The 68,652-nt window shown below is 39.6% G+C and overlaps 16 protein-coding genes across 16 annotated transcripts; 5 read left to right on the top strand and 11 right to left on the bottom strand.

The window, feature by feature from the left end:
- Positions 1–8,429: 8,429 nt before the first annotated feature.
- On the bottom strand, positions 8,430–9,888 carry BDR25DRAFT_336485 (uncharacterized protein; the record flags this gene model as incomplete). Its single annotated transcript, XM_033693103.1, has 8 exons — positions 9,748–9,888; positions 9,650–9,692; positions 9,588–9,599; positions 9,304–9,543; positions 9,039–9,241; positions 8,757–8,975; positions 8,526–8,698; positions 8,430–8,476 (listed from the first exon to the last, which is right to left on the bottom strand). Exons 1-8 carry the CDS (start codon positions 9,852–9,854, stop codon positions 8,430–8,432), a joined length of 1,044 nt encoding a protein of 347 aa, XP_033543118.1. The 5' UTR covers positions 9,855–9,888.
- Positions 9,889–12,254: 2,366 nt separating this feature from the next.
- On the top strand, positions 12,255–13,473 carry BDR25DRAFT_293657 (NAD(P)-binding protein). The gene is made up of 4 exons (XM_033688737.1): positions 12,255–12,464; positions 12,567–13,055; positions 13,108–13,204; positions 13,249–13,473. Exons 1-4 carry the CDS (start codon positions 12,341–12,343, stop codon positions 13,319–13,321), a joined length of 783 nt encoding a protein of 260 aa, XP_033543117.1. The 5' UTR covers positions 12,255–12,340; the 3' UTR covers positions 13,322–13,473.
- A 32-nt stretch (positions 13,474–13,505) lies between these two features.
- Positions 13,506–14,818, bottom strand: BDR25DRAFT_317679 (uncharacterized protein; the record flags this gene model as incomplete). The annotated part of the gene is made up of 7 exons (XM_033691692.1): positions 13,506–13,652; positions 13,725–13,763; positions 13,825–13,905; positions 13,988–14,088; positions 14,365–14,440; positions 14,499–14,596; positions 14,674–14,818. The coding sequence occupies 7 exons, from the start codon at positions 14,816–14,818 to the stop codon at positions 13,506–13,508; spliced, it is 687 nt and encodes a 228-aa protein (XP_033543116.1).
- Positions 14,819–14,836: 18 nt separating this feature from the next.
- On the bottom strand, positions 14,837–15,528 carry BDR25DRAFT_359638 (uncharacterized protein; the record flags this gene model as incomplete). Its single annotated transcript, XM_033696127.1, has 5 exons — positions 14,837–14,959; positions 14,990–15,103; positions 15,137–15,146; positions 15,192–15,269; positions 15,302–15,528. 5 exons carry the CDS (start codon positions 15,526–15,528, stop codon positions 14,837–14,839), a joined length of 552 nt encoding a protein of 183 aa, XP_033543115.1.
- Positions 15,529–16,225: 697 nt separating this feature from the next.
- On the top strand, positions 16,226–17,237 carry BDR25DRAFT_268691 (uncharacterized protein; the record flags this gene model as incomplete). Its single annotated transcript, XM_033687124.1, has 4 exons — positions 16,226–16,306; positions 16,364–16,770; positions 16,903–17,105; positions 17,182–17,237. Coding segments are annotated over exons 1-4 (732 nt in total), but the record flags the coding sequence as incomplete, so codon positions are not given.
- Positions 17,238–28,800: 11,563 nt separating this feature from the next.
- Positions 28,801–29,878, bottom strand: BDR25DRAFT_377350 (uncharacterized protein; the record flags this gene model as incomplete). The annotated part of the gene is made up of 2 exons (XM_033697496.1): positions 28,801–29,107; positions 29,166–29,878. The coding sequence occupies 2 exons, from the start codon at positions 29,876–29,878 to the stop codon at positions 28,801–28,803; spliced, it is 1,020 nt and encodes a 339-aa protein (XP_033543113.1).
- Positions 29,879–32,566: 2,688 nt separating this feature from the next.
- On the bottom strand, positions 32,567–33,358 carry BDR25DRAFT_237232 (uncharacterized protein; the record flags this gene model as incomplete). The annotated part of the gene is made up of 1 exon (XM_033685578.1): positions 32,567–33,358. One exon carries the CDS (start codon positions 33,356–33,358, stop codon positions 32,567–32,569), a length of 792 nt encoding a protein of 263 aa, XP_033543112.1.
- A 516-nt stretch (positions 33,359–33,874) lies between these two features.
- On the bottom strand, positions 33,875–35,498 carry BDR25DRAFT_359635 (uncharacterized protein; the record flags this gene model as incomplete). Its single annotated transcript, XM_033696126.1, has 11 exons — positions 33,875–33,927; positions 33,957–34,087; positions 34,190–34,292; positions 34,391–34,470; positions 34,711–34,761; positions 34,812–34,921; positions 34,986–35,033; positions 35,077–35,142; positions 35,232–35,271; positions 35,316–35,442; positions 35,480–35,498. The coding sequence occupies 11 exons, from the start codon at positions 35,496–35,498 to the stop codon at positions 33,875–33,877; spliced, it is 828 nt and encodes a 275-aa protein (XP_033543111.1).
- A 593-nt stretch (positions 35,499–36,091) lies between these two features.
- On the bottom strand, positions 36,092–36,439 carry BDR25DRAFT_359634 (uncharacterized protein; the record flags this gene model as incomplete). The annotated part of the gene is made up of 4 exons (XM_033696125.1): positions 36,092–36,159; positions 36,211–36,242; positions 36,280–36,304; positions 36,334–36,439. 4 exons carry the CDS (start codon positions 36,437–36,439, stop codon positions 36,092–36,094), a joined length of 231 nt encoding a protein of 76 aa, XP_033543110.1.
- An 82-nt stretch (positions 36,440–36,521) lies between these two features.
- On the bottom strand, positions 36,522–37,224 carry BDR25DRAFT_359633 (uncharacterized protein; the record flags this gene model as incomplete). The annotated part of the gene is made up of 5 exons (XM_033696124.1): positions 36,522–36,692; positions 36,752–36,819; positions 36,852–36,983; positions 37,043–37,125; positions 37,175–37,224. 5 exons carry the CDS (start codon positions 37,222–37,224, stop codon positions 36,522–36,524), a joined length of 504 nt encoding a protein of 167 aa, XP_033543109.1.
- Positions 37,225–37,985: 761 nt separating this feature from the next.
- BDR25DRAFT_306126 (Isochorismatase hydrolase) lies at positions 37,986–38,954 on the bottom strand. The gene is made up of 2 exons (XM_033690559.1): positions 38,640–38,954; positions 37,986–38,442 (listed from the first exon to the last, which is right to left on the bottom strand). Exons 1-2 carry the CDS (start codon positions 38,925–38,927, stop codon positions 38,128–38,130), a joined length of 603 nt encoding a protein of 200 aa, XP_033543108.1. The 5' UTR covers positions 38,928–38,954; the 3' UTR covers positions 37,986–38,127.
- An 802-nt stretch (positions 38,955–39,756) lies between these two features.
- BDR25DRAFT_203752 (uncharacterized protein) lies at positions 39,757–41,078 on the bottom strand (the record flags this gene model as incomplete). The annotated part of the gene is made up of 4 exons (XM_033684424.1): positions 39,757–40,129; positions 40,179–40,475; positions 40,520–40,851; positions 40,902–41,078. Coding segments are annotated over 4 exons (1,179 nt in total), but the record flags the coding sequence as incomplete, so codon positions are not given.
- Positions 41,079–47,424: 6,346 nt separating this feature from the next.
- BDR25DRAFT_204378 (uncharacterized protein) lies at positions 47,425–47,826 on the top strand (the record flags this gene model as incomplete). The annotated part of the gene is made up of 1 exon (XM_033684436.1): positions 47,425–47,826. A coding segment is annotated over one exon (402 nt), but the record flags the coding sequence as incomplete, so codon positions are not given.
- A 3,379-nt stretch (positions 47,827–51,205) lies between these two features.
- On the bottom strand, positions 51,206–52,260 carry BDR25DRAFT_359630 (uncharacterized protein; the record flags this gene model as incomplete). Its single annotated transcript, XM_033696123.1, has 9 exons — positions 51,206–51,227; positions 51,265–51,305; positions 51,352–51,475; positions 51,535–51,746; positions 51,774–51,833; positions 51,862–51,953; positions 52,050–52,068; positions 52,101–52,116; positions 52,154–52,260. 9 exons carry the CDS (start codon positions 52,258–52,260, stop codon positions 51,206–51,208), a joined length of 693 nt encoding a protein of 230 aa, XP_033543105.1.
- Positions 52,261–52,291: 31 nt separating this feature from the next.
- BDR25DRAFT_359629 (uncharacterized protein) lies at positions 52,292–52,793 on the top strand (the record flags this gene model as incomplete). The annotated part of the gene is made up of 3 exons (XM_033696122.1): positions 52,292–52,424; positions 52,468–52,546; positions 52,577–52,793. The coding sequence occupies 3 exons, from the start codon at positions 52,292–52,294 to the stop codon at positions 52,791–52,793; spliced, it is 429 nt and encodes a 142-aa protein (XP_033543104.1).
- A 7,913-nt stretch (positions 52,794–60,706) lies between these two features.
- BDR25DRAFT_359628 (uncharacterized protein) lies at positions 60,707–63,423 on the top strand (the record flags this gene model as incomplete). Its single annotated transcript, XM_033696121.1, has 18 exons — positions 60,707–60,716; positions 60,796–60,990; positions 61,043–61,071; positions 61,107–61,252; positions 61,305–61,467; positions 61,550–61,782; positions 61,855–61,883; positions 61,945–61,985; positions 62,038–62,251; positions 62,278–62,319; positions 62,363–62,381; positions 62,421–62,522; positions 62,549–62,594; positions 62,659–62,759; positions 62,789–62,931; positions 62,993–63,099; positions 63,152–63,238; positions 63,301–63,423. The coding sequence occupies 18 exons, from the start codon at positions 60,707–60,709 to the stop codon at positions 63,421–63,423; spliced, it is 1,830 nt and encodes a 609-aa protein (XP_033543103.1).
- Between the last annotated feature and the right edge of the window lie 5,229 nt (positions 63,424–68,652).

Raw genomic sequence — 68,652 nt, 5'->3', positions numbered from 1 at the left:
ATATAGTCTAAAGCATTAGCTTCTACAAGTATTAGTAGTTTAGAGTTAAAGTAGTAGAGTATTAGGGCTTTAGTAAAGGCTTTTTTTAGCTAGTTAAAGGACTATTAGTAATTTAAGTTAAAGTTAAATTAAACCTTTTTCTTAGTAAGTGTAATTATAAGGCTTACTAGCTATAAAAAGTTGTTAATAAATTATTAGTAAAAGTTAGTAAATTTTATAAAAGCTTAAATATTCTTTATGTCTTTTAAGTATTACTAATCTAGCATAGTCTAAACTTTAACAAGGTCTATTTAGATGCTATCTATAAAGATTACATATTTTAAATACATAACTTTTAATTAGTAGAACTTGCATTTATTTACATTAAGTTGCAGACCTGCTTTTTTTATAGCCTTTAGCACTAGGCGTATATGCTGTTTGTGCTTTAAAAGGCTATTACTATAGATTAGAATATTATTAATATACGTAGTGCAGAATATGTCTAGGTAGAGTTAGAGCAAGTTGTTTATAAAATGTTAAAAAGTACTAGGTGTGTTAGCTAAGCTAAAAGGCATTACTAAGTACTTAAATAGTCTATATTAGGTCTAAAATGCTGTTAGCTACTTGTTGCCCTTTACTATTCTTAGCTTATTAAAGGCAGTAATAATATTTAACTTTATAAAATACTTTACTTTACTTAGTTAGCTTAGGGTTTCTTATAAAAAAGGAATTAAGTATTAGTTTTTAATAGTAATAGTATTTAGTCCTTAGTAGTTAATGTAAAATTAGAGCCTACCCCTAAGTTTTTTTATAAATAGTATAAGTAACACTACTAGTAAGAAGCTAGCTTAAATAAACCTTTTCTCTAAGTTTTTATTAAAGTATTTTTAGAGCACTTTTAATTTATTTAGTAACATCCTATATAGTAGCCTATAACTAGGTTGTTTACTAGGCTTAAGAGTTATTTAGTAATTGTACAGACATTATATTAAAAGCTTATTAGACTTATCTTAGAAAAAGATATGTAATAAGTTATAGTAGTTTTAAAAGACTATTATCTTTAAGTTAGTGTGTTTTTAGAGAGCTAAAGCTTAGTCTATATTAGAAATTATAACTGCGTAGATTTTATAATCTAGTTGTTAAGCTAGAGTTATAAATAAGGTAGGTTTTATGTAGCAGATGTCTATCTGCTGTTTAAGTCCTAGTTTATGTTTAAATTAAGTAGGTAAAGGTTTTTTAAAGGCTTTCTTTTTTTTAAGTTTAAGTAGTTATTAAATTATTTTACATAGCTTATCTTAGTAAAAGGCCTAGCTTATTAGCCTTACTTAGGTAGTTCTTTTCTAGGTTATTAAAAAGTAGGTCTAAAAACCTTTTATATTAAGTGCTATTTAGGTGTTGTTTAGGTGTAAGTGTAAGCATATGTTTTAGCATTAAAAAGAGTTAAAGTTTAGAACTTACTTTTAGTAATTAAAGGCAACCTTGTGCTAATACAGCTATAGTTGTCTTAAGATTAGGTTATAACATTTTATGTTTATTACATAAAGTTTAATCTGCTTTTTATAGTGTTAGTAGGTAATTATAACAGTTATAGTACAGGAGATAGAACCTTTTTTAAGTTGTTTTTTATTAAATCTAGTTAAGTAAATTATTTAGGTAAGTAGTGTTAATTAGAGATTTAGTTTATGTGCTAGTTCTTTATTAATATAACTTATGCTATTTACTCTTAAGTTAATAAGAGCCTATATTAGGGCTAATATAGTTCTTTATTATAAATATATAGGAATATTAACTTAGTACTTCTAGTTATTAGTAGGGGACTTAGCCTATAAGTTAGCAGAGATCTAGTGTTAAATTAGTCCTAAGGGGTAACTTAGCCTTAGAATAAGCCTTTTTGCAGGCTTCTACTGCTATAGCTGCGGCTATGTTAAGAGTAGTAAGAAGGATTAAAGCTTAAATATAAGTTAAAGCCTTTGCAGAAATAAGATTAAAATAGTAAAGATCTTTAATAAGTACTAGCAGCGCTACTTGCGTAGACTTAAAGAAGGGGAATAAAGTAGTTTTAAAAAATATAACTATGCTTACTATACTTAAAACATTAACTTTTTTTTTTATAATCTTTACACTTTCTAGAACTAACTAAAGCATAATTTAAATTAATTTTTATTATGTTAGGGTCCTTATTTATAACTGCGCTAGTTTAGGGGTGTATTAGGGCTTGTACAGGGAGGAACCTTATGTTATTATTGTAGGTAGCAATTAGGTTTGCATACGCGTTAAGGTTGTTTAGGAGGGGTTCTTCTACTATAGCGCGTTGTAGTTTAGTTAAGAGGGAGTTATATAAGGCTGTAATTAGACCTATCTTATTTAAGCCTATATTAGATGTAAGTTAGTAGAACTTAGTAAAGTGTAAAGTAAAGCTTTTTTTTTTTTATTATAAGGTGTTTAGGCAACTTAGGGCTGTTAACTTTTTATTTAAGTCTTTATAAGTTACTTATAAGAACACTATAAATTAATCTAGGTTAATAATATCCTTATCTATTAGTAAGTTAATTAAGGCTGTTATGTTATAGTTAAGTTAAAAGTAGGCATATAGTAACTAAAAGTGTTTAGAGGGGAATTAGTCTACATTTCCTTTAAGTTTGTATTAGAGCTTATATAAGAAGAAAGGTAGGTTTTTCTATTTTTTATTAAATAGTAAAGAATTAGAGAGTTAGTTAGATTTTATTACTAAGTTAAAGAAGTTATAGGTTATAAGTAGTGTTAGGTAAAAAAAAGTTAAGCTATCTCTAGACTTCTAGGTAAGCTTTAAGGCTAGTAAGTTCTTAGTTCCTACTACTATAATAGAAGTTAAGGCAGAAATAGACTGCTTAATAATGTAAAGCTGTTTTTTAAAGTTCTTTTAAAAAGCTTTAAAGCTTATAACATAGTAGCTTTCTTGTAAAGTAAGCGCTTTTTAGAAGGCTTTTTAGCTTACTTTAATAGCTTAGAGTTGTGTAAGTACTAAGCTTATTAGATTAAATTTAGAGGCTATTCTTAGCTAGAGTTTTAACACAACGTAATGTTATAATTGTGCACAAGTAAGGTTATAGAGCTTTATAGAGGTCTAGTTTAATTACTATGTAAGGTATTATAGTAGGTACAAGACGTTGTGTGAGGAATAAGAAGGTTTAGGAGGAAATTAGTAATTAAATACTTAGCTTAGAAGTCTAAGCGCTTTAGGTATAAATTAAGCCTATTCTAGGTTTAGTTAGTGTTAAGGCAGTTTGTGCTTAAGTTTATGTCTGTGTTGTGTTGTGTTTGTGTCAGACGTGCACTAATAATACTCTAGTACGCGTCTAATACGGTTATGTCTGGGATCTGGGGAGGATACCGTGACACTTCTTAAAGAAGTGTTTTTTTCTCTTTCTTTAAACAATCCTAAGCAGCATTAGAAATAAAGGTGTTATACTTGCTATATTTTTTTACACACTTAACATATTTATTTAAGGATAAAGTTAACACATAAAATAACTTTAAAAACTAGTAAGCACTATAAGGCTTTATTTTTATTTAGTAAAAAGAATTAAAATAAAAAGTAACATAAAAATAATAAAATAAGCAGGACTAATAAGCTATTTAGTATAAAAAAAATAGATGTTAGAGACGCTTTCTAGTAAAAGAATGCACACCTTATAAATAAACTTTTACTAACATAGTTATGTAAGCAGAGCAGTAAGGACGCTGCTAAGAAGGAGGGGCAGCGTGTTACAGTCTATAGTTAGACTAGCGTAACTCCACCAGCAGTGCTCCACAATCTAGCTAGATTAGGACAGGGCTTGCTTAAAGACTAGTTAGAGGACACAGAGGCAGCGCAGCTGCCTAACATTATAGAAGAATGTGTTGTTTAATAAGAAAGCAGGCTATAAGTTTAAGAAGCTAAAGAGAGCTTAAGAAGCTCTTCTTAGTAAGCTTTTATAGACTCTTTTAACTCCCCTTAGCACTCTAGCATATGTATATAGTTCCTACATTAAACAACCTTTAGAAGGTGTGTTTAATGTTTAGTTTATTTTTTATATAAACTAAGTAGCATTTAGCTTTATAAAAAGCTGTAATACTATTTATATATTTTACACTATATATACTTTTAACCTTGTCTAAAAGGACTGTTTAACCTAGCCTCTTTACTGCTGCATTAAGGGTAAACTATAATCTAGTCTCCCTATCCTTCTCTATTAGCCTAATAGCCTGTACGTAGGACTGTACACCCTACTAGATTAGCCCCTACTACTTGTCCTACTTCCCCCCTAGGAATACCAGCAGACTCAAGTGCTTCCCAAAGCAAGGATTGTAACACTAGCCTAGGCCACTCTTTATATGTAAAGGTAGTTGTTAGGCTATGTCCTGCCCCTTATCCTACTGTAATTACTGCTAATATATTATGTTTAACTTTTTTATTAGAAAGAGGATAAGAGTTAATATTTTATAAGTTATTATTAAACTTATTTTTTTTTTTTTTATAAATTTAATGTTCTTAATTGCAGTAGTTAGCTGCTTTACATTTATAATCTTTAACTAAGTAATATAACATTAGGTAGTCTTTTTTTCTTACTACTTTTTACTAGAAGTAGTAGAACCTGTAGTTGTCTTATTCTTTACACGCTGCCTATCTCTCCTGTTTGTGTAGGGGAGCTGTTTAACAGGTGTAACAGTTTATAGTTTTGCAGGCTAAGGCTGTTCTTTACTATAGGCATCTGTTATAGTTCTTTTCTTATGTAAGCTACTAGCCTATTCTATGCTTATTATTTTAATGCTTAATGTAATACTGTTATGTGTATTAATACTAAGGGTATAGACAGTTATTAGGTCTATGTAATGTGTTAAAAGAACTTTCTTAAGTCTACTAAAGGTATTCCTGCGTTCTTACTATCTAAATAGGGTGTTCTTTTTATTAGTAATTATTAGTGCTATAGTTTTTATTTCTATAAAGTGCACACTAACTATAGCTTTATTACATTACTAAAGCCTTTCTACTAATTACAAGGCTTAGAAGCAGCGTCTTAGGCTTTCTAGGTACTAGCTTTAGGACTTTAAACCTAGCAGGTCTACTTAATCTTTTTAGTTTCTAGTCTTAGATCTTTATAAAAAAACTACTATTATTTTTTTTATTTATAATATTATATTTAACCTTAGCTATGCGCCTTATAATGTTAAATGTAAGGTAGTTATTGCTAATATTTATCTAGTAAAGCATAACTATGTAATAACTTAGGTAGTTATGTTATAGACTGCATTTTTAGCATTTACATTTTTAAAACTATTAAAAAAGCTCTCTTACTAAAGTGCTAAGAGTTTAGTTTTAAAAAAGAAACTGTTTTTCTTTTTTTTAAATATTTATAATATATCTTTAGATCTAAGTCTTTTCTTTATATCTCTTAAAAATTATAAAGTCTTATAATATTATATTAAAGCTACTAAAGTTTTAAATAACTACTTCTTAGTACACTTTAGAATAGTTATTTAAAAAGTAGTTGCCTTTATATTACTAGTAAAGTCTATTGTTTAACTTTTCTAATATTTCTTTATCTATAAGGCTGTATTTAGTAGTAATAGCTTTTATTATTATAGTAGTATTTTTATTCTCCTTCTTTTAGAAGTCTAGGTAGTTTTAGTAGAAATATTTTACTTTTTTATAGTTTAAGTAGGCCTTATTCTTTAACTACTTTTATTATTCCTTTATTAAAGGCAGCCTATTACATTCTAAAACTTAGCTCTTTTTAGAAAGAGAGCTTTATGTATGCTTTATATAACTAAGGTCTATTAGTTTTTTATTATATTATAAAAGCTTTTTTTTTTTAGGAATAAACTTTAGTTTTTAAGAAGTTTCTTTTTATTTTTTTTCTCTTTTACACTTCTTATAGTAGTTGTTATAGGTTATTACTTATGTAATAAAATTTTTTAAAGTAGTTAGCTTATTACTATGCATAAATTTATTCTTTACTATTTTACTTAGCCTATTATAGAACATGCAGCAGAGAGCTTTCTAGTCTGTCTATCTACAGATAGCTAGTTGCTCTTTAAAGTGTGCTGTATAATTTTAAACTAAGTTGTTTTCTTATTTTATAGTGTTTAGCTTATTAGCTGTAATTTTTTTTTATCTAAAGTTTTATAAATAGCTATTAAGGCTTTTTTAAAGTTTTTAATACTACTAAATATTTTTTTAGTTTTAGAGGTAAATGCTTTACTATTTACTCTAAAGTTTATCTAGTTATCTACATAAGGTTAAAACTAAATTATAAAGAGGCCTTTTAAGTGTAGTCTTATTTAAGATATTATTTCTACATTAGTCTAAAATGCTTTTTTATTATATTATATATAAAGGTAACATCTTATAAAGAATAGTTAAAAGTCCTTTAATAATCTTTTAAAAAGCTTTAAAAGGGCTAGTTTTTAAGTTTTTTTTTAGCTATAATACTTACCTTTTTTATTAAAATGTTCTAAATTTTTGCTAGCTCTACTTATAATTTATATATTTAGTAGGCTTAGTTAGTAGCTTTTTAAAAGCTTAATAGTTTAAAAGAGTTTTATAATTTTATTACTTTTTATTAGAAGTTAGTAATTTTTTACTTAAGTTTTTTAAGCTTACTAACCTTATTACTAATTTACTAAAGTTTTTTAATATTATCTTAAATTAAGTTAATCTGTTCTGCTAGGACAGCTTTACTTTAGGTAGAAACTTTTATAGATCTTAATAGCACAGCATAGGCTATGTTAGAATCTAAATTATGTTATAAAGTAGCTATACTTTTTAAAAAAGGTAGTGTTTAATGTTATAATTTTTACTTTAAAAAGCACTTAGGTCTAATAGTATTTCTAGGGGATAATAGGACAGATAGAAGAGGCTAATCTAGTAGGGTGTACAGTCCTACGTACAGGCTATTAGGCTAATAGAGGATGATATAGAGTGACTAGATTATAGTTTGCCCTATGTGCAGCAGTAGGAAGGCTAGGGTTAAACAGTCCTAGTAGACAAAGTTAGAGGTATATATAGTGTAAGATATATAAATAGTATTATAGCTCTTTAAAAAGCTAAATGCTACTTAGTCTATGTAAAGAATAAACTAAACATTAAACACACCTTCTAAAAGTTGTTTAATGTAGGAACTATATATATATGCTAGGGCGCTAAGGGGAGCTAGCAGGAGTTTATAGGAGCTTGCTAAGAAAACTTCTGTAGGCTCCCTTAAGCTCCCTTAAGCTCCCTTAAGCTCACAGCTAAACTCGCGGCCTGTCTCCCTATTAGACAACGCATTCTTCCATCATTTCAGGCAGGTACGCTGCCTCCGTGTCCTCCGACTGGTCTTTAAGCGAGCCCTGTCCTGATCCAGCTAGATTGTGGAGCACTGCCGGTGGAGTTACGCTAGTCCAACCGTAGACCGTAACACTTAGAGCTTGCCCTGTACTACAACAACATTTTAGACAACCTTATTATAGCAAAAGATAATAGTCCCTTGTATAGAGAACCTCTAGATTAGTAGCTCTAGGTTAGTTAGCGCAACTATTCTGTACTCTTTAAGATAGCACTTAATTTTCTATGTATACCCTCTATAAGCTGCAACTGCAAGAGAGCCTTTAGTAGGGGGAAAAAAATAGTTACTTATAACTATAATTATTTTTTAGGCTTTATAATTAAAGCTTTATAACTCTAGAAAAACTAGCTATATTATAAAGTTATTTTTAGTAAATTAAATAACCTTATATGCTATATTAAAAGTAAAAGGGACTTTACTACTCTAAAAGCTTTAACAGTTACATTATAACTTTTAGTAAAAAGTTAAGAAGTATAAGTAGCTTTAATTAAACTATAACTTAATTATATTAACCCCTACTGTTAGGTGAAGCAAACAAAAGTATATAATAAGTAAGACGGAACTTGTCTAGAAAGCCTGAGTTGAATCGTACTACTTCCTGATGGAAACGCTGGTAGGGATGAAGTTGACGTAGTGGTAGTATTCTCCGGGTGCGGCTGAACTTCCGCAAGAATGAGTTAGCCCACAGAAGCATGGTATGAGGTTGACCTTCAGTTACTTGTCACAGCCTCTCGCATCTCTGCCGGCAAATTCACCTAACAGGGCAACTATAGATGGAAGAGACTTAGAGTCTAATTGCCTATGTTTTAGAATATGGGATCCGATTCCAGTTTTGCGAGTAGGACGGAAATAGGCGGTATCTTCGCCGAAACCGGTTACTCTACAGGACCTGTTCATGGTACTGGGGTTTTGCATCACAGAATGGCGCGGTGAGCTTCATTTGTCTGTTTTGTTCTGGGATGAGGCACGGTCGTGCTTTGGACATTCGATCTCATACAACGAAAGTAAACAACTACTTGAATTGATATCATCGACATGCAAAAAAGCGTGGTGGCCCTTTTGCATTCCTATCCTTCTATAAAACGTAAATTATAGTTCTATCTCTCACATGCGGCCAAGTGGGCTCATTTGCCCGGGGATACTTGTAAGCCCTGAAAGGTTAGAAACCGCAGCTACGAAAGTTTGAGTCCATGAACTTACATCCATCGACTGGCTCATTAACCGAGCTCGTAACAGCACACTTATTTGCATCGGTGAATGCTTGGCTCTTAAGCGTCTTGCAAGTCGCACCGAAGCAGCTTCCATCCATAGCCTTTTGAAGCGCATCACCCTTCCAGCCGAAGACGTAGTCACCATGCTGGCCATACCCGGTACTACAAGTGCCTTTGTGTCAGCAAAAAGAAAGATTGAAGTTGGGATAGGATGACGTACTTGTCACCTTGGCTGAAAACAAACGGCTGCGAGCCATCGGCAGGCCACAAAGACTTATCATTGAAAGTGGTAGTGTCCCAGATAACCTCGAACATTAGCTGGGGAAGCTTGACTGGGTGCGTTGTTGGACAAGCACCGCTGTTCTCGAAGGTTCCTGTCGCGGGGTATGAAACGTGACTTGTATGGTCTGGAGAATCCAGGTTCTTGCCGTCCCAACAACTGCAGGTTATACATGTGAGCAATTCAAGATCATGATTGCCGTGAGGGACGGTCAAAACCTACGTCGGAAATCTGATAGTTGTGCGAATACCACCAGCGCAGGCTTTTTTTGGTAAATCTACGGTATCCACAGTTTTGTCTGAGCAAGGAGCCCCATTATCTCCTCCAAAGTTCTTGGCGCTGTAGCACCGGAAGCAGATTGCATTCCACTTGGTAACACCACCATTAGCTCTTTGCGAAGCGTCCCCAGCGAGCATGCGGAAGCCCTGGCGCCAGCATAAGTACAGGATCGAGTGGCTAGAAAGCCAGAAGAAAGAATTGAACCTACTGGCTTGAAAGCTGTGACCTTTGAGTTGTCATATGCGGAGGTATAGTACACGGTCATCCCACCAGTTTCGCCGGTCAGCCCGCGGTTAGGAATCTGTGGGACTCGCTTAAATGTTCCATTGCGAGCCTTGAAGTACATATTTGCGGTCCAGTAATTAGAAAGGTCTTCGCTGAAGCTGCAAGTTGTGCAGTTTGCAATTTGCGAAACGTCAGTCTCGGGAATGAAGGCATTGAAAGCATTCTTCTAAGGTTAGCTCGTTCGAATACCAAGGAGAATTCACATACTCCTCCTACGACCTAGATAAAAGTTAGCAGGTAGTCAACGACCCAGTTCTCAAGTGTTGTACCTGATGCACGTGTGGAGACGGATTGACTGATGGATTGACGAGGCTTGAGTGCTACGAATTAGCTTCAAGAGCGCTACGCGTTCTTCAAGGCTGCTCACGGGTCAAGACGTTCGACAGTGATCTGGGAACATCCAAACCGAAGTACTGCATTTGCGTGCGTGCCCTGGGTAAGGAGCGCTATTGTGGCGACTGTATTTAACAACATCTCGAATGACTAAATGCTGGTGTCTCTGAGACACTGACGAGAGTAGACGATAAGATGGTGAAGACAAGGCAGGAGACAGAACGCGATTGAATCAGCATTAAAAAATATAGTTCAGTGGGGTTGTACTTCAAAGCCGTAGATGGCAGCCGGGTGAATGGTAGTGTATTGGACAACTGCCGAGAGTCCGAGAGTTGATGTTCTGGCCAATCATAGCCTTCGATAGTCTTTCTGCCACAAGGGTTGATTAACACGATATTAACTCAGTCACAAATACTCATCGAAAGTTTGATTCTAATAAGCTTCCACGCATTTCCCCACTGGCGATCAATCTTGAGCCGAGACTTCCAATAGTATCGAGCTCTCATAGTATAATGTTCGTGACCAATAATCTCTGTGTCCGTTATGGTTCATTCTCACCCTAGCTAGACCTGCCTCTGTAGTACACCTCAGAGAGATCAAGCCAGCAAGCATTTTTTCTAAAACATATTCTTCTTGGTATTTTGAAAGAAACCCTCCAAGATCCACCTACCATCTTTCACCTGGAACTTACACTATGTCTTATAGTAGATTCCATGTAATCCGCACAAATATACGGTACTTTACCGCACCCTCCTCCATGCCATCGAAAGGAATACCTTCGAACGTCATAGATAGATTCTGTCAATCGAATTCAATCCCGGGTTTCCCGCCCTTGCCGATGCGCTCCAGGGGTCTCCTGAGTTACTATCCACTAGTATTTACCATCCTCTTTCTTTCATCCGGTATTCTCACGCTGTTGAGTTCGGACTACCCGGTCGGGCATAGAACCAACGACGGTACCTCCCCACTTCCAGCCAGGCACGAGAATTGGTATATCACACATCAGCGATGATGAGCCCTGTGACCAGAAGAGCTAGTTATAAATATTAATGTCCAAGTCTCAGTTACGGCTTACTTTAATATATTCCGTTTGGTAGTCTTCTGGCCCCTGCGCCGTTCTATTGTTTCGTTTCAATTTTTAGCTCAGCTTTGCTGAAATCACCTAGATTATATAAATTTTCTAGTTCGTAGACCGCAGCATTGGTGATATCCTTCAATTCTTCTTAGACCTTGCTAATTTAGCCTTCAAGTCTCACTCCGGTGAATGAACTTCCACGATTTCATGACCAGGCCTTCGTCACCGCATCCACCTTCCTTCTGTTTTTAGCTATAGCTGTCGATAGTAGAAGCGGTGGTGGTGGGTGAGGCGGGCGCTTAAGACCAGTAACAATGGTTTTGGTTTTTTCAATCACTTTTACCCGTCTGACTGATCAGTCCAAATCAATGATTTGGATGGTTGCATTATAATGTATTAGTGTCCTATAGGCCAGTACTAAATCATATGAAACGTTTTGGAGAGACTATGTGTATACTTTCTATGCAAATTTATCTTCTGGACGTCCCTATGGCGCCCATGATTCGGATCGGCTCCCCCACAGTCTTCATCGCAGGGGTAATTCTTCTCTCCTTTCCACTACATCGTCTTACGCGGACGTGGTTTCCGGAATACAGTACACTCTTCGATATGCCCGGCTTAGCATATATAACTTGGGTAAGAGGTATCGTATTTTCCCGGCCATTACAACCGCACCTATCCTTTCCACCTACTTCGAAGTCAATGAACGATTAAGGATGGCTTCAAATCCGCCCATGGCAAAAATGAGGGTGATCAAATTCAACCGTAGGATCTCATCAGGAGCCACATTGAGTATAGTGGCCAAGAAGAATCTACTTCCCTCATCTTGAAGGGCTAGTTGAGAGCGTTATCTGTGGATGCAGGTACTGCTTCGGGGCCTTGGAATTTGCCTAGTATAGGATTAAAGTGCAGCTGCGCTAGGCTCCTGAGTGTGATGAATAGGCCGTTTTCTAAGACAGTGAGCGTACTCTTAGGAGCGCATAAACTATGAAGGACTGAGTTAATTGTTAAAGGAGCAACACGATGCTAAGTAGGCAGCAAATAACTATCGCAGGTAACGAGTAGTTATAGCAGGCAGCGGTTGTATTTGTAAACATCCGACTACTACTTTTTCCGCCACTAAGTTGACAGGGGTTCGTCTTTCTAAAAACTTGAGCAGGCTTGGAATTGAAGGAACATACCGACCGGTGGAGGAGTTCATATCCTAACTGTTAGCCACAGCATAGTGCAAATCCGCTGTCTGCTGGCAACGGGCATAGTAACTCTAATTCTCTGCTAGGTATTTTTACAATAGGTAAGAATATCAGTAAACTGTAAGATGACGTGAATAATAAATAGATGAAGACCTCGAGCGGCAAGATTCTCCGGGTACTTCTTCCGCAAGGTGACGCGACGCGTGCTTATCTTATCTTCGCGTCTCTGACATCATTGACCCCGGCAAGGACGTAAACATCACTCTTCGCTCATCCTTCCTCATCATCAATTCTCATCCGACGCTCTATTCGCGCACTACATCACTATACACCTTCCAACTCCTAAACAATACCACAACATGCCCGTCATCCTCTTAGTTGGCGCCACCCGCGGCCTCGGGGCCAGCCTCGCCAAAGCCTATGCATCCGTCCCCGACAACTACGTTCTCGCAACGGCACGAAACACCACCACTCCCGCAAACAGTACGCCTCTCCTCCCCCTCTACAAATTCCTCTTCAATCTTTTCTTTCCCTGTTCTCTATGGTACTTCTAAAGAAAACGATGAAAAGCTCACGAAGCGTTAGCAAAGAACGTAATCTACATTCCCTCGATCGATATCTCATCCCCCGAAGCCCGCACTAACCTCCTGAACTTCCTACACTCCCGGTCGATATCTCACATCGACATGGTCATAATAACAGCCGGATACTTTGCCACCGAATCCCTCGAATCGCCGTCATTCTCTGCACAAGAGAAAATGTACAGAACATGTGCTATTGGACCCACGATCCTAGTCACAGCTCTCGCCAACGACTCCAAGACCCTGCTTGATGCAAGCTCGAAGGTCATACTAGTTTCGTCGGAAAGCGGGAGTATTACGCTGAGACATGAGAAGGAAGGTGGTGGAAACTACGGACACCATGCTAGCAAGACGGCACTGAATATGTGCGGGAAACTGTTGAGCTTGGATTTGAAAGAAAGGGGTGTTGCGGTGGCTTGCGTGCATCCTGGGTTCATGCGGACGGAGATGACGAAGGGCGTGGGGTTCGATAAGTTTTGGGATGCTGGTAATGGTGAGTTTACCCATCCCTCATAGCTCGCGGACTATTGAATAGGGAATTGTAGCTGTGACTCCCGATGTTGCCGCGAAGTCGCTCATCGAGTGGATTCAAACCTTCGATATTTCGAAGACGGGGCAGTATTGGGCACCACGAGGAGCTGTGTAAGGCTTCTCTTCTCCAGCAATGTCATTGCTAACTGCTGCAGCGACATTGGTACTGCAGAGCCGGTGCTTGGCCCGAAAGAAAAGCTTCCTACACCTCTCCAATTACCATGGTAGCGAAGGCCTCTAATGATAACGAAGTTATGACCCACGACCAATACACAACGGACAGACTTTTTCTCTAAACACCTAACTGGCATTGTCATAATTGGTTCTACCTACATAAGCGTACTCGTGATCCCCGAAATGCCAAACTTGTGGTCACCTTTCCCTTTCAACCATTCATTTCTTTATTCATCCTTCACAACTTCAGTCTCTCTTCTTTGTCGCACAAGTTTCGATCACCTGACTCTCTCGTGTCATTCATCCTCGCTTCCTGGCCATAATCACTACCCCACCGGTACTCTCCTTCCACACCTTCGGAGCCCACTTCTCTGCATCTCCAAATCTACCAGCCTTCAATCCCGCAAACCCTGGGTTTTTGTTTTATCCTAGCCTCAAGTTGACGTTGATAACTTACATCGCGCACACGTGCAGCTTCACAGGGCGTGAGATAGAGCTACGAGGTCATATTAGCCCAAAATATTCTCATGTAAAGAGGTTCTAGGAGTCCAACTTACATAAATCTCGATTCCGGTGGCATGAATGGCAAGCGCTAACAAAACCACCATTCCGATCATGCTAGGTCGTACGAGAGCTTCCTACTCAATGTTCGATCCATCGTAGAATAATATTCAATCGGCGTAATAGGTCAGCGCTGCATTCCGAGACTTTTGGACGAACTCCAGCTGCGTGCAAGGCCTCGCCGCGAAACATCCGCCCTTCGAGGAAATGACGACTGCGGCAATGAAGACGATGAACTGTGCCGTGGTTATAGAGCTGGACTATGGTACCACATTAGTAAAGTCGTTGTAATGCATAATTCCGTCCGGGGCTCGGTCTACATGGAAGAAAGCACAAATAAATTACGAAAGGGATACAAATACGTACTTAAACTTCCACGCTGAACCCCGTTCACGAATACATCCTCAGTCTCCTCATCTCCGGCATGCAGAAGAAGAAGAAAATAATACAGGAAATTCGATCCCGCCCAAGTGTATCCGTATTTAGCACCCTCGCAACTCAGTGTCTCCGATTACCGATTATTATGGAGAACGTACAGGAACCACTTGCCCATCCAAGGTCCTGAGGGTTAATAAAGTACCCTAAACTCATCACATTCTCCACAATCCAAGCCTAGAGCCTCGTGCTCACAAGCTCTGTCGCAACAAGGTAACTCGCCGTTTTAACACACATATTGTACCTCCACCTGAATAGCGCCGTAGGACCTACTGAGCACCTCTGCATCGCTTTGGTCTCTGGAGCGACTGTCGCCACAACTGCTAAAGAAAGCTGCGAGAATCTGCAAATGCAGCCGCCGAGGATGAGGGTTGAGTGACGTCTAATATGTTTTTGTATGAGATACATACCTATGTTTACGCTAACAAAGCCGAGGCATGTGGCCATGATGCCGTATTTGAAGGCGTTGGAGGTGGAGAGACCCGAGGCGATCAGCATTTCAGTACCGTAGTTGATGACGAACCAGATTCCGGAGCCGGTTTGACGGGTGATCATGGCAAAACAGAGGAGGGTTCATCGAAGCTCGGTGCCTGGGGTTTTCAGTGTTGTAAGCAGACTAAAAGCGACGAACAAGATACCTGTGAACATATTTAGTGCACCAACTGTTGTAGCGTCTCGCTTCTCTTCTTCGATGCCCTTGACTATTTCTGCTCATTCTAACGCAACATATTCAGCGGGCACCGAGTTGCCTCGCAGAGTTTCCCGCGATTTACTTGCTTCTTCAATCCTTCCCTTTACCAGAAGGTAGCGAGGGCTTTCCGGGATGAAAAGTAGCCCCAACTGTGAGGATCAAAGGGACGATACATAGCGTACCAATCGGGATCTAATACGAAGATTTGTCGAGCCTTGTTTTAGTTGCATTTGTCACTGTAGCGCCAATGATGCTTCTAATTTTGACTCAATACGCAAAAAAAAGGCCACGATGACTCCTCGAGGATGAGCCAGGCTTTCGACCTGCAACAGCAGCCTAACTAAGACCGTATTGAAGGTTCGCTCTCGACACAACGTAGCATATTAGGAGGCATTTTCGATTCACCTAAAGCGAGGTTTGAAGCATCTGCCCGTCTGGCGCCATTTCCAACTTCTTCGGCTCCTAGACAAACTAATATAACGGCCAGGGTCCCTTCGGCAGCTTCGGGAGGCCTAGCTTGATATTGTAGAAAGTGGGAGGTGGAGATAGCAGGATTTTGATCTTTGGTCGTCATCCTTCCCCCGACCCCGGATTCTCGCATTTTAACATCGCATGGCCTCATTTGCGCTATTGCTCCAAATCTGGGACCCCTCAGTTTGTTCAGAGGTCTTGTATCCGCCAGCATTGGCGCTGCGATTGATAGCATATGCATATCCGTGTATGCGCAGAGCTAAGTCTGGAACAATGGTCACGACGTAGTACAAGGTTACTGGCATTATCATTGTCTCCGCGGTTCTGAAGGACATAGAGATGTTCGGCACAATTTCTCACGACCGGCTTCGCAGACCTGGTTGTAGGACATCTTAAGCTGTCGATACTAGTGATGGTGAAGGACAAGAGAGGGAAGTTTGGGGAATTTGGGGGGCTCTTTGCTTCGAAGAAAAGCTTTCTTTGCAGCTTGTGCATTCCAACCTACCTCATCCCAATTTCCGGGCTCTCTCCCGCTGGTGATCCTTCGTATGATCCTTCGAATCCTACGAATCTCCGGTGGTATAGTCGGACCCCACAACGCAGGAATGACGGTGTACTACCACGCAGCCGCGCACAAGGATTTTCAAGAGCGCCAGGCGCCCCTCATTGGCCCAGCTCGATAATCGCCTCAGAAAATGTGTTCGGATCCGAAGAATCCATGTCCTTCTGAGACAATATGGCTGGCTTATAAGATGCGCATGCCCATCCGAATGGAAAAAAATTTGCTCCGCATTTCTGGATCTCGAAGCTGCGTGATGTCGTTGGTTGCTATTCGAATACCACCCGAATGGCGTCGGTCAAGCTACAGTCGCTCACTGTTAGTATGTAAAACTGTAAACACTCGCCCTCTCAGGCAACTGTTAATAATATTGAATTAGGGCGTTGTATGGGCAGTCACGGCTATTGCTACTATATCACTCTTCGTTCGACTGTATAGTCGCTACAGTCGCTTCACCCGTTTTTACTGGGACGACCTCTTCGTAGTAGTTGCGTGGGCATTCTCTGTTCCGCTCGCCGTCCAATCCACCGTGTCCAGCTCAAAATCAGGAAATCCCAGCGCAAATTCTTTGTTGTTCACTAGTCGAATCTTTGGGCAGCTTTTCTTCTACACTTGTTTGTGGTGCATCAAGATCTCTTTCCTTATATTCTTTAGAAGAATTTCAGGGAATACATTGAGAGGGCTGCATATTTATTGGAAGGCGGTTGTCGGGTTCACGGTTCTTACGTATTTTGGGCTTTGGGCGATGAATCCATATGGATGCTTTAAGAATAAAGGGCCTCGAGCGTGTGAGGATGAACCTTATGTGCAACACTTGAAGCACATTACTTTTAATGTGGCTTGTGGGTTGGATATTCTCACAGACTGCCTTAGTAAGACTGCTTTTCTTAGGCCTGAAATGAAATGGAGCTAACAGAGAACAGTCATGGCGATGCCATTTGCGATTCTCAGGAATGTTAGATTATCCAAACGGCAGCGGCAGATCTTGTATCCGCTATTCTCGCTTTCTATCGTTACGATGACTATCGCCATAGTGCGTGCGGTTATAAGTACTCAGGGAATGAAGAACAATTTAGGTGTTACATGGATGTTGTTCCTTAATAATATCGAGGCGAGTATAGGTATGATAACGCCCTGTCCCTGATAGAAGAACAGCATACTTTTCTTTGTTGATATGGCTGCTAATACACTACAAAGCTATTATCATCGCGTGCATTGGATCCTTACGCGCACTCTTTACCCAAGACGACCGGGCATCAAGGCCAACCGGAAGATCTAGGATATCTTCTCCCAGGAGATATCTCCCTCGATGCGAGTCGGAGGAAGCACTTCATTCTACTGATTTACAATATATCTCTCCGGGTTCTGCAACCAAGAAGGCAATCTGCGATTTCCACACCACCTGTCCTGAAGCACTCACTCCACAGAAAGCGTATATACGAGACGAACCGGCTGATGTGGGACATCTTCTCAAAAATGTTTCTTCTTGATAATGGTTGCTGAAGACATGCTTTCAGATTCTCTTCGCCGACTCGCTGAGTAATGCAATATCTAATTCTCTTTTCAAGTCGGCAGGCAGGCCTTCTACACGTCTTCTTCGCAAGTTTCCTCTACTTACTCCAACATATTGGGACCAGACACCAACTAAAGCAAGCCATCACGTCCCTCTAGATGCTATTTCTCTAGGCCCGGGAAGAGAATTGTAGAATCGATCAACTTGCTTTAAATCATCCAGCTCCCCAATAGTACGCCGAACGAGATTCGATCCCTTGAACTCCCCAGCTATCGAATTTACTAAGGCGATACGATCCGCGCAACCCATTTTATCAATTTCGTTCTAACATTGCTCAAGTCCTTCGAAGTTGGCTACAAGATATGTCAATCTGGGGAAAAGTGCGTCTTTCGTAAGATATATATTGACGCGCCAATTAAATATTGCTATATACACAGGAAGGAGGGCTAACCCTTGATGAGATAGGCGCTATAGTTTCGAAAGGTTCATACATACCCAGTATTTTCCAAAAAGCTAGAGTTATTGGCTTAAAAGTTGTCATTTTAAGAGGCAAAAACTCGCAGAATATGGCAGCCTCTCAACCAACCCAACGTAGGTTTACGAGGAGAGTCTAAAATGTACCTTGGAAGGCCTCGAAAAGTTCTAGTATATCACCCGAACTCTGATATCATACTAATAGAAGCGGAATGAGAGCTTTGAAGCTAATGGGATATGAGGGATTCGTGAGGAACATTGGATCACGTGATAGAAGTATAATTCTCTCTGTCGAGGCTCCAAGAAACCGCCTTCCGGTCTTCGCTATTTAGGAATTGTTTTTCGTGACCTTATAGCGGTGATGATCTTTCTATGCTAAAGTTTTCATGCAACAAGAACCTTAAACTCGATAGTACGAGACGGATTCTTGCACCAACAAACAACCAATCCGCCATATTTACCCCCATATTTCCGTCCCCCTAGCTTCTATAATCGCTTTCACTATTCAATCCACACTACGACCAAACAGAATTTCAAACCGCCCCATCAGCTGCGTCACAGCTAACACTGTCTCGTTCTAACCGCTATGTAGATCTTTCTGCGTCTTCGCCAAGTTTTACTGATCTTGACCGTAGAGCTTTCTTGCATAGTCGGTCATCTCAGCATCAGAGTCCTATCTTCCACCAGCAGCGAAGTGGAGTGCAAAAAGAGCGATTCGAACTGCACCGTATTGAACATGAAGGTTGTTCACATTGCTAGCCATCGAATTGTGGTTAGGAGTACGAGCAGATTATCCTTCCTTTCCAGGAAGAAAGTGGCTAGTCCCGATTAGGAAGGATAACGGGCTTTGCTTGGAAGGTCTTGGCAGCGCCAATCATACTTGGAGGGAAAAACCACGCAGCAGAAGTGATTTTAACACCCCTAACCGCGTTGTCTTCAATCACAATAGGGAAAAAAGAAGGCCAGATCAAGCATGCAGCAGAGCAGAATGATTACTTAAAGCTTAAAAACGTAGAACAACAAAGCTTTTTGGTTATTTAATTTTCTACCAATCAGATCAATACCGTAGCTTGGCATCTGACGCACGGTTTCACCTGGCGCACACTCGCTTCGGAAAATTCAAAATTTCAACATAACTCTAACTCCACTAATATAGACCTAATTTTAGCTGCGTTAACAGCGCTAGAATTGCTAAAGCTAGGCAAAAAACCTAATATTACTTAGACAGTAAAAAAGTTTAGTGTTACTTAATTAATGTTATTAAAATAATTTTATAAGGTCTAGTAAAGTTATATAAAGTAATATAAAAATTAAAGACTTTTTAATGCGCAGTAAGAGAAGGAGCTAGTATAATACATTAATAGGCTCTGCAAGTAAGGCCTACCCCTTATAAGACAAATGCTACGCAATTTTACTATAGAAATAAGCAGAAACTCTGCTAGCAGGTTATAGCCTAACTAGTTCCTTAAGCGTTACAAAGTTAAGCTAGTATCTAAGTAGACAACTAGTATAAATAAAGAAAAAAAAAGAGCTAACTCTACCTTTAAATATGCACTATATTTTAAGCTTTTAAAGCGTAAGATTAAGCAGTATAATATTAAGTCTTAAGACATGTACAACATAGATAAAAAAAGCTTTCTAATTAAAGTCCTTTTAAAAACAAAAAGAATTTTCTCTTAAAAAAAGTATAAAGAAGAAAAGATTAAGTAAATAGTATAAAACAGCAATTATAAATAGATTATAACTATTATATGCATATGCGCAGATAGAACTGCCTTATCTCTAGGCCTTATCTACTAAGCTGTTACAGGTAACATCTAAAACACTTAGCTATAAGATTTTAACTTTAAAATTTATAAAGCTTTCTTTACTTTATCTTTAAGTAGATAGATAAATAATAACTTAGGCTTTTAATAAGTTAAAACTATTTTTAATTAATAAATAAAAAATAAGGCTTAAAGGTGTTACTAACTACTTATTTTTAATAGCTATAGATCTTATATAACTATAAAGTTTATTTAATTTTGTAATAATAATAAGATCTTTTTAGTAGTCTACTCTTCTTACTTAACTTACACGCTTTAGCCTCTAGACGTTACTATGTTCTAGCCTCTCTCTCTAGCGTACAGTAAGGAGGTAGCAAAGTTTATAAAGAAATCTTAAGCCTTCTTAGCTATAACTAAAAGAGACTTCTTTGCTATGTTTAATGCTACATAAAAGAAGTCTTTTACAGAGAAAAATATACTCTTAGGCTTTAAAAGCTATAAATTACACTTATTTAATGTAGAGGTTATTTTAGCTTAATTTACTAGCACTAGCACTAGTAGTAACAGCAGCAATAATAAGAGACCTTTTTTTAGTAAGAGTTTAAAGTTAGTTCTTATATTTAAAGATTAAAAAAAGATTGCTAAGCTGTTATAAGCAGCTATTAATAACATGCACAACTTAGAAACATGTTAGCTCTCTTAAACACTTTACTTACTCTTAACTTAAAATATTCTCTTAAAACTAGAGGTTTAAGGCCTAAAAAAGGCTTTAGTAAATAAGAAGAAGTGTTATTAAAAAAGTAAAGCTTTATAGCTTAAACTACTACTAAACTTTAATAAAAAAGCTATATTTTAAAGCCTAAATAAGGTCTAACAAGCTTATAAATATTAAGCTTAAAAAGAAAAGAAAGTAAAAGTAAAGAGACTTTAAAAGTAAAAAAAAGTAAAGCGTAAAGCTAAATAAAAAAAAAAAAAAAAGAGAGTTATAAAAAAAAAAAGTGTATAAAAGTAATAGCTAAAGAAATTAGACTGTAAGAGGTAGCTTATAAAAAGTGTTAAAAAAAGGACAACAAACTAGCTAAACAAGCTGCTGTATAACTCTAAACTAACATTAAAGCAGCTAAGGAGGCTTTAAAAAGACAGAAACAGCCTATAGTTAGGCATTAGAATGTTAGCATTAAGGATGAATTAATTGTGGAGTTAGTAGAGGCGCCCCAGTCGACGAATCAACGGGGTAGGCAAATCAAGCTTCCTACTAGGTATTTGACTTAGAAAACACAATAGACTTTTTCGCGCGACTGAGTTTACTATTACTCTCAAAAATCTCGCGATTTGACTACTAGTGTAGGCCTCAAAAGCTTCATTTGATGATGAGGTTGTTCGGGGAAAACCGTGCGTCAGGTGAAACCGTGCGTCAGATGCCAAGCTACGGTAACCGGCTTATATCCAGACCAATAGGAGAGAGGGCTTGGCGGTAGAGATAGTGTATTATTTGATGATTGATGCATTTACACTGGCGGATGCGTGGCCCGGCAAATACATCACCTTAAACAGGTCGATACATTGTAAACCAGATGTCGAGCGAGCGAGGTATCTATGCAAAACCCATTACACAACCCAGTTCTTGAATCACCGACATCTTTCGATACCAGTGTACGTATCCCGCCGCCTGGTAGATTTTATGCCGAATGTCGACGACTTCAGTCCCAGGATGCATACTCACGAACACTCTCTTCCTCACATAATCCCCAGAAACCACTTCCTTCTCCCCACACGGTCCGCACTCCTGCTTTTTCAAACCATACCCTATATTTTTCCTCCTAAACGTCTTCCATCCTTCAACCGACCTGGAACTCCAACCATCCTCCAGCCGTCTAATCCTCCTGCTCTTTAATCCACTTAGCAACATCGTGTGCGCTTTGACATTTCGAAACCTACCGCCTTGCCACATGCACTAAACCAACAATACCGCCCGAAGCATATGCATGATATGAATTCGAAGTGCCATAAAATCTAAACAGTACACTATGCCTCTAGAGTCGTTCACACTGAAAGTGAGCAGCCGGAGGATTAGTTCGTCCTTCCGATCAAATATAAATCTATCCGGTTTATACAGGCCGATCTACGCTAGCCAGGCTATTTCAGGGGCAAATTGCGAGGGAAGGCCATAGTAACACTATAAGATTTTGGAGCGTGCACTCCCATTTCCACATAGTCGAGTTCGCTCATTGCACAGTGGAGATGGTATTGGGGATAGCTATTATGAAAGGATCTTCGTTTGGTTCGAGATAGTGCAATTTATAGGGTTAAGTCTACTCATTGCGTATATAAAAGCCATGATGGTTGCATAGGTGTGATGGGTGTACGTAGATATTTTAGATTCCCCAATTAGGATTAAAATTGCGAGTTTTTAAGCTCAAGACTTGAATACTACGAGCGCATATCGTATCATTGAACTCCGCTGTTCTATTTTACCACCGTTTCTACGGAAGCGGTTTGTTTGATTACGAGTGCCTGCTCGAGTGGGTATCCACCGTGCTGCTTCTTCATTTAGTGTCTACCACCCACCTGAAAAACTCCTTCATCCTTCTACTTCACTCCCTCACTTCTCCCTAACATCCATATGTCTTCACTCGCCATGACATTCCCATCTTCCACGCTCCTAGAACATCCTCCACCGAATCCGCAACGCGCACGGATTTCACCGCACATACAACCTTACTTTATGGTTCATCTTCCAGGGGACCTTGTTCGGCATTACCCTCGTCCAATTTCCCTACATTGACTTCCACGGATGCACAGCAGAAGAATATATATAGGCGGATAAAATGCACGCCCGACAGAAGCTCACATATTCGATAGATTAGCTAAGCCTTTCTAAGACGACGACGAAATTTAGCCATCTCGACGACGGCTTCAATAAAGTGCCAAACCCTTGTTTGGCCATAAAGAAAAGGCCTTAAAACTTGCGGTATTTGTCATTGTGCTATCCGGTTTGGAAACTGACCCTGTTTAGGAAGAGATAACCCTAAGCTTAAACGTGAATTGTAATATGGCGCTTGCTGGCACCACGCCAACACTGCTATGTACGTGTGATGGAGCTCCCATCGGCACCTTCGTCTCTAGTTGGCCTCAAATCAGTCATATTGTCCGGTTCGTCGCCCTTACTGGAGTCCTCAGAGGTCGGTACGCTCCTAGTCCTATCCTCGGACAGATCTTCGGACACGTCGATGCCCAATTATTTGCCAGCCAGTTCACCATCGCCACTACCATCGCGTGGCTTTCTACCAATTTATGTGCCACCAAATACTACTTTTGATGCAGCTCTTTCGACTTCTCGTGAGGGAAAGTCATTAGAACCTTCTAGCTCCATGGCCTCGTCTAGCTTCTCCTCAATGGAGTTATAAGACAAAAGCGGTGGAGAATCAATCCGAAGATCGTCGTCACTCGTAGTTGTTTCAAGATAGTCAGCATCTGGTGAAATGTCCCTCAGCATAGCATCATCGGCGATCTGGGCTTTGCAGCCTGCCTCAACCTCATCACCGATCCCAGGAAGAAGATGCTCCAATTCTTAGAGAGGTCCTATTTCGTTGACGACAAATAGTTTCTTCCCACTAGGTGTGGGTGGATCACAGGGCCCTTTATAAGAACTCCACGTGCCCTAGCTTCATTCTTAGTGCCCCTTCACCTTCATTCTTGTCGCCTTCATTTTGTCAATTGGGGACTGTTTAAGGGAATTAATTCCTCAGAGATAGGCTCGGAAAGACCAGTGTGTTCGGTCTCTTTTGGAATACCATTACTGTTAGCATCTGATATGTATTTCATACACCATCGACACGTTTCCCATAACTTCTTCATCTTGATTGTAGTTCTCAAGCTCTGCCTTCCAGTCGGCGACATTTGGCAAGAAGCTCCTCTCCACAGTTGTTCAGTCGTCTTCATTGGTGTAGTATTATCCAAGATATCCTGGCCATCACCTTCTGGCAGGTGGTCGTTTAAGCGAGTGGCATATTGTTGATGTCATCGCCTTCAAGAAGCAGAACGTTATTGTGAACCGACTGCTCTATGATCTCGGTGGAATATTTTGAACAGCCCTTCTAACGAGGCGTATTACTATACTATTGGGCGATTTTAAGGCCTGTACAGGCTCGATTTTGTGTGCGTTCGTTCAACAGTGAGGAGGAGAGGTTGGTGTACATATTGTAGCTGAAACAGCTCACGTGATCTGTACAAATAGTATAATTTAATAAGGTACGCTATACTCTAGTTAAAACAGCTAAGATTATAATTTGTTGAAATATTTAATTAAGATCCAGTTAGCTATCAGATAATTGATTCTTTTTGGTACTAAGTGTAATGGGCTGGTGCGTAGGGTATCAGGCAGAGATTAGCTGGGAGTGTTAGGAAGGGCATGGAGCAAACTACAGCAAACTGCAGCAAAATGCGGCACACGTCGGTCGTATTGCAAGAGGCAATAAGGTAGCTTGTTGACAACGCTACCCCCAAGCTAGACCTTAGCTAGCTAGGTGTTGCGGTATAAAAACCAATTCCGTAGCGAGGACACAGTTCCTCTTCTTCATCGAATTCAACACTCCAGCTGCGCCAAGCCATTACAATAAGAGTCGAGAGGTTTTGTAACAGGGGCTCAGATCCATGGGATTATCGGCACAACTAAGCGAGAGCCAAAAGGCATACACAAGTTGAATCAGCGAGGATTCAGCTTGCGTAGTTAATATTTATGAGCTAGATGGGGTATTCCACCTAGAGGCCGGGTCCCATCCAGATCCTTAATCTGGCCCGCTTGCAGGTCCTTATGGGTCTAACCCATAACAGGTCTAAAAGCTTGCTACTTAATACCTTATGCTATAACTAGCTCTTCTAGAGTTAAGTAGCCTTAAGTATTAGTTACTCTATAACTAGCTGCGCTAAAACACCTCTTGAACTTGTAACTAGTAGCCAGGACTGTAAGAAAATTAAGGGAAATCCTAAAGAGAATAAGGTAGGCTGTTTTGTATCTAGCAGTTAACTAGGGCACTGCGTAAAAGATCCTCCTGCTATAGTGTATAAGATAACTCCTGCAACAAGGCTGCTGCTCCTCTGGCTACCTCCTATAGGTGCTGCAGTAGTTGTACGCTATTAGGTAAGCGCTCTTTATTAAATTTAACATTATGCGCTCTTAGCAGTTGCTAAATAATATAGTTATAGCTATCTACTACCTTCCTAGCGCCTTAAAACCCTTGCTTATAACACCAATAGCAAAGCTAACAGCAGATTACCTTACCCTGATTCTTTAGGAGCGTTAAATCGACACCATAAGCTTACGCCTTTAACAGCGTGTGATTGCCTTGCAACATAGTCCTTACAAAACCTTTAGCTAATTAGAGCCTAAGAAAACCCCTAGACGCACTGCTTACTAGAGCCCTTCTACTTCTCTATATTTGCTAGAAAAAGTTCCTAAAAGGGTAATAAAATCTAGACTACGTACTCTACCAAGGTCACTGTTAAACGTACAGTGCAGCTCACGAACTTGGTACAGTAGGTGCCAGGAAGTGATCATCCTCCGCACCGTGCGCAAGCGAATACGATCTGCCCACGCAGTTTTCTATAAGGATTTTAGGGATAGATTGTAATTAAAAATTAAAGCTTTTAATTTATATAATAAAATTAATAACAGAGAATCTTTTAGAGTAGTAATTATTTGCTAGCAGGTAGAGCCTCCCTGGGCAGCCCTAATGTTAGTAACGCGCTAGGGCATAGATAATATACACTTCTGCTAATCTTCTAGCTTTAACTTATCTTACTCCTTTTTTAGAATAGACTTTATCTTTTTAATATTACTTATTTAGTGTTTTTTTTTTAAAATCTAAATCTTTATAATGCGCTAAAGGTTTTTAATAAAATTTAAATTAAAACTTTATGCTAGCTACACTATATAATCTATATAAAGCTTTTCTTAGAAACCTATAGTTATCTTTAACTTATAGTATAAAGCCTTATTCTTTTGCTATAATATAATACTATGTTTTTTAAAGACTTTAGTATAAAATAGCTATATATAAGTAGCTAAGACTTTATTATAGTATCTTTTTAAGTTTATTTACTTACCTTAAGGTAGTATAACTAGCTTTAACTTAAAATCTTAGGATATAGCTGCCTATACTTTAATAGAGCTTTTTTTGCTTTTAAAAGTAAGCTTTAAGTATTAAAATTTATACACACATAATACTCCCTTCTTTTACTTATAGTATTAAGTAGTAGAGATAAGTCTGTAACGATCCTCATGAATCGTTCCATCTTGGATGGCCCGGAAGGCCCCCGTATCGGCCCCGACCTTGACCTGGCCCCAACCCCTGCTGTTACCCCTATTCCCTCATGTATTTAGTCGCACCTCGCCCCTGTAGCTAGCTCGGTAGTTTTCTGATATCCTACGTACAAGGCCTATAGGTGTCATTGGTATTCCCAGGTCTCTGAGTCCCCACGCACTCCCATATGCCTCTGAGTGGATTCATACCGCATTCGGACCCATTGTCTTGCCTGCGCCGTTACAAAGTCCTACTTTAAAAGTTAATTTATTAAAAAAGTAGACATATTTAAAGTTATTATTATCCTAAGTTTTTATATAAGCACTCTAGTAATAATAATTAAGCTTATAAAAGAGCTTAAAGTAAAGCTTAGCATATAGTTTAAATGCGTAGTACTTATTTTTTTATAAGTATTACTTTACTATATTAACGTAGATTACAGTTGTTGTTTTTTTAGAAGTAGTAAATACTTTATACATTTTAAAGAGAAACTACTTTAAGTGTTATACTAATTATTACTCTACGCGCTTATTAAGCTTTAGAGGTTTCTCTATATAATAGGCCTTTTTTTAGGGCTTATCTTTACATTTTTATAACTACTTAAGTATTAACTTAATTAATAAAATTAGAATAAGAAAAGTCTTCTATATCTTTAAAAGGCTAAAACTAATACAAAAGAGCGCCTAGATGCTAGTAAGGGTAGGCTTATTATATTCACAGCAAGCAGTTTTGGGTTGGGAAGGCATGGTAGTAGTGTGGAGAAGGAGGAGAACAAGTGGTGCGGAAAATTTTGAGGTGTGTGGGTTGACCCAATATAGTAAGTTAAGCGAGAGGATGATGACTTCTTGGCACCTATTGTACGTTTGTACTGAACACGTGACCTTTACAGTTCACTTTGTACCGACCGTAGTACGGCCTATTGGAAGTCCTAATTTGGATCGTGGTGGCAGTCTCGGCTCGTCCGCCTTCGGTTTCGGATATAGAGTGTTGGAAAGCCTGCCTTCGTTATCCACAACCAAGATCTGCTAGGCTTCTAGGATAAGCTGAAGGACCCCAAGCCGTTGACAGCAGTGGACCCTTGTCCATAGGTGGACGGTGGCTATGAGGGTGTCTCTAGGCCTGAGGTACTATGAATAGATATGGATACGTTCGTTTTCGTGGGCTATCCTTCACTCGATGATTCTTGCTTAGAATTTAGCTCCTCGTTGCGAGAAATAGGGCAACCCTAGGCGATCATGCTACCGAAAGGGAATGAGTGTGTTGGGCTACCTATAGAGAAAGTGAATTCCAAAGATAGGACTTTGAACGATTACTCTGGAGATTGGGATGTAGGGGGTGATATTTAAGCTACGTTGCCACATTAAGAGACTCTTGGGGCTACTATGGATTCGTCATGGGAGGCAGCGGCCTACTAATGTAGGTGGAGATCTATTTAGAATAGTAGACACGTCGGCCACAGATGAAGGCAGAGGTGAGTTTCGGGTCGAGAACGATATTCCTTGTCTTAGAAGTGTGCTTAAGCGGGGCCATAGGTCAGTGCCCTCAGCGCGTTGTGCTTGCCATCGCGCAGCGTAGGTTCGATGAAAGTCTGCTAGTTCTCTTTCTTTATCTTCGCCCTACCGGCACGCACAAACAAACCCTTGGCCAACTTGAGAGCGATGGCTGGGCTGCTTTATCGCGATACTTGAACAGGGTGGACTTTTCTAGCTTCTTGTACTACGCATTCTGTTCCTGGGTCGTGACCGGAAGCGAGATTGGAGCGGTGCTGCTGACTGGCTGAAAGACACCTTTTCAAGGACTGGCAGATGTGGGCGGACATCTCACTATCGTTTTTTCCACTTGAATCCGTAGTGTAAGACGGAAATATGGCAGTCTTAATGGAGGTGTTTCCTGTCGAGGTGGCGATTTCCACATTCTTGTCAGTAGGTGAGTGGGAAGATGCAACTGGATCAAGCTTAACCTTCTTTACGACTCAGTTTTCGCTGTGCCGAGAGGAATTCCTTATTCGGGTAGATTCGTCGGAGGGTGCTATGGATTGTGAATACACTATTGATATGTTAGGGGAACGATGTGAGCATCCGGTGAACTTTGGATGAGACTAGAGAGGGGTAGTGGTATATCAAGGACGGGAGAGAAGGCCTGGAAGTCGTTTAATAAGCGATATAACTCCAGAAATGATAGGATAGAACTTGGGTCTGGCCTGCAAGGAATCCATTGGAGGAAAATCGCCACGTTGAGTCATGGTAATGTGTTCTTTGGGTGGGATTAAAGCCAGGAGCTAGAGGAGATACGTCAATAGCACGCAGATTGGAAAACTGGAAAGAGATGAGGTTAGAAAGGGAGCTAAAGAGATGGGATTGAGGATTCAAGGAGGGGCTTGGGGTGAAGCGTTAGGTCATGTGTGCGGGCGTTCTTGGGGGTCGGGCTCTTGCCCAAACTTTGACTTAGATAATTAGTTAATGACTCCTTGGGAATGACGACACCTAATTTAATCACTCGGATAGTAATTGATGATTTGATCATGCAATCTTAGGATATGCAGCTCGGTAGAGATAAATAGCGCATTCCCGAACCCTCTTACAAGTATGAGCTGAACAAAATATATGCTCTAAAGGCGACATCTATTTTATAGAGCGGTTCGAAAGAAGCTTTGAAACAATAATCAACCTCTTGTCGGGCTGTGTCTTATTCTTCATCCAGCCCAACCGCGACAGTCCCCACTAGGTCGAAGAAAGCTATGAGAGCATGCACCACATTACCATCAGATTGAGTTATTGACTTGCTCGGTCCCCCAGATCATCCGCTCATGGTCCCGCAATAGCTGATCCACCACACGTTGCCTGTAAGCAACATTCGCGTCAATCATTGCTGGACTTAGTAGATGTTGAATCGCTCTCGGGAACGCGTTGAAGCCGAATTCAAACGATGATGCAGATAGTCCATTAGCGAGATCAGCCTCCCATGCAGGCGATGTGGAACCTGTTTGCGCTCCAGCTGAGAGTGAAGGGACAACATTGTGGTGTGGCGTTGAGCGTTCGGAAATCGTCGGGGGCAGGAAAGTGGAGTCGCTAGTGTGCGTTAGAAAAATGATTCTTCCTCCTTTTTTTTTTTACGAGGCATACTTACAGTGCGTCAGAATAAAGCGGCCAATAGTAGTCATACCAGCCGGGGTCATCACCATACCCATAAGCATCCTCCACCCAGTTGTGATGTTCACGATGCCCACGTGAAGAACTTCGAGAGTGCTCAGACGAACTTCGGTTGAGCTCGTCGTGGTACCCCTGCCAGGCGACATCCTCATTATTTCGGTGGTCCTCAAGCCAGGTCAGATTGAGACGATCCCCAAGTGAAGTGAACATCTTGGGGGAAAGCTCTGCCCTGCAATAGGGACACTTGTTGGAATTCTGCTGCCCTGATTGAATCCAAGTAGACAGACAAGATCGGCCAAAGACATGACGGCATCGCGTCAAGAAGAGCGCATGGGCACCAGGAGGAGTGGGCTGTACATCGCAGGTCTCGAAAGGCTCATAACATATGGCGCAGGTAGATCCTTTCGAAGCGTCAGCGGACTTATTTAGAGACACCTTAGAAGTCACTTTTGGGCTTAGGACTCCTCTACTAATAGAAAGAGGGGGTATCAGGTGAGCCATCGTACGGTTGGGTTCCTGTCGGTATGCTATGTTTGATCGGGCTTGTGTGAAGCTGGTCGTAGGGATTGAGGCGGCATATTCAAGTGGTGCGTTGAGGAGAAGTGTCTCTTTTGAGGGAAAAAAACTGTTGGGCAGAGAAGAGTCCTGAATGGTAGCGAGGGGACATTTCGCCAGCCTCAACACTGGCATCCCAAAGTTTGGCTCGAATTCAGCCCCGGGACTCTGCACACCAAAAAATTGAGCTTACCGAAATTCAATGGCGAATACGTTACGGTGTGTATGCGAAACATGTTAAAAATAAGGAGAGGACAAGTCAAAGTGACAAACGCCATCAGTTTTAAGACATTTTGGTAAAAGAGGGTGCGGGGGGTGGGTTCAATTGGTAACTAATTTCAACTGATGTCTCATGATGGCTTACGCCAACTTCTTACCTATAGATCTGGAGAGATTCTACGTAATGAAGCTAGCCGATCGGCAACTTCTGCTTAACCTGGAGCGACAGAGCCTAAGCCTGTCCAATCGTCTCGGGCGCCCAAGTAAGGAAGGGGCGGTAGGAGTACCAGAGGCATCCTGAGGGGCTTTAAGCTGTCTCAATAGGCCCTCATTCTCTGGACAACATAAATCCGGTGCATCGCTAGATGGTAGCTGCTAGAGCTCCTCTAAACACGTTAGATAAGCTGCGACTAGAGGACAAAATTAAGGGTTTTGAACAAGTTATTACAGAGGAATGTAGCTCCTCGTCTTCTGAAGTGCCACCAGGGTATCAGAAATCACAAAGCTCCCACAACAGCATTGCAGTCTAAGGAGGGGAGGTGTCAGTGAAAAGCATTCTCTGCATCCCTAGGCATCGGTTTAACGAGTTTGTAAAAACTCCAAAAGACTAGACTAGTTGGGAAGGAAATTGCCAGACTTCTACGCAGAGGATACGAATTTGGGTCAGGCGCAGGTTTGAGCTCTTGCACAACACGGCAAAGGATATTATTGTAGTCGGAATGTGAGTTTTGCAGAATTTGGAGGGTAGATTATGTCTTACGTGAAATTGGTCCACGTGACCCGGCTCAGGGTGAATGTGGGTCCTTCACCTCTCACCCTTTTCCTGCTTAGAACTAGCGCTTTAGAACGTTGTAAACTAGCTCTGTTAGAGAGTCTATAAAATTCTAACATATCTAGGCTGCTAGTTATTAAGCTAGATATTAGGCTAAAGATATTGTAATTACTTCTATATATTTAACTTAGCTAGCTGTTGTTTAAGAACTTTAAAGATTTAGAAGCTACTTTAGACTAGATTTATTAAAAGCTTATAAAATTCTAAGAAATCTAGTCTACTAGTTGTTAATTTCTAGTTAGAAAAGTAGTAACTACTATTAACCTAAATTTAAAATATAAATAACGTACACTATAGGCAAGTTGCTTATACACCTAAGTTGCTTACTTTTGCTAAGACTCTACTAAACTACTTTTTTTACACTAATGCATTTCTAATAACACTACTTAGATGTGCTAAAAAAATATTAAATATAGCTTACACTTTAAGCTTTTAAATAAAATATAACACTTTTAAAGTAACATGCTGCAGCTATGTATAAGGTCTTTTAAAAAATAATAAATAACTAATATACTAAATAACTTTTATAAGCTAATTTTATAGCTAACTTATAAAGGCTAAATAATAATAAAAAGTAAGTAATTATTAAGTATATACTTAAGCTATTGTCAGATATGCGCACCTACTGTCAAGACAGGAGGAACGCTTGACGAAAGCTGCTACATAGTACGAGCAATAAGCTCGAACAGTATGTTGCAGCATTTTGCAGCATGTTACAGCATTTTGCAGCATGTTACAGCATTTTGCAGCATTTTGCAGCAAATTGCAGCATGTTGCAAGCTGGTCGCGCATAGGGCAAGTGCGCGAGGGACTCGGATCGGCAAAACAAAAAGCCGAGCAACACGAGTAGAGCAGAAAAAGGATCGATAAATCAATACAATCAATCATCATCCCATACATCATATCAAAACCCATCATTCATCTCAGGAAGCCTAGAAACAGTGCTTCAATCTAACAGTTACTTTAAAAGTGTTATGTTTTATTTAAAAGCCTAAAATGTAAGCTATATTTAATATTTTTTTTTAGCACACCTAAGTAGTGTTATTAGAAATGCATTAGTGTAAAAAAAGTAGTTTAGTAGGGTCTTAGTAAAAGTAAGCAACTTAGGTGTGTAAGCAACTCGCCTGTGGTGTACGTTATGCCTTAACACCTATTACCTGTACAGCGCGCGCGTAGGTACTAGACTAAATACTAAGTATATTATAATACTAGAAATCTTAAAATTGCATTAAATTACTATATAGTTAACATACAATTACAATGCAATAATGCTAGGTAGAATGCGTGGGGCTTGTGTTGGTGGCTTGGGGAACTAGTCTTTTAGCAGCTGGCTGTATAGACTGTTTGCTTGTGAAATACGTTAAATCTAATTTTATTATTATACTCTTAAACTAGAGTGCTTTATAAAGAAAATTATAAAAATTTCTTAGATACCTAATAGGAGAAACTCTAGCTACAGGGGTTAGAAACTGCTAACCCTAGGCCATACTCTGTTTGGGGCAGCGTCCTTGGTTCTCTCATCACCCCGGCTGAGCTAGCTGAGATAAGCGCTCCTCAACACGCCCACTATGTCTACCGCCTTCGTACATTGCAGAACATAGTCTAGAAGTGTGAGATCATAAGTACTACCCTCACTGTAGTATTTTCTATGTTTTATTGAAGGACCAATATACTGTATCAGAAGCCCAAGAAAAACGAACGTGCCAACGCGCGTATATTGTATTTGAAGTTTGATCTCAAATTCTTTTCGCTTTTCGCAACCCCGTCTATTTTCACTTTGACATGACCGTGATAGTGTGCACGTATTTAACCTTCCCATCAACTACCCTAACCTCATGGCTGTCAGGCCAAGGTCCTAAAGAATCAAATTGACACAAAACATCAACACTCCCAAGTGTCTCATCAATAACATATCTCCGCATTCCATTCTGCTTCGAGCTCCCACCGTGTGGCAGAGATCCACCACACGGCTTCGTCAGCTTCGACCCTTCAACCCTCTCACAGTTGGTGCCCCACGGGATTGAATCAGCAGCTTTCGCATCGGTCCACATGTCCAGGTACCCGTCGCCAACTTTCTTGAGAAGCTCACGGGACGGGCGACCTGTTGCAGGGATGGCGGTCCAGTCTTCAGCTTGGATATATTTGAGAGTGTCCTTGGCGTTGAAGAAAAGGTCCCCTGTCGTTGCGGAAATGGTGTCGATAATCGCAATCTCGTCGGTGTTGTTGTCCTTGTGTCTGATTTGTGTGCCAACTACATACGGCTTCGAGCCAGAAGTCGAGATGAACATTGTGTAGCTTGCGCAAGCGACAGTGTCAGCAGAAGTGCGGTTGAGGTCGAGTTTGAGAGCTTGGGACAGTTGTCCTTTGGAGATATCGGCGGCTTTGTTATTGAATTGGTAGGTGAAGTTGCTTGCCGAGAGTTTTAGACCATCGATCTTGCCAGAAGTCTGAGCTGTGATGTAGCTTTGCGCTGCAGTAAGCAAACCCTCACGAGTGCAATCCACGGCTGAGACAAAAATAGTAGTTCCTGAGAGTATTGCGATGGTCCCGAAGACGGCTCCCATTGTAGGGAAAACCATTGCGACTCGAATTAGCACCTGCGAAGTCGGAAAAGAGAAAATCGTGTGCCCGGTAATGGTGCAGGCTTGACCCAGGATGTGCAAACAGTCGGTATTTAAGTATGCGACGTTGTTCTATTTACCGATGGTGGAAGTGGTGATGTGCCGTTGTTAATATTATATGTCTGGGCGGGGTTACCTACCGGTAAAATGGACCGTCCGTGAACACATCTAAATTGAGGCTTGTAATTGGAATTCCAGAAACGACACAATATGGGCGCATGAAACGCCCCCCGGAACAATCTGAACAATCTGAACAATCTGAAAGCGGCAAAGAAGGGCTAAAATGGAATGAGGTTAAGTGTATGTTCTGGAAATTGGTGTGGGGCAAGCAATGGGATGAAATTCAGTACCTACTGCTTTCCTCTTAGGATGACGAACTTGTTCAGAATGACCTTATAGATAGTATAATGCCCCATTCAGCTGGTGTCTTTTTAAAATCTGCTTTACAAATGTCATATTTCATATTACTCCGATGTATAGTTGGAATTCAGGTCCAACAAAGCCAGTTCCTCCTAGCGAGCCTTCAGCGCAGTAGTCACACTTGCGGTCTTGTGCAAGCACACCATAGATTGTATGTTGTTTGATCTAGCTAACCCTGGGAGTATTTCTAGAAGTCTCGCTTTGTTAATGAAGATTTTTGTCTGACCAGCAAAACAGTTGCCGTTAGATATCCTGGGGGGTGAGCACCGTGAGCTATTGAATAACCTTTTCGCCATGACTATTTCTCAATCTAAAGATAGACTCGATAACCTCCGAAGCCGGAATATTGTCTACAATAGGGCACTCCTCATCTTAATGCTTTTCAGAAACTCGCCCGTCGTAAGACAGTTTTGGCGGTCTAAGAGCGTTTTGAATTCTGTGAAACCCTTTGTCAAAGCTGCAGGGCCCGATCCAACATCAGGGCCTTAGAAAAAAAGGGGTTTAGGGTAATATTAGGTTAGCAGTCCTATGATGTATGCATCTCTAGGGAGAGACCTGATACAACCTCGAGGCAAGAGGGAGGAGGACAATCAAAAAAAACAACCCAACACCATGCATCGAACACGAATGAACCACTACAGCATGTTAATAAATAACACTTTAATGAAAAATAGCTAGTAATAGGGATTTTTAAGAGAACAGACGGTAGGTAGATGGATTAATACACTTAGAAAGAGAGTTAGGTGTTCTTATAAATTTTTTAGCTAATTTGTGAAGCTTGTGGGAGCACAGAGATATAAGGAACTGGATTGATTGCTAGAGGAGTGCACCTAGAAGTCTATATATGTGCAAGAAAAGGGGTAAGTCTTGTCAACATGAGACCATCGTGAGAATGCATGCGACTATGGTGTGAGCCATGCGCAACGCTTCCAACAGTCCGTAGTACGTAGACGTAGTACGTTAACGTACCTGTCACGTGAGCCGTACAAACGTAGTCGTTTTTGGAGCCGTACTGTACGGACAGTGAATTGCCGGGTACGTACCGTAGTACGGGACTGAGAGGTCATATTTTGGGAGGTTTTCAACCTGTTTTTAGACCCGATTAGCCATCGCGTCAGGAGTGTTGTTTAAGGTCGCAATTTAGGGTAACAATCGCGTAAAACTCTACAGTCTGTAGCACCTCATCCTGATCAGTCGGCTAAATGGCGGTGGCTCGAAGTTAGCCGTCACTCCTACCCCACACTTTTCAAAATCGCCCTCGATTTCCTCTGTATACCCTCTACAAGCTGCGACTGTAAGAGAGCCTTCTCCAGGGGCCAGCGGACAATTACAATTGACAGGAACTCTCTTAGGGTTAATACAATTAAGGCTCTGCAGCTTCAAAAGAACTAGTTACGTCATAAGGTTGTAGAGAGTGAATTAAGCAAGCTGGGAGACTTTATCCAGGGGCGGAAAAACAGTTGATCCGGGACGTACCTACCATACTACGTTAATACAGTTGGTGAGAAGTACAGACGTACTAGGATTTTGAACCGTAACTGCTACGCTACGTACCTGCCAATCAATCCACCGTTTACGTACGTACGTACTACCAAATCGAGAAGTTACTGGCAGAAAAAAGCTCAATCGTAACGTACTACGGACTGTTGGAAGCGTTGGCCATGCGTGACTACTGCAAACATAATCAGAGTTCTAGAAAACCCCCTAAATGCTGCCTATACGCCTACTGCTTACTAGAGCCCTCCTACTTCTCTAGAATCACTATACAGATTTCCTAAAATGGTAATGCAACCTATACTATGTACTGTACCTAGGGCATTATTAAACGTACAGTGCAGCTTCCAAACTCAGCATGTTCATACTAAACACGTGAACGTTACAGTTCACTTTGTACGGACCGTTGGAAGCTCTGGCCTTACAGGCTGTAAAAGTTACAGCTAAGTTAACGAAGGGCAGAGCTACTGTTCAGAGTAGTTACTGCAGTAACTGGTGTTTCTAGGGGCTCTAGAGAACCCCTTGCTAATATAGTCGCGGATATTATCTAACTCTAAGTGAAAAAAAGATATAGCCCTCTAGCAATCTAGGTTGCGTTGTAGCTGCAGATACTTAGTTATAGAGGACTATAACTCGTTATAATTAATGATAATTGTTCTTCTAGCTTTGCTAAAGCACCTCTTGCAATCACAGCTTGTGGAAGGGATAGATAAGAAGTTAAGAGCTAGGTTATACATAGTTTTTACGCCTAATCCAGTGCGCCTAAGTGAGTGGGGCTCCATAGAATATATCCGCTTTAGCTGCGACAAGCGCCACAGTCCTATCTATCACTAGAACAGAATAGTGAATCAGCTTCTTATTTTATCTACTTCTAGCCTTACTTGGCCCTAAGAAGGCACGCTTAGCAAATAAGCTGGAGCAGTACATTAATTTGTTTAGAGAGAACCTACGGGGTGCCAGGAGAACGCTGAAGACCTCACAAATTATTCAGACGTGGTGGTCACTATCAGGCACCCGCGTAATGCTACTGCTCCAATGCTCAAGGAAGGTATTTGAGGAATGTTTGACGGAAATGGTAATTGCGATAATGGAGACAAGGCAGCGGCGCATCACGAAGGGTTGAGGGGAACGTGATTTGCAGTCATGAGTTGGCTAGATTAAATCAGTCGAGGCCTTTATGGCGTGTAGTTATTCAATTTGCGATCCCAATATGAGACATCTCATGAAGATGAATATGTGATTGAGCTTCGATAATTCTATAACCGTATTGAGAGATATGAGTTTGGTAACCCTTGATGATAACTTTTGAAAGATGGTCAACGAAGCCTGGCGTCTTGAAGGTAGCCATATTCCCTAGTACTGCCTTGTACACCATCTCAATATTTCAAAAAGCTGCTCACCATCTTAACATCAATATCTGACCCTGAAGACCAACAAGAAAGGATTTGTCTTGTCGTTGAGAGGTGCTGTGATCTGGTTGGCATTTTGGGCTAGATACGCCGTCAGATCAGCTTAGGGAAACTTTCGTGGTCGTTTACGATGAACTTCAGCGACATCAATTTAAGATAAAGTGGCGAAGTTTCCTGGGGTAAGAGGGCGAGGAGCACTTTGTAATGGGTCTGTGGCAGACAGCTAAGTGGGCAGTGCAGAGGGCCTGAGTGGCTAGTACGTACACGTGGAGTAAATAATAAGAGAGCTGTGCCTAAGTAGCACAGTCGGCAGATAGGTATACCCTTCTCCTCCATTCATTCCGTGGCGCTTGCCCCTCTTCGAATTTTAAAGTTTCCACTTTTGAACTGCAGGTGAGGGCGTGTGCACCCATATATATAATTTAATGTCCCTCACCACTTCACAGCTTTGGTTACCGAGTATCTAATCTGTCTGAGTGTAACCATGACACGTTTGTTTCTGTTGCGAATATCTAGAAGAGATTATCCATTTCCTTGCCTCTCATATTCATCCCGATTTCCATCCATGCACCATCTATACTGCATTCAACACTTTTCGCCTCTGCATTCTCTGTCAGATTAAGGATCAAGAAACGCCCAGAGTACTCTAAGCATGCCACTGACAATTCTTTCTCCTGAAATGGTTATGAAATTTGAATTTTTGGTTTGTTTCCACCTAAACATCAGCGGCAGAGAATAATCTTAGTGCTGCATGGCGCCAAGACCATGTTCCAGATCTTTATGCCTGCAGAAAACCTTGAGGAAAGAGAGGTTTGAGAAAGGTGAGGCTCTAATAGTAGGTAGATATACTATTGGTATCGATGGCTAATTCCATCAAACTTGAAGCCGGTATAGTGCAACTCTGTTACGACATTCCCACATTTTCCGGACAGGTAAAGTACCCAAGGTGCATGTCCGCCCTTTTCCTTACAACTCTCTCGTTTCCAACCACATCATCAGTCAAACGAGATCCTTCCGCACTCGCATCTCCACCTATCTTTCTTACTTATTCTGCAGCCCTCCTTCCACAATTCACTAATCCCAACGCCTAGTTTGTCGAACCACGTACATTCCCGCAGCTCTCGGCGGCTAAGGTACCTAAAGTTTCAAGGACTAGATTGCGTGCCTTCTGGTGTTGGACTCTTCGATGCTACGATTTACGCAGTATACATTGAGGGCTAGCAATAGTTGAACGTGCTCATGGTGAACGAGAACGTTGTTTTTAAGCATTAGTTTGGCATAGGTGCAGGGTTTTAAATACACAAGATGGGGAGAGATCGAGAATATTTTCCATCTTTGAAATCCTTTGAATATATACTGGGCTGCAACGCCCCATCCCACTCCACTCATTCACACAACATCCCTACTCTGCACAACCGTCCCAAAAACATCTGCCAACTCCGCCAAAACCACCCTCGTCACCTCCTCCCCTAACACAGTTTCCTCTCCCCCCAGAGCCGGAATGTCACGATCCCCAATGGCGTCCTCGACAAGTACAACATCGTAACCTCTTTGCACTGCCTCCCTTGCGGTGGTAGAGATGCAGACGTGCGCCATGTAGCCTACTAGCACAACTTTTTTGATATCGGAGGATTTGAGGATGGTGTCTAGGGGTGTGTCTGCGAAGGAACCGGGGTGTTGTTTCCAGATGAGATCTTCGCCGTCCTATATGATTCTCATCATCAGCTTATCCACATAAATTTCGAGCTCGTACTCTCTCAACAACAACACCTAAGGCTAATACAGTTGCACTAGAGTGTCTACATCTTTTCGCACAAGCTCACATGATATTCAAACTCGATCCTACCATCCTGAAAAATTGAAACAAGAATAAATCAGAAGAAATCTCCCAAAACACTCACCGCCTTCCTCAGTCCCCCAAACTCCTCCGCCAACTGCGTCCCGGGCGTAAAAATCGGCGCCCCATTCGGTGTCTTATGCAAAACATGCACAATCTTCCCGCGCCCCTTCCGAAACTTCTCTAATAGCGATGCAATCACTTTCCCACTCGCCTCTGCATTTGTGACTTTGAGCTTCCCGTGCGCGTATTCGTTTTGCGCGTCGATGATGATGAGCGCGGTGGAGGGATCGGATGGAGATGCGCTTGAGGCGGGAATGCCGAGGAGGGCCCGGAAGGAGGGTGGGGGCATGATGGGAAGGCTGGGGGGTTTCGGGGGTTTCGGAGTGGGAGCTGGGGAGGCCGAGGGGTTGCAAGATGGGGATTCTGGGTAGGATTCAAGGGATGGGAGCAATAATAAGAGGAGTGAAGTTAATATAGTGTTAAGATGAGCATTACTAACCATTGGAAATGCACACATGACGCCGCCCTAATGGTCAATTCTCATGTGGACTACCCCGCAGGCCAGGACGGATTTGGATGGACTAGCTTCCTTAGGCAGTTGCATGCCACGCGAGCATGGTGTGATGCGGATGGCGTTACTAAATACATATGCATAGGCCAAAAGAAGACACTGAAAATGGACAATAGTAGGAACGAAGGTGGCGCTTTGAAACACTCATACAATTAAGAAGAGAAAGGAATATAGATGGCGTGAGCAGCTCCAATGCAAATTGAAATTAGGCTATTGTGTGCTAAGGTCTTCGTACATTCTATTGCAATAGTAAGCTTTCTTCATGTGTGCTATTCCTCAGCCGTGCAACTGTTCCTCACTTATGCAATCCCATGGACTCCATCCCCCAAAATGTCTTCCTTCAAGGCACTACTCTTTATCAAAAAAAATCTCTCCTGCTTCCAAGAGTCCCATCCAGTAAGCTTGGGTCACCTTTCCAAAACTCTGGCGTTGGCCCTATCACGCTCTGGTCCTCCTCCCAAGCCATCTCCTCATAGGTTTTAGCAAGTTGGAGTGAATGAGAAGCATCATGTTCATGCAGCCCCAGGCCCGGATCCAGATCCAGGTCGATGGGATGGTGGAACTTCATCTCGCCTAGGCCAGTAACAGGGAGCTTTTTGCTTTCAATTTCAATTTCCTCTAGAGCAGCAGCAGCGTCAGCGGGCAACACAACACCTCTCTCCAGGGCCATGTTGACGATGGACTTAGCAATGCACCCAACGATAGGAAAACAGGAAGCGAGTTTGAGATATGCACCCATGCAAAGAAGGAAGTAGAAATGAGATTCGTTGTTGTCGACATCTTTGAGGAGATAGTTGACAAGATACAGAAGTCCAGGCTGGTAGAGTATCATGGCATTCGAGGAAACAAACGTGCTCCGGTAGATGTAGATAAGCCGCTTGAGCTGCTTGATAGATGCCGCAGTAACTACAACTGGTTTTGATTGGGGTTCAGAGGAAAATGGTCGGAATGTGTCGATGATGATAGTGTGATACCAAATGCTGACTTAGTTAGCTAGAGGTGGACTTCACAAGAAGGAAGAGGACTTACTGTGCCACCACCACGTGGTGGCTGGTACCTGGACCACGGATTAATGACCCAGGGAGATCATCGGACCACGATAATAGTCTTTGGTAGAGTATCTCTGCCGCCTCCCGTGGCACAGTCTCCGTGGGCGGTGTCCGCTGCGAGTAGTATTGCCAAGCCATATCATTTAAGATTATGCATAACCTACAGAGGGTCGGAAAGGTTTCACTTATGTATGGCACATTTACCTGGAAGTGGGGTATTTGGACAGATGGTGGCGAGTTGATCAAAGGCCCCTGGCGATCATAGAAAGCATGAAAACTATGAAATCAGCCTGGGACTGGAAGGAAATTTAGAAATCTCACGTGTGCCAGTTAAATGTCCCCCATGCAGCTGTACATCGAGCGCGATCCATATCAGAAGAATATACTTGCCTTTTGTCACGGTGAATACTAAGCTGCTCTTCGCTTGAGTTTTCGAAGAGACCAAGACGTGATCCAATCAGGGCGCTATCTTTCAAGATTTGAAGGCCATCCATGCCCCTACCCATATTACTGGAAGCAGCGAAGAGTATGATGGAGGCGCTTAGGGTTGTGATGCTGTCCTGGGCTGGTTCAGAATGCCATAGGCTAATGGCTTCCGCGTAGAAGGTGATTGCGAGAGATGCTGCCGAAGGATCTACAAAAGTATATCCGTGCTAGAATCAAGACTTAGCACCTCAAAGGAAACATCGTGTGGAGGCCTTACACAAGCAAATGCTATCAATGAATGAAACAGCAGCCTTGAGCAAAAGGTCGTAGCCGGCGTGGTCAAATCCCGGATGAAAAGGTCTGCATCAAAGAGGCCTAGGAGAGGATGCTCATGCAAAAGATACTGGGATATGGCAGCAGCGAGCAAGGGACCAGAAACTGCAATATCGGTCCAATGAGCGAAATTGACTCTGTCTAAGCGACGATCACATAGATCTCCGATCGAGCTAGGGTTTATCCTGAAAACTGAAGGGTCAACGCCTCCGCCACTAGCCGAAGGTGAAGTTTGCCGGGGGAGATGCATAGGCATTTGAATCTGAGATCTAACTCCATGTTAGATAGGATTCCATGAAGAAGCAGGAGACTAACAAGGAAGGGTGGATTTCTTCTCGCAAGTCCAGATTTGCTTTGGATACAAACCGGAATGGGATACCAATCAGGCTGAGATCCACGCTGCCAGCATCAAGTGGCTCCAAAGCCGGGTAAGCATTCGGATGGTATGTGGCAAGCTCCAGCTCCAACGAAGAAAGCAACTGCGGGAGGAAGGAAGTGCTGGTTCGTGGAGGCGATAAAGTGCTTTGAGCCTTGAAGTCACCATTCTTGATGTTGCGCAAGACGTCAGCCAGCTCATTTTGGCTGGATCGAATATAGCGGATGACAGCAAATGATTGCTCTTCGGACATGGACCTTAACAGAGTGAATAATTCTTCGAGATCTATAGATTTCTGACGAAGAGCTTTGTTCTCGCGCTTCAGAGCGCCAACAGGCGTTTCGTTCTCCTGAGCGGTGTATACGCATTCAATATCCTTGGATACACATGCTGAGCATCGCGCTCGTTGACCGTCACACTTTGAACGTCAGGGTTCAGTTGTACTAGTTTCTAACTTTTTTTTTGGACACACCTTCACCTTTTTCTGCCGGCAGTTGGTGCAGGCGACCGAGACTCCACTCCGTTTCCGAGGCTCAGGAGCCGTTAGTGACGCCGGCTCCTCAACCCGTGGGCCGAGAGCTGGAAGGAGAACGGGAAGTTTTCTCTCCATGTCATGGCCCCGGTTTCGCGAAATGACGATGCGAACTTTGCCTTTATCGATGCCAAGGCTGGAGCTGTGACGTGATATATCCCGGGATCGTGGAGGGGAGAATTATTGCTCCCTAGATGATCCCAAGCAGGCTTAGGTTTGGACAGTAACGAGAAGACTGTGCGCAGAGGACGATGGTGCAGAATATCGTGTGCTGTGAGCTCGGCTGGCGGCTTCCGAATTCGTCGCGATTGGGGCGGCATAAGAAGCCGACATTAACTGTGGACTAGCAATGAGGAAGGGGAAAATATTTCGCCAGGGCCGGGAGGTTATCGAAGCCATGCACCGAACGGCCCGTCGCGGTTTAGCCAACACGTCGACGCCCACGAGCACGTGACATTCTGCGGCAGGCCAACTTGTCACCGTCAGCGGAATTGGGAGGGGATAGGATTTATAAAATTGCATGTTATTTTGCCGTGAAAGAGATGCACGTTCGTCGCGGACGAGTTTTCAAGGAAGAAAGTTCCAGGTGGCCAAGCCGAGATAGGCTAAGCGTGACGTTGGTCCCACAATAGCATAGCGCTGGGCATGAAATCGTCGACTCTTGAATTTGTTTAGACTTCATCCTGAAATCATCGCCCGCGGCCTAGTGTACTTTTCTTTTACACACTCTAGAGAGCAGGTAAGAATAGCTCAGGAGTTGATATATTCCGTGCTCCCTTTCCCTGACCCTGGGTGCTCCCATACCAATACTTCTCTTGGAGAGAACTTTCCAGTGCCCTGCATGTATCTCGTGTCTTCTTTGTACGGAGAAGTGCGAGGACGGGGGCTTTTGTCCTATTAACCTAGTTTTATATAGATTGACCGCCAATTAGGTTCTAAGGATAGGCTGCGTATTGCTGGGCTTACAATCCGACGCTTTCCAGCTCTCAATATTTCTAGTGTCCAAGGCAATGCTAGTCAGCTTTTCGAACAAGTTCAAGACTTATTTCGGAGAATACAGCTACACAAACGACGTACCGGCAAACCTGAACTGCTCGAGTGTCTGTATGGCGAAGAAGGCCTAAGTCGTGTAGGTAATGTTTCCAGAAGGTTGGATAGTGGCATTATCTCAGCTACCTGGTAGTGGAGATTGCGTAGCGGAACGCCATCATTCTGGCGGTGCAGAATACATATTGGTAGCATAGGAAATGTCTGGTTAAGACAACAGTCGAACCAAATGGTTTCCCCAAGGAATTCATGTAGCTGAAAGGTGTGGAGCTATGTGAAGCACTAGAAGCACGAGGAACTGGATTGAATTCATTGCTAGAGGAGTCCTTGGTAGGAGTCTATATATATGCGAAATAAGTGGGGCCACTTATTGCCCTTCAAAGCCCAAGGGGCCACCATAGTTTTATTCACAGGTAGTTTCCGTCCGCCACCCAACATACCACTCGGACAAGCTAACTCCTTACCGCCGGACCTAGCATCTTCAATCGTCAGCCCATTCCTCCCCGCTTAGCAAGCAGAAGCAGCTACAAATTTCTCATAAAGTCCTTGATAAACATTTCCAATACACTTACTCGTATGAAACTTTCTAATGGAGCAAAGACGCCTCCTTTTAATTAAGGTAGATATTTGAGTCAAGGTATTTGTAAGACCGTAGTGTGATCTATGGGGTAGCTTAGTAGTTGCTAGGGTGGACTGTAAGTACCGCTTACGCGCGAACGGTATATATATACTATTCTGCACACGAATGAGCACGGCATCGGCGGAGCGAGAGAGAGTTAGCTCCGTCATGAATTCTCTACAGACAGCCATTCCCAGGCAAGTAGCATTGCTGAACGCAAAGAATCGATATCTACTACACAGCTAATTTGCCAAGAATTTAGGCCACAACAAACGATGCAACGCATCCGTAACCCAGTAAAAATCTGTAGTCTGGGCTATATCGATCTGTCCCTCTTGCATTACCCCTATGGCGAACCAGAGGCTCGAAAAGAGAGTTGGAGAGTTGGAGAGAATGCTATCCTAGGGGGCTGGTGAAGTCAGCAGGAGTAAGCAATTTTGGTGGAGGCACAAAAACCTACCACCTACACACTAGTGCTACAGCTGACCAAGACAGCTCGAGGGGTTACTCCAATCAGGGATCTGTATAAAGTCTTCCGTCAACCAGTCCGAGATTCACCCATTCAAGGCAAGGAATAAGATTGTCAGCTTCTGTCCAGGGCGAGGAATTTAGACCCAGGCCTATAGTCCACTCTTACACGGTGTCCACAAGGATCACTCCCCTGTCATTTCGCCGGCGATAGAGTCCTCCTACACACAGAGCCGAATCCTCCTTCGATGGAACGAACATCTAGCATGAATACATTCCGCTCTTGAGGACTACGAAAAAGTTCTGCATGGTTGAGAACGCGCAAATTGCCTGTTCCATGATCTCCGATGCAGAAATGGCTATCCTAGATAGTTTAGACGAAGGTCTAGCAACTAGTAAGTTAATATAGCTATTTCACTCAAATATCTTAACCACCATTCTATAATATGTTGGGATCCCATGGACAATCCTTAGGAGTATGCGCTATCGTGTCCCACTTCTACGGTCATTCAAACTACTTTACGCTATTCACCCCTTATAATTACTTCATTTCCCTAATAACTGGGGTGCTCCTTATCGACATCTCTTGCGGTCGCCCATATATTGGCTACTCTTCCATGTACTTTTTCCCCACGCTCGACCTGGCCTAGATACTTCATTCTCCGAAAACATTTGCCTTACTATGACTCAAGCAATCACCGATATACGAAGATCTACTTATAATCCACTCTTTTCAGCTACTACCTCTTTTGATGCTTCTTTGCAAGTACAGCCTAACTCGTAGGAATCTCGCATGCTATTGGCGCCGTAGTATAACCCATCGTCTCTCCCCTATCACCAAATGTTAGGAAACCTCTATGATATCTGCGCTAACGACGTTGACATCCCGAAGTCCTCGCGAGATTCTGGTCGTTTCTCTCATAGTCCAGCAGCCGGCCTCTGGGGCTCCTATACTCGGGGTCACTGCAGTATCCAGTATATCAATGTAAATAGACAGGTATGCCGGAGTTTTTAAACATACGCGTCCTATACTCGCGTCGGTGATACCTTGGGTCCCAATGTCATCGATATTGTCCGTTGTGAGGCGCTTATATCCTTGCCATTCATCATTTTTGCAATCGCTAAAATCGGTATCAGGTAAGCGAGTACGCAAGCCAACGTGAATGGGAGACTCGTTCTTGGCCAAGCCAGCCGAGGATACATGCCGGAACATGGAGGCACGGGTGAATTCAGTTTGCTCCGAACTCCACTTACTCGGGTAAGAATGAGGGTGGAGCGTGTCCAGGTGGGCTTCAAAGTGTTCCACGGCCATTAGGTGGTGGGGAACTTTATTAAGGGCTCGAAAAGCTGGAAGGGCGATGGAGTGATCCCCCCAATTATCATAAACTTTAATGGCTCTAGATTTCTAGAGGATGACGGATGGAAGCCTAGCTCTCCAAGGCCCTCCGTCATTTGCTGGAGTGCAAGACTATGGCGGGGTGGTGAGACTGGGATAGATCCACAGTCCACGATTTTCGCCCAGTCCGTGTCGGGATTAAGGCCAGCATTTGTGTTGAATCCTCGACTTAGTAAATGTCGAGCCGATGCGGATCGCACAGCCCGAGGCCCGAAGCGTGCTCCGGTTTGCAGCTCTCCGTAGTATCAAACAGAACTTCGATAATCACGAGTTGAAGAGTTCATTGGCCTGAGTGAGGCATTTCACGTGAGGGAGGTGCTCAAAAGTGTTGATTTCCGAATGTCCCTGCTGAATACCTTGACTTACCATAGGTCGGGTTATCAGTTGAAATTGGGCGGACTTACCATACCCTGATTTTCCTTCAGCCAATAGTACCTTCTCATTCGGGCTGCTGTCACGCCCCCAACATTGGGGAAGATACCTGCCACCAGCAGCAAGATGGTCCTCATCGTTACGATAGTGTTGTAGGAAGTTGTCATTGGCCAAGAATTCCCTTTTCGAGCCTCCTATATACTTGATTTTGGGTAATAGAGGACGGCTCTGCACTTTAATCAATACTCACGTTATTCTCACTTTCCGGAGCCAGACCACCTCCGTTTGCAAAAATATGCACCCACCCATATTATCGTGGACAAGCCACACTGTAATCCGAACATTTGACGAGAACCACACTATATCACATATGACAAGGCACGTCGGGTAGGCTTCTCCATATGCGCAAGCCTTTTGGGTCTACGCCGATTGAGGAGAAGCGCAAATGTAACAATTTCACAACTTCCTTTCTCGTAACGGCTACTGCAATGATATCGAAAATAATCTAGGCTCGTGCCCCAACACCACCGGTTCCTCTCAGTTCGAGCTAATATTTCGCTCGTTCCACCGCCTTTCAGATAGGGGACATTTTAGATAGTAATTCCCTTGGAGGCTCGGGCCCCCTGTTATGGAAATGGTTGGGGCTGGGCGTGAAGCTAGGGGGAGCACTGGGGGCATGAGGAACTAGATTGATTACGAGATGAGTGCACTTGGAGGTCTATATATGTGCAAAAAAAGGGGTAAGTCTTGGTAATACGAGACTTATCGTGACATGCATGCGACTATCGTGAGAGCCATACGTGACTACTGCAAACCCTAGGCCTAAAGTGCAAGGATATTTAAAGGAACACGATTGGTCTCGACCCTGAATCCCCTTCAGGTCGTGGAGTGCAGTACCGAAACTTCGCCTGCTTTAGTCCCTCCTAGAGACCCCCAAAAGTTGCTCATTTAGTAAACAAGAGCGGTCTCTACATTTCTAGACACCAACCAATTCCTCTATCATATCGTTATCGTTCATCCGGATTTGCGAACTATATCCACAGATCACGTGGCCACGACACCTTACCTCAATCAGTTCAGCGAATTAGAGATCTTCCTATATGTGCAGGACTGGAAAGCATCCAATGTGTCACCGCTTTGGCTTGAGACCTCTGGGCTTAACCTACATCTAGCCACTACTTCCATCAGTAGAACACTACACTTACGATCTTATCTCTACCCAGTGTCGAAGGAGGAGCCCAAAGGCAGAGACTCTGGTATCAGAATTGGAATGCATGAGCTACCGCAAAATCGAGCAGTATTAGACACTAACTCGGACTTTACTCCAAATTAGCGTCGAAAAAGTGAGAATTTAGGGTTCTGCTTCTAGAAATCGGTATGGGCTGTCCTCTCGGCTCTGGGAATTTTGAACGTTGGAGGGAGTTGTGTGCCATTGGATTCTAGCCATCTATCCTCGCGAATAAAAATCCATCTTAGAAGCGGCCTCCCCCTCCACAGTCCTCATAGAAATTTCCAACGAGCTGCTTAGGAAATCCCCAGCTCTCACCACAATTTTAGCCAATCAAGCGCTATTTTCTGCGCCACCAAATCAACAACCATATTCAAAAGCATTTGTTCCTCCATTCCAAAGCCTACTGAGTGATCCTGCCTTTATTCTTTCATATCGGGAAGCACTAGTGCACCTAAAGCTGTTCTTCTGATCTATACTGCAATTTGTTCCTGCCTAAGATACCGTGGCAAATCATTGCAAATTGGAGTAAATAGTCCTGCTTATCAGTATGCCGCATATACATTTGACATGAGTATCTACGGCACCTTCGCTACCCTCAATCTCGAAGGGACTGTGTGCATACCATCCTGTCATCCCCGGACCCATCAAATTGACGAATTCGTGAAGACTCTTCGCGCCAACTGGGCCTTCTTTACGCCGACTCTCATAAGTACACTCCACCCTAGCGAAATCCCAGGTATGCAGACTGTATTTATAAGCAGTGCAATTGCCACGACCAAAAGGTTGACCTTTTGCTCCGGCTTCAAAATATTCTTAGCTAGCGAGCCGGTCACCTACGAGATCATTGGGACTCGGTCAGCTAAGGTCAGGGCTTACGGAGTTGCTGACTTGCTTCCTTGCGCATTGACACCTTCGAGTGATCCGAGAGATATCGGAGAGCCATGGAGGATTGCTCGAATTGTGGATCCAGAAACCCTAGTCGACTATGGAAATAGGGTCTGGTGAGCTCGTTGCGATTAGCCTTGTCTTAGCGAGCGGATACTTGAATGACAAGGAGCGGACAAATGCATCGTTCCTAGATTCTACGTTCAAGAATTCGGACTATCAAATCTATAGGACAGACGATATCACTGAGATGACTGCTGAAGGTTGCTATAATTTGACGAGATATCATGGTGAAGATTCGCGGCCTCCTTATTGAGATGGGCGAGATTGAGCTCCATATCGTGAAGCACCTTTCAGTCCTACACTCCGTTGTTCGGTACCCGCGATGCGGCAAGAATAAATAGAAACTCGCTGCCGTAATTTGTCCCGCAACCAGTGGACCTGGAGACAATTGGGCTACAGTACACTTATGGATTTGACTGTCTCGAAAGAAACTTTATTATGCACTTGCAGAATTATTTACATAGTTACATGACTCCACGGCAATGGATATTTAGAGAAGCCATAAACATGGCCTCGTGCGGCAAAAACGACAGAAAATCCATTGCAGAATGTGTAGAAGGCGAAACCAGCAAAGGTGCATCATTCGTCCAACATGTATCCCGCTCATCTCGACAAGCCCACCGACGAAACCTGTACCTCACCCAGTTTATCACCCCGGTGTCGAGAGCTTATCTAAAGCAACGGCCTTGGATCTCGGACTGGATTCAATCAACCTTATCGGGCTTTCTAAGATCCTCAAGAAGGCGTATAATGTCAACATGGACACCGCAACGCTTGGCATGAATTCCCCCCAGAGCCTTGTCCCACAGATTCGTGTTCGGTTTGACGATGATGTATCTTCAGCACCAGTTAAAGCAGAGAAACCTGAGCTAGCGGAAAGTTTCACCAGATTGTTAAGCAGGGTCCAAATTCCTGTTGATATTTATTATCTCAACCCTGCCCCTATATGATATCCCAATGTCCTTTTTACAGCTGAAACGTGCTATCTTAGTACACGAATATTAGTGTCTCTACTCCAGTCGCTTAAATGTGCAGAGTTTCCGAGTCAGTTCGTGCCTCCTGGCTTGCTGACGGGCTTCAACGAGTTCTTGCGTATCTTAGACGGGGAAGGCTGACTTTAACCATCGAGCAGCTCAAACACATCGAAATCTGGCTTGGAAACCTCAGCTATCTAGGGTTCTCCCTTACGTAAAAACATTGGGGTCATTCGAGTGGGGATAGCTCCGAGGTGGAAACTTGCATTGAAGCCGTAAATTAGACCATGGCATATGAAGCCTTCGAAGCAGATAATGTCAAATCCACTGTCACTCTCTCAATTGTATGAGAAAGGAATCTCGTCCATCAACGATGCTACCTGTCTGTGGAGGACGTAATCTAGAGATCATGACAACCGAAAGTTGGCTCCAAGCGATCTTGATGGCAGTACGGCGAGGAGCATGCAGCTACACCTGGGATCACTTGAGACATTTGTCCTTCCTCTTTTCCGCTATGACATTTGCAAACTTCTCGCTGAATCGCTCATTAAATTCATTTACGCCTCCCAGAATCGCTACACAAAGGCAGATTAGATCGAGATTCTCTTCAGAACCCAAATCATTACTTAGGATACATTATTGGATCCACCGACAGCGGACGTGTGAACGCTGAAGGCCACACTTGGCGCGTCATGTTGCAAATAGAGGTTGCGTGAGCATGCAGCTATGGTAGAAGCTAATGAAGTGAAGTATATTGTCAAGTGTCTAAGTGCCCTGCTGCAGAGTATTTATTTATGACGGCAGGGGCAGTAAGGGTCATGGCAATGGCCAAGGGGCTATAGTAAAGGCAGTAGGTGCCACAGTGAAGGCAGAAGGTGCTATAGTAAAGGCCGTAGGAGCCTTTGTGGTTCAGGGAAGGAAGGTTTCCGTATCAGGAATGCGACACGTCGTAGCATCCACAATTTCTTTCCGAAAACGCTGCTAAGAGCCCCCAATGCATGGAAATAAAACTTTATAACTCATTCCGCATGAAGTAAATATTACTCAAGGAATCACAGCGCAGACTTCTGGAGCGCTGCGTCTACTGTCTTCCATGATTCTTTACAGATCGTTGATATTCTGGAGTGGGTTGTTGCGGTAGAAGATGGTGTCGCACGTGAAACTGGTTCACGTGACCCTGCTCAGGGTGAATGTGGGTCCTTTACCTCGCACCATTTTCCTGTTTAGGACTAGCGCTCTTTTAGCTACTATATATTTACCTCTGAGCTCTCTCTCGCTCTTACACCTCAGCCCAATCTACTTAGTTTGGTTCTCACCACCTAATTAACTACTCCATACCCTCTAGCTCCATCTCGGCCCACCTTGCGATAGAGGGTAGGAGAAATGCAGGGTCTGTGGAACAGCATCTACTAAAACCTATTTAATGCGCATATACAGGACGAAGGAATGTTGGGTGCTAAGAGAAACCTAGAGTGTGCAAAGGGGAGTGATAGGCAGGCATTGGGGCCTTTGAAAAGGGTTTGAGGTTTTCGAGAGAGGGGAGTGAAGTCAGCGCTTCCAACGAGGTGTAGTACTGTACCATTGAGCGATTTCGAGGCCTGTACGGGTGAGATTTTGTGTACGTTTGTACAACAGTGAGGAGGAGAGGTAGGTGTCCATCTTGTAACTGTTACAGCTCACGCAATCTGTACAAGTAGTACAATTTAATTAAAGTACACTATACTCTAGTTAAAACAGCTAAAATTATAGGTATCTAGAGACGCAGCATTAGGGCCTAATTAGTTATTAGATGACTCATTCTTTCTAGTAATAAAAGTAGAAGGTCTAAAATCTTACTGCTTACTAAATTCTGCTATAGCTGGTTCCTCCAGAGTTAAATAGCCTTAACTATTAGTTAATGTATTACTAGCTGCGCTAAAACTCCTCTTGCACTTACAACTAGTAGCTGTAATAGAAAGAAAATTAAGGGTAAATTTAACCTTGTGCTCTCTTAGTAGGTGCTAAAAAATATAGTTATAGCTATCTACCACTTTTGCAGCGCCTTAAGAGCTTTGCTGATAACACTAATCTAGAAGCAGATTACCTTGCCCTAGTCCTCTAGGGTCGCTAAATCTGCAAAATTTTTAGCTAACTAGGGCCTTAGAAAACTCCTCGGCGCTCCCTACAGGCCTTCTGCTCGCCAGAGCCCTCCTACTTCTCTAAAATCTCCATACAAACTCTGTAAAAAGGTAATACAATCTATACTACTTACTGTACCTAGCGTATCATTACAAGTACAGTGCGGCTTACAAACTCGGTACGTTCGTGCTGAACACGTGACCATTACGGCTCACTTTGTACGGACCGTAGTACGGCCCGTTGGAAGCCCTGGGTGAAGTTTGCGGGCTAGGTGGGTGGAGAATTGATGATAGGTTGAGAATATTATGCAAACTTTAGGCTTGTGGAGTCGCCCTTCAGAGATTGGTCTTAACAAGCTCCTTGGAATTTGAAATCTTTCTTCTTTCGATCGCAAAAGGTTCTCGCTAGAACATTTTTCCCCTCCACATCTCAATCTCCTTCCACCACGAACGCCCAGGACTACCTACCAGCTATACAAATATTAATCCGAGCGAACGCTGAAGGCATATCACTGCTACATCCGAAAACAGGAACTGCAGACCAGAAAAATAAACAATTCTTTTCCACTGTTGCCTTGACCTCGATCAATCTATCCAACGTCTCCATATCGAGATCGGCCAAACTCAGAGTCATCCATTGAGCAGCCAACACCCTTTTCGTCCTTTCGCAGATCTTCAGCGAAAACCGAGTTAGAAGCCCTATTCGTAGCTCTTCGGGGGGGTTAAATCATCAGACACATGGAGATGAGAGTGCATCATAGTCTCCGGATATCGTTCGCAGAGACACGGTGTTTGGCTGATGAATGCATGGCCTGAGATGGTACGCTAAGATATGTCTGAATAGTATCCGCGGAGCTCGGAGGAACTATATCATTCAGCATTAAGATGAAGCTTCTGAATTTTGAGGTGGCATAGACTTACACAGCAAGACTTTGCACCGCTGAATACGTGAGCGTAATTCATAGATTAGTATCTATATCTGAAATTCCAAGCTTCCCAATCTGCGCGAGACCGGGGTCATCTATCGAAAGCTATGGACAGAAAATGTAAAAAAGACTTATACGGGAATCTTGAAAGCTCTACCTGTTGTCGGGCATTCACACTCGTCCGATCTACATTTTGCTCATTTTGCGCGCGAAGTTCAAACTATCAAGCAGCGTGGCAGGAGCTTCCTGTCCAGGTAGTTCGCAAGCGAGCCGCTTGTATGTCATATTGACTTTCATGCATCCTGTTTTTCTAGAAAGGTCAGACATGATGCAGGGATATGCAGGGATATTCCACCGATCCTGGTTCTCGTCCCTATCAGCTCTATTCCATACAGGTGCTACTGTGGTAGGCTACCAACGGGGGACTAACAAAATTAAAGCAAATCTAAGATCAACTAACGGTGCCATGGGGAAAATAGGCCTGCATTAATTGGAGATGATGAGGGGAAGAGGGCCGGATAGAGTCGCCTGCCGAACCTGACTCATTCGCCGCGAAACAACGAAAACATGCTGGGGTGTTTGAGTGGGAATGTATGCGCTCATCTCCACTCAGAAGCGATATGAACCCTAGGTTAGGCAAATCAAGAGGAAAGAAAATAACCGCAGGAATGATAACAATACTACGGACATTCTCACTGATAGCCGCCCCGGGCTATCCGTTAACCTCCGAGCCTCTCTCACTCACCTGCAAAGTAATCCGTATTGATGCATCAATTAACAAGCCATATAATTACGGAACCCCACGAAAACAACCTCTTGGGCTTGAATGATCTCCACCGAGAACACACAAACATGTAGACCCAATTAAGGCGCAACGATAGATACTCAGGCACCGCTCATTTCAAGTTATAGGTACAGTCGCCTACTAAAAGTCATTAGCCACCTAGCAATCCGAGCTCTGCAGGGGTATAGTCAACCTATTAGGGAAGGAGGTTACTTAGTTAATTATTAACTAAATTTAAAGATTTTTATTTCTATATAAAGCTTATATACAGGCCTGTCTTTTAGTGCTATGCTTAGTTAATAGTAAGTTAATCTGCCTTTGTTTTAGATAACTTCCTTTATACGCTTTAACTAACTAAGGATACACTTCCTATAATTAGCTAGTGTAATTTTTGCTTACTTCTTTTTAAGAATATCTACTATCTGCTTATAAGTAGTAATATATTCTTATTACTTTAAAATGTAGAGCTGTCCGTACGCAGCAGCAGCGTCGCGGCCTGGATACGAGCGATCACGCACGAGCAGGATCACGTATCTATGTCACATGATGCTCGTGCGCGAACCTCCGTGCGCGAACATCTAGATATCCCCCTTTTCCTCTGTATAGAGGAAAAATAATAAGAAGCAATTAACACTAGTTACCTAACACCCCTGTGCGATGTTTACACTGTGTAAACCTCTCTGTCTTGTACGCATTTACTAATACTAAGTGCTAGCTAGCAAAGAGTCTATTTAACACTAATTAGTAGTTTAAATACTATAAAAAAAAAGCTTTTTTTATACTTTTTTATTTAAAAGTTTATATATAAAAAGATTTTTTTTTCTTACTACTTTAACTATAAATTAGTAAGAGTAAAGATAAAGTCTAATTTATATGTAAGTAGCTATAAATCTTTATTTAGTTACTTAAGCAAAAGTAAGAAACCTGTCTATATAATACTATTTAAAGGTATTATATAAATAGTAGTGCTTATTTAACGCTAGAAGGTCTGTTTTATTTTTTTGCATAAGGCTGTTTAGAGGCAGTGTACAACAAGAAGTAAGACAGCGCGCAATAACACATAACTAACTACTATAAAGTAATAAGTAACACTAGCTCTATCTATAACTAGCTAGCATAATGTATTAATGTATAACTAATATATACCTTTTATAGGCATCTTAGCAAAGACCCTAGTAGAGCAGATAAACATTAAAAATTAAGTAAATAAAATTAAACTATTAAATAACACACTTAAAAAGAAGCTTAATTTATATATAGCTAACTTAATTATAAAACTCTACACATTAAGCATAATAAACATATGTACACTTAAGAACTTTTAAAATAACTTTATAAAGTAAAAGCTTATACACTTTAAAAATTTTAGCTAACTATTTTTATAAAAACTAATTACTACTTTATAGAATAAAGGCATTAGCTTTAAAAAGGACATAATAAAGGCTACTACACTATACAGACTTATAAAAGAAGAATATATGTTTACTATTTTACTAAAGCATTATATAAAACTATTACTACTATTACTAGTTTTAACATAATAGAGGATGTCTCTATATAAATTACTTATAGACTTAATACTTTCTTTATAATTAGTACAACTACTTTATAATAGCTTACTATACAAGAGCACAACTAGGCAGCTACATGTTCCTATAGCCACAGCTCTACATAAGATTCCCTAAAGCTTATACCTACTATATATAATTTAATTACTGTATAATCTATACTAACTTCTACTTATATAAGATATTACAGCAGAGAACTTTATGCCTAAGAAGGTTGTATAATTCTAGAAGGCATAAAGAAAGAAAAATAACTATATAAAGTAACTATATAATATTCTAGCTAATAAGGCTATAGTATTTATTAAGCTCTACTAACACCTTACTATCTTTAAGGCATTATATACAAGCATCTTTTCTAATATTTTTAAAAGGCGCGCACACATGTTCTACTTTTATAATATTAGTCTAGAATAATTATAAAAGTTACTGTACAAGCAGCTTAGTAATTACTTTAATACTAACATAAACTATAACTAGTATTAGATAGATTAGATAATAATAAGCTTTACATAAAGTAAGTAAAAAAACTTTATAAAAACTTTATATAAAGCTTTTAAAGCTATAATTAATAAACTTACTTTTATATAAAAAGCTTTTAGTTTATAATTCTAAAGTAAGATACTACTTTACACTACTATTATATAAGTATGCTAAAAGCAACTTAAACTTAAACAAGTAATGTTCTTAATTAAGCCTACATATAAGGCACTGTACAGTAACCTTTATTTAGCACTTTAGGTTATAATTAATTAATAAAATAATGCATTTATAAATAAATTCTAAAACATATACTACACTAATAAGTAATATAGCTTACTACATATATATAGCTATTAACAACATAGAAAAAGCTTAAGAGGATATAAAGAATTATTTAGACTATAGTTCTCTATATAATTAAAGTAATGCTTTATTTATTATAAAAAAAAATGTTAGTTAATAAATTATTTTTATATAAATTAATTTTATACAAAACGCTAATATATCTCTTTATATAAAAAATTCTATAACAAGACACTAACATATAAGAAAGTAAATGTGTACATTTAAAAGTTTAAAAGTAAACAAAAGTAGAAAAAAAAAAGTTACATAATAATAATAACTTAGATAAAAAGAAAAGTAAAAAGATTATTAACTACTTTACTAATGCTATATTTCTTTACTATGTAACTGCAGAGGACATCTACAGCCTAGAACCTAAAGAATACGCAGAACAGTTTATCTTTAGAGATTAATACTATATAGTATACTAAGGTGAACTATAGGATACTAGTGTAGTAAGAATCTCTACTGTAAAGAAGTTATAACTTAAAGCATACCTATAAAAATTCTTTTATATAAAAGTAGACTAAACACTAAAGAAGAAGAGTATTAGCTTTAAAAAATAAAAATTAATAGAATTAATTAGTACTATATAAATTACTAACTTAGTTAGTAATGTAACATATTACATTCTAGAGACTCTAACACTGTTCCTACTATCTCTAGCAGACGTAGACTAAATAGGTGCGTACTTTAATAATATTTTAAATATTATTATACATAAAGACAAAACTACTATACTTATTATATAAAAATAAGAACACTTTTTTTTTAATATTAGTAAGAAAGAATTTATGTTTTTTTTTACTAAATTAAAACTCTACTGCCTCTACTGCTAATTTAGACACCCCTGCATAAAAAGACGCTAGAAGATGCTAACTAGCGCTAGCTATAACATTAATGCTACAGTGCTAGAAAAGATTAAGAAGTTCTGCTACTTTTACTAATTATATAACTAGGCCTTATAAAAATTTAAGTTTATAATTAAAAATAACACCTACTTTAACTATAAAGTTATTATTAATATTATATAAATTAATAATAAGAATATTTTACATGTTATTAATGTAGACATATTATTTTAGGCTACTACATTTCTAAAATCTATGTCTACATAAGATACCTAGGATGCACTATGCAAATGCTAGATTAACACCTATTAAAGACCCCTAGACTATATTATGTATAACTCTAGTATAAACTTTGCTTTAAAGAATTTTTAGGCCTATGCAAAGATTATAAGAGCTACATATAGGCAGATGCCTATAGAAGCATATTAGGTAGTTAAAAAGGTTAAGCGCGCGCACACACCTCTCTAACAAGTGTTTAACATCCTAAAGACTAAGCTAGGTGACTATATAGATAATAAGGCTATTCTGTAGATAGTAGTTAAGGCTCTAAACAACATAGCTAGCCTACATAGTCTAGTACCTATGCTGCTAGTCTTTAGAGCATACCTAAGAATTAACCTAAACTTTTTACTATTACTAAACATTATTACACAAGTAAGCGCTATATAAAAAGTAATAAAAATACTTTAAAAAGAACTATATAAAAGTAAACATTAATTATATAATTAACACTTATAATAGCTTTATAATATATAAAGTTCTTAACCTCCCCCTTAGCTTAAAGATTATAGCATAGAGAGAGAAAAAAGGCTAGACTAGCTTATATAAGATTAAAAGTATTAAAAAAAAAATATTATTATTAAAAAAAAAAATAGCCTACTAAAGCTTTAATATACGCAAGTTAAACTGTACTATAGAAAAAAAAAAAAAGATAACTTACCTATAATAAATAACCTAAATAAACTAATCTCTATATAAAAGGATCCTTTAAAGAAGAGAAAGAGAAAACAGCTTTATAAAAATGTTATAAAGGCAAAACTAGAGCCTACTACAGACTAAGCCCCTTAGAATAGCAATGCTGCACTAGTGCAAAGGGAAGATATAGATACTAGAAGAAGTAAAAGGTAAAGAAAACCTGCATAAAGTCTAAACTAGGTATTTCTAACCTAAAAAAAAAAAAATAATTAGGCCTTATCTATTAAGCTTTATATAGATAATGTAATTACTACACCTAGAAAACTATTTAAGAAATTAGACTACATAAAGATAGACACTTTAATTACTAATAGCACTTTTAAGGTTATAGTGTATAACTTAATAAAGCATAAAGGTTAGATTTTTAACCTCTGCCTTATATAAAAAGTAAAAGGCAAAACAACTTAACTATATAAGAAATCCTGCCTAGTGTTTGCTAGCTACTTAGATAAAGAAAAAAAAGAAATTTTTACTTAGTTACTAACTATCTAGAGAATAAGCTAGAGACTACTCTTAGCTATAAAAGTAAGCCTAAAAGCTATATATAAAATACATTTTAAACTGTGTAATATTATATAAGTATACATTTAATTAACAAATAAGCTTATACGCACGCTATACACAAAGCTACTAAAGGAGATGCGCTAGAGCTTTCTACTAAATACAATACTCTAGGTTGTACAACTCTTGTATAAAGCTGCTAAATTAGGACTATATTAGTTTAAGACATATTATAACTACTATAAAGAAAAGCTATGCATGCACATCTCTTTATACAACTCTTACCTTTTAATTACTAATAAAGAAGAGCATACTTTTAGTATTACTAGCTTATAAATAGACAACACTTTAAGCATTATAACAAAGAATTTTGCGCAAAAAGAAAAGAAGAAACTATAAAAGGCAAAGTTCTACATAAAGAGTAAAACTATTCTAGTAGAGAAGTAGCCTATTAAGTTTAACAGCAAAAGAATTAAACTTACGCACAACATAGTAGTCCTTACTTAGAAGAGACAAGTAAGCCACCTTTATATAATTAACTTAGAAGATAAGGATGCTGCATAATAATATGTTAATGTTATAATTATGCATAAGTAAGGTTATAAAGCTTCACAGAGGTCTAGTTTAATTACTACGTAAGGTATTATAGTAGGTACAAGATGTTGTGTAAGGAATAGGAAGGTTTAGAAGGAAATTAGCAATTAAATACTTAGCTTAGAAGTCTAAGCGCTTTAGGTATAAATTAAGCCTGTTCTAGGTTTAGTTAGTGTTAAGGCAGTTTATGCTTAAGTTTATGTCTATGTTATGTTGTGTTTATGTTAGACGTGCACTAATAATACTCTAGTACGCGTCTAATACAGTTATGTCTAGGATCTAGGGAGGATACTGTGACAGTTAAGTAACATGCAAAAGAAGCATACATTATATCTATGTGTTAACTAGAGGCAGCATTTAACCTGTCTATTACTGCATAAACTATAAACCTTTTGTATAATAACATTAATACACTTAATGCATAAATCTAATAGCAGATAGATAACAGTAAGCGCAGTCTTACCTTTCTACTATTATAGCTTAATTATGTAAAGCTGTTTATTTTTATAAATAAATTATTTACTAATAATAGAGACTTTAGCTTATAGCTAGAATTCTTAATTATATTAAATAATAAGAACTATATAAAGTAAAGTAACTACTTTAAAATACTAGGCAACATTATACACTAGAATTCTACTAAGTGTAAAAGAGTAACTAGGAGTGTCCTTACTAGTAAACTATATAGAATAGTTAGAAGGTTTAATAATGTAATTACCTTTAGTATAACTTTATAGTAAATTATATAAACACTTAAACTACTACTAATCTTAGTAGTAATCTACATAGATTTAAGGTTTCTATATAATTACTTTATTAAGCTAAGCACTACTAGTAAAAAGTAACTTATAATTAACATTATGTTACTCTATAAATTATATAAGAAAAGGGAAATTGCTAAAATTAGGTAGATTAATAGTAAAGATAACTTAGTAGATGCATGTATAAAGAAAACACTAAACTAGGCTCTTTAATTATTAGTCCTAACTAACTGCCTCTTTATCTAGATAGAAGCATCTGTGGACTAGCTAGATCCTGTGCGCAAAGATGCTTTAGACTAACTAGACTAATAACACCTTTATATAAGGCCTATTTCTCTTTGTTTTTTTTTTTTATATTATACATACTTATCTTTCTTATTATAAGGATCTATTACTGTTAGCACTGTATAAAAAAAAAAAGAGCTAGGGGATTATACAGTAAAGCTTAGAAAGCAAAGGATAAAGAAAAAAAGAGCTATTTACATAGTGCAACTAGCCTATTCTAACGCACAGCATTACTAAGGCAAGTCCTAATAAATAAAGTAAAGTAAAGGCAGAACATAATTAGATAGACTTACACAGACAAAAAAGAGGTAACACGTACAGAAGGCAACTCTTTAGATAAAAAGAAAAGTTGCTAGTGTCTGTACGCAGCAGCAGCGTTGCGGCCTAGATACAAGCGATCACGCACAAGCAGGATCACGTATCTATGTTACATAATGCTTGTGCGCGAACCTCTGTGCGCAAACATCTAGATATCCCCCTTTTTCTCTGTACAAAGGAAAAATAATAAGAAGCAATTAACACTAGTTACCTAACACCCCTGTGCGATGTTTACACTGTGCAAACCTCTCCGTCTTGTACGCATTTGCTGACACCAAGTGCTAGCTAGCAGAGAGTCCATTCAACAAGAGCTTTATAATCTGCTAAAGGTTCTTAATTAGGTTTAAATTAAGACTTTATAGAGGCTAATTTATCTATATTATGCTATAGTTATCTATATACTTTTAGGTAGCCTTTACAGTGTAAATAGGTGCTCTATCCTGCATCTATATGCTAATACCGCGTTCCTCTGTAAGCTGCTAATAAAATAGGATACTAACATTATATAGAATCTAGCAGTATTTGCTAGCATTATTGTGCTTACTTTTTTTATTAATAAACAGCTCTAATTTAAAATTAAGAGAGATTACACTAAATATAAAGACTGTAGTCCTTCTAGACTTAAAGGTAAGCTTTAGGTACTAACTCTTATATGCTTTTCTATGCTGCTAATGTACATATAAAGGTGTAGTGTTTAATCTAACTTTAAATGTTGCTTTATTATAAAAGGCTACATAAGCTATGTCTTTTACCTTATTATATTAATAGGTTTAAGCAAATTAAAGTTACTTTTCTTTATATACAGCTAACAACTAAGGCTTGCAATGTAAGTAGAAGGTGTAGTACTTATATTTTACAAGGTATCTTTTTATAGTACTAGTATAAATGCAGCAGTAGGTCTTTAATAGTGTTGTAATAGTTTAGAGTGTAGTAAAGGGATTATTTACTACCTAGTAAATTAAATGCCTCTTAGCGCGTTTATTAAGCTTTAGAGGTTAGCCTGTACACAAAGCTTTTATATAGGTAGGCAGGGGCTGCTTGCGCAGCTAGCGGATGTTGTATGTAACTGTTAACTTAGGAATGCTAAGATAACATAAGATTTTGCTAGCGCTTACGCTATAAAGGTAGAATTGCTATATTATATTAATAGATAATTTAGATAGCTTTTTATAAAAAGTTTTATTTGCTTTTGTAACTATTAAAAAAGGTGGTAATTTAATTAAGTTACATTTAATTAAAATCTGACTATTGTAGGGTGGCCCAGACCTCTCGCTAAAGTGGCCAATGACTTTTGGTAGGCGACTGTACATAATAATAAGTATAGGCGTAATCTGTCATTCCAAATGCCATCCACTTGTTAACCAACGACTTAGATTATCACAACGCCACCATCGGATACCGGCTTTCTGTGGCTGACCTGGCCTTGGCCGAAATTCCGCAATTACCCGCATCTCCGCGGAGAGGTGGGAACGAGCAAATCGACATCACGAAATGTGCTGGAGCTGCGATCGAGAACGGGATATCGACCCTAGCGAGTGGAGGGGTTGCGCAGTGGTGGATGACAATTGGTGAGGGCTGGCCGGGATGAGCAATTTGCTGTGCGGTAACGGATCTGCAAAGTCGTGCAGGTGCAGCACGAGTGCATGGCTGTGATCGGATGTACAAACGATCACGAGGGGTGCAGGATGCAAGTGAGCCGATTTCGGACGCATCGAGAGAAATGAATTCTACTTGCTGTAACATTCCAATACGCCACGGTAGTACTGACCGCAGAAGTGGATTTTCGTCAATCTACGTTAGCAAATTTCAACCTGTGGGCTGGAACTGGCTGTAGTAGACCTAAGGACAATTAGAATACCACTGCGTTGTTGTCCCGAAACAGATACTGTGTCACCCTTGTGGAACAGAGTTTGACTGTGAGGGGTAGGAACATATTTATATCCCTACGCAATGAGTTCCATGTTGCCGTGAAGGTCTGGAAACTACGTCGTCATTTGAAGGATGTTGGAGGGATTTTCGGGATCAAACTCTCCCTTCCTAATTTCGTACGAACGAACTAGCGCCCCAGTCTCCCAGGTTAGCTTTGAGTTAGGAAGGCTTGTGAATCTCCGAAACAACTGCCTTTAGCCCTCTCTGTACCCATCTATTTATGCTTTAGGTAGTTCAAATCCGTTCTGTTACAAAATCCCCACTCAACCTACTGCATTCTATAATCGTTTACGTCAGGGAGAGGCCTCGATTGCTGTAACCGCAGTGGCAAATTTAATCTTTATGGTTTCAGTATCCATTATTGGATACAGCACTTATGTGTACATCTGTAGGTCGAGATCTCCGCTCGCAAAGATACTAAAAGTGCACTGGTCAGTCGATATTCTGCCTACCTAGATTCTATGGACATGATATCTAAAAATGTAGAATGAATAAGTCTGAAGGGTGCACGATCGGTGCGATCTAATCGAGCGTCTCAGACTAAAATAATTGAGTATTAATATCGTAGAAGTGGAATCAAGACTGTACGGCAGCTACGAAAAGCAGAGCTGGTACAGGAGCTTTTGGAATTTGGGTCCGTTTTAAACAAGACTGGTACTGAGTATTTCGCGCTAACAGGGTTCTAGGGTGCCAAACCTGTTCACATTCGAGGGTATTTCGCTCCATTCAGAGAGAAGGAGCGCTCTTTTGAGGATTTATTGCCGAAACATGCAGAAACCAGAGAGTCATTGGGGATCCTCGGAGCCATGCTCTCAGTAGCTATGGACATTGCTACGGCGTTCCTGTTCGGCTTTACCGCAATCTTCAAAGCTGCGCCCCATACGCATTCTTTCCCCAGGAGTTGCAGGGTCTTTGGACTGCGATAGAGAAGCTTGGCATCAGAATCACACCAAAGTCCCTGGCTTCCAGTTAGGATCCCTTTGGGCGGGGGATTGTCGACATGTGTGATAGTACGCGCCAAAGAATATATGTCATCAAAAACATCTACCTAAAGCATCGATGAAGGCAGAGTATACGAGCAGCTATTCGCCTCGCCAATATTAAGAGACGTAGAAATCTCAAGAAATGAAAACACAGCTATTGCACCTAAAATGAAAGATTCTACCAGGAAGTCCTCCCCAACTAATTGAACATGAGCAAAACAGAATGTTGTGGTGCAGTCGTCGGTCATGAAACATCAGGAGTCGCAATGACATACCTAATATAACTACTCTTTCACGAACATGACTTCTAGAACACGTTGCGAGATGAACTCTGACCCTTGTTCACTCGACGCGCTCCAAACAAGGAACGGCTGGATGTCGCCTTGCTTGACTAACTTCCCTTACTCCATGCCTACATCTAGGAAGTCTTGAAGTTGTACCTACCATTATGTAGGGCTCAAACCTGTCTGATGCCGGAACGTGGGAATATCCAATTGGGTAGCTATACCCACATCCCTGGAGGGGTTCGAGCACTGCTCGGGCCGGTTGCCTCCACCAGAATCCAGAAGTATATCCGAGACCGCATTCGTTCCTACCGTTAAGGGTGGCTTAATGAAAATGGTAGCTTCAAGAATTTTAAAGACGCATTAGAGATGAGTCATTGGTGGTGGACATTCGGTAGTGGAGGTAAGGTTTGCCTTGGGACCCATTTCGCTTTGCACGGCAAGTGGATTGTATACGGTTAGCACCACACGCCCAGCTAATGTCGCACGTGACACTGGTTCACGTAACCTTATGTCAAGCTAGTTCCTCGAAGCACGGTGTCTTCACCACTAGCGAGCCCGCCACGCTCGTGATTCCTTGGGCGGGAGTTCCTGGCGCTGATGGCTCCCGCAAGCTCTGGGTGAGCTATTATTGTGTTAATGTCTCTGTGATTGTCTTATTGGAATGAACCATACCTGTGAGAAGCTGGGTAGTTGTGGTGGCGAATTATCTCAGCTAGCTCAGCCGATTGGGGAGAGAAGGGGCGAAGCTCCGACAGGGGCAGAGCCCCTGATACCCTTGCTAGTCAACATAAACCCATGCTAGTCGCGCCGGTGGCGCTCACGCTATCTTTCTGGCCAATAAGGATGCTAGATTTAGCTTCTCTCCCTAGCTATCTAAGGGACTTTAGTAATTAATTATATAGACAACTAATTTTAGTGCTTACTTTTTATATAAAGATACATTATATTAATATTTACACATTTTTTTTTCTAAACATCTCTAAACTTTAGGCTAATAGCTACATAACTTTTTACTATTATCTATTAAATTGTTACGCATTTTACACATTGTTTACTGTACAAAATAGCTAATAAGTCTACTAGTCCTACTCTATGTCTGCGCTAGCGTCTATAACTCTTTTATCTTCTTTTAGTAGATAAGCTGCTACTTTTTTTATTATTACTTTTATTATTACTTTCTTTTATATTTTTTTTACTTTTATTTATAGTTACTACTAAGCTTTAGGCTTTAGTTTTAATAACTTATCTTTTTATAACTTTATAAGTAGTAAGCGTGTTTACTTAGCGCGTTTAGTTATTTACACTTATTTATACTCTAAAATTAAAGAAACTAGAGTAGGTCTTAGTGTTAATAAATAAGCTATAAATGCTAATAAGTAAATTTATTAAGTTATATTTATAAGACCTGCTGTTATTAAAGGCTCTACTACCTAGTAGACATAGAATAATTCTTTAATTAGCACTAAAACAGCTAAACATTTATATAGTGTTAAGTAAAAATAATAAGGCTACTAGTGTTCTTAGTTTTATTATATTTATAAAAAAACTTAATAGTTTTATTAAGTAAAAGTTTTTTAACTAGTATAATATAGCTTTTAGGCTAGATAAGGTTAATTTTACTAAGTTAAAGTTAATTATAGCTAATTAAGCTTTAAATTAGAGCAGGTTTATTAAAAGACTTTTATAAAATAAGTAAAGTGCTTAAAGTAGTTATAGTAAGGCTAAGAGTTTATAAAATAGTAAAGTGTATTTAATTACTTTTATTATCTTATATTACTAGGCCTAGAAGAGATGCAACTACCTTGCCTGCCTACTAGGTCTATATTTGCATAGTAGTAGTATAAAACAGTGTGTTATAGAGATGTTATTAGGCTTAGGTATTTATAACTTATATAAGATTATAAACTAAAAAGTTAATAAAATAGCAGACTATATAAAAAGCTTATAAGTTATAATATTATGTTATATAGCTTATATTTTACTTAATTTTAAGCTGCTAAGTTTTGCACATAATTCTTAGTTAATAATTATATATAATAATTATAACTTTACTAACTAGACTTATAACTATGCTATAGGCGTTGCAACAGCTATTTAGCAGAACCTAATAACAGCACTTATTATAAAATGTCTATAGATCTCTAAGGATAGTTTAACCTAGTCTATGTTTAATTCTAGCATAGCATTGCAGCCTAATTAGATCTGTATAGCGCCTAGCATAATTTAGGACTATATAAGCAAGCAAATTACATTATGCTATATGTTGCGCACTATAGCTGCTATCTATAGTGCTGCTGTATTAAAGGTCTTTATTAGCTTAAAGAACTAGTTACTGTTAATGCTAGCTATTAAAGTTTTACTATATAAAAAACTTAGCTAAGTAAATTATCTAAGAGTAATATTTTTTAATAAAAGTGTTATTAATAAGACTTATAAAGTATATAATAATATTTAGCTTTAGTAGTTAAATATTTTTATAAATCTAAAAAAGCTAAGCTTTAAAACATAGCTATAAATAGTATAAGGTAACTAGAAAACTACTAAGTTTATATATAGTCTTAAAAAAAGCAGCGCAGTGTGTTCTAGCTATATAATAAAAAGAATTAGATAATTAAACTACTTATATATTTTTATATTTTTTAGGCACTTACTTATATAATTATTTATACGCACTTTAATATACTTAAAGGTACAGACTTTTCTAGTAATCTTTTACATAATATTATACACTTAAACTGTGCTAGTATTAATTAGGGCAATATTAAGTATTATATAGCTGTGCTACTAATACATTTAAGCTAGGGCGCCTAAATAGTTGCGTTGTTCTACTAAAAGATAGGTAATAGTAGATATCTCTAAGGCTAGGTGCTAGATATCTATGCAGTAGATGTCTAGCAATACTAGTAGGGTTTTTATAATAAGGCTATTAGTTAGCTTTTACTTAACTAGTATATTAAGTTACTTAAGTAGATATATAAAAAAGTCTTTATACTTACTACATAAAAAGGCTATAATAATTTTAAAAGTAACTAGATAATAACATGTTAGTTTTTTTAAAAAATTAAGATATTTTTTACTTTACAGTATGTAGTTAAGTTTAGTAATATTAGAATTATTTATTACTTAATTAATTTATTAGCTATATTTTTCTTTAAATCTAGTTAGAAGCGCTATAGTACTAAGCTGCTACACCTCTGCTAGTTAGTCTTAGATAGGGTGTTAACTCTAACGCTTTAGCAGTCTATACTTACCTCTAAGTTAGTTAATATATATAAAAAGCTAAATACTTTTTAAGCAGTTAATATTATACTTAAGCTTATAAACTATATATATAAGCTTAATATGCAGCACTTTAAAAATAAGACTTATAACATAAACTTTACTTTTAGTTATCTTACACTATTTTACTAGTTCTATATGCAACTCTATGCGCTAATAAAGGGCGCCTTTAAAAAGAAGAGCAAGAATAAGTATACACAGCATAATATTAAGCTAGAGACATTTACCCTTACTATTTATTTACTAAGTTATAGGCGCTGTAAGCGCTTAACTAGTTAGATTAACTAAGAGCTCTCTTAGCCTATTATAAGCTCTAATATTATTACTAGTAGTATTAAGTTATTAATGTTAAAAGTTATAGACTTTAATATTAGTAATGTTATATCTAGTAATTATATACTAGCACTAGATGTAACTAATTTAGCAAGCATTAGCATAAAAAAGTTATGTTATATTAATGTAATAGAATTTATAGAAATAGTTAAAAGTATAACTTATAGTAACTTTAAAAGTTTAGTTAATAATTTAATTAATAGTAATTTTAATAAAGGTCTTAATAAAGCTTTTAAAGATAAATAAAGTAATTATATATTTTTATTTTATATATACTTATAGCAAGCACTTCTATAATGTATAATAGTATTATAAAGCACTATTTACTTAGTGCAGCTAATTAGACGCTGTGCGCTGTTAGTTGCTTACTAGTTTTAACAACTGCGCAGTGTTAGGTACATAACTGCTCTCTAGTCCCCTTATATTAGCTTGTACGCCTTTGTCTAACCTATAGCCTATCTACATATTACATATATTAAGACAAATTTTTAGCTATAGATTACCTAGTTACTAGCATACTATTACAGTTTTATGTGCTTACTATTTCTAAAAGTTCTTTAATAATAATAATGCTTATTAGTTTAATAGTTTTAAAAAGTTTATAAAAATGCTTATATTTTACTTAAATAATTTAAAGACATAGTAGTAGTAAATAAAGTTATATAAAGGCTTAAATATGTTAGAGTAAGACTATAGTTAAAAATTAAAGAAGCTAAAGCTATCTTAATTATAGTAATATTATATTACTATGTGTCTTAATTATTATAAACTATCTACTTATATTTACTACCTGCTATTTAATATAGTTTAACTCTATAACACTAATTAATTAATTACATGTAATATATATTTACTTTAGTAAGACTTTTTTTTTTATTTACTGCTGCTGCCTAGCCTGCTTATTATTAATCTAATGCCTTATAATTACTTATATATGTTATATTTTACTTATTTTTACTTACTTTTACCTTTAAATTAGGTAATATTTAGTTATAATTAGTAAAAAATGTTTAAAAAGTTATAATTTTTTATACTAGTTAAACACTAGCGCTTTTTATATCTTTTTAAATAATCTTATAATGTGTACTTTTACTACTAGGTAGAAACTCTAGTCTAGTTAGGTGCTCTTGCTACTAAGGTAAAAGCTAGAGTATATATAAGCCTTTTTTTTTTTGTTAAACTTTTTTTAATTATTTTTAACTTTTTTACTTTAATTAGTTAAGTTTCTTTTACTTTTTTAATTTAAGCTATACTAAACACTATATAGTTACTCTATTCTCTACCTTGCCTTATAGGTGCTTGTCTACCTTTATTAACTAGCTAAGTTTTCTCTTTGTCTATGCATTAGGCTATACTAAACACTTTATAGTAACATAGTTTTACTTTTTTTTTTATTACTTTTTTTAATTAACTAAACTATTTTTTTACACACTTTTAAACTTTTTTTTTTTTACTTAACTATATCTTTAAACTTTTTTTTACTATACTTTTTTTTAATTAACTATATTTACTTTCTAACTATTACTTATTGCCTCTCTACTCTCTTTTAAATAGTTGCATATGTTAGATTTAGTTACTAGTGTTATATATTAATAAGTGTATCTAATCTTTTTATATTTTTAAACTAACTATAATATAACTCTAGGCTATAACTATTTTAAATTAAGTCTTTTTTTTATTTATAGTTATGTATTTTATTATTATGCTTTATATGCTTATTTTTTTTTATTGTTCCTGTTTTCTTCCTAGACGCTAGACCTAGACCTAGACCTAGACCTGGCTACCTTAGACAACAATTGGCAACAATTAGCAGGCATAAAGTTAAGACAGAGTTCTAGAAAGTCTAGTGCGTACTAGTTAGGAGGGACTGCATGCATGCTAGTGTGTACTAGTAATTAGGCAACTAGGCACATGCAACGTTTGCTACATTGCTTTAGCAATGCTGTATTAGTAGGCAATTAGAGGGCAATTAAAGGGCAATTAAAAAGCTATTAAAGGGTAATTAAAGGGCAATTAGAGGGCAATTAGAGAGTAATTAGAGGGTAATTAAAGGGTAATTAGAGGGCAATTAGAAAGTAATTAGAAAGCATTTAAGACATCTATAATAATTAGTTTATCTAATTACAATAATTAGTTTACTAATTGTTTAGCTAGGTCCCTCCTAAACCTAGTTTATTAGTAGGCACTAAAAGAAAAATAATTTAGATAATCTTACTATAAAACTACTATCTAGCTTAGTCTATTTAGTTTTTATTTAGATTATTCTTAATAGTGCCTAAAGTTATAAGGCTAAGGGCTAGGTTTAGGCTTTTTTATAGCTAAGTAGTGTCTATTAACAAGTCCCTTTAGTTGTACAATGTAAACATTCCTTAGTAAAGCACTATAGTAGAGGCATTCTTATAGTCCTAGAAAGATTCTA

This window comes from Lindgomyces ingoldianus, assembly GCF_010093535.1.
Source record: "Lindgomyces ingoldianus strain ATCC 200398 unplaced genomic scaffold BDR25scaffold_34, whole genome shotgun sequence".
NCBI lineage: Eukaryota > Fungi > Ascomycota > Dothideomycetes > Pleosporales > Lindgomycetaceae > Lindgomyces > Lindgomyces ingoldianus.
Note: the sequence above shows the minus strand (reverse complement) of the source record. Positions and strands in the feature narration are given on the sequence as shown.

Coding starts and splice junctions, on each gene's coding strand:
- BDR25DRAFT_293657 (XM_033688737.1), top strand. CDS start 12,341: ATGCCCGTCATCCTCTTAGTTGGCGCCACCCGCGGCCTCGGGGCCAGC. Junction 12,465..12,566: donor CACCACCACTCCCGCAAACA/GTACGCCTCTCC, acceptor ACGAAGCGTTAG/CAAAGAACGTAATCTACATT. Junction 13,056..13,107: donor GTTTTGGGATGCTGGTAATG/GTGAGTTTACCC, acceptor AGGGAATTGTAG/CTGTGACTCCCGATGTTGCC.
- BDR25DRAFT_306126 (XM_033690559.1), bottom strand. CDS start 38,927: ATGCCCCCACCCTCCTTCCGGGCCCTCCTCGGCATTCCCGCCTCAAGC. Junction 38,443..38,639: donor TTGGGGGACTGAGGAAGGCG/GTGAGTGTTTTG, acceptor AGAATCATATAG/GACGGCGAAGATCTCATCTG.